Source organism: Nyctereutes procyonoides, unplaced genomic scaffold, assembly GCF_905146905.1.
Source record: "Nyctereutes procyonoides isolate TBG_1078 unplaced genomic scaffold, NYPRO_anot_genome, whole genome shotgun sequence".
Classification (NCBI taxonomy): domain Eukaryota; kingdom Metazoa; phylum Chordata; class Mammalia; order Carnivora; family Canidae; genus Nyctereutes; species Nyctereutes procyonoides.
Genome location: NW_026575140.1, coordinates 67,792,223 through 67,863,051, shown reverse-complemented (window position 1 = coordinate 67,863,051; position 70,829 = coordinate 67,792,223). Strand labels below are relative to the sequence as shown.

Here is a 70,829-nt window from a genome sequence, read left to right as displayed (position 1 = left end):
GCCAACTATCATAGCTGATAACGCAGGCTACGGCAGTGCAGACCTGGTAGCCCAGGTGCAAGCTGCCCACAGTGAAGGCAACACAACTGCTGGCCTGGATATGAAGGAAGGTACCATCGGAGATATGGCAGTACTGGGTATAAAAGAAAGTTTCCAAGTGAAGCGACAAGTTCTTTTGAGTGCAGCTGAAGCAGCAGAGGCGATTCTGCGTGTGGACATTATCAAAGCAGCACCAAGGAAACGTGTCCCTGATCACCACCCTGTTAAACATTCCCATGTGCTGTTGAGCTCTGCACCAGTTAGTTCATAGCAAAGTTGTGTTTGAAAGACTTCGACCTCTCAAAGAAGACTGTGGAATCGAAGTTTATCTGTGGCTCTTATATCCTTAAGTTTGGACATATAACTGACCTTCTATTTTAACATGGGTCTAATTTATTTGCTGTTTCATTTTCCATAAGATTCAGATGATTTAAAAGTTTGTTTCTCATACTGTGCATCAAAATAAAAATTTGAACAATTAATTGTTAAAAAAAAATGCAGATGCCTGGCTCCTGCCACAGACTTATTGAGTCATGCTTTCTGACACTGAGAAACAGGCCTCTGGATTTTGTGCAACTTCCCAGGTGTATGCTGATGAGAGGCACTCCAGCTTGTCCCAGCGCTGCAGGCAGATGTCCTACCGGCTGCAAGAGGGCCCCCGAGCTGCTCTGTGTGAGCCTGAGTGCTTAAGGGTCCGGGTGGGCAGTGTTCATTCACTTTCTTCTGTGTCAAGTGACCTGTTGGCCCAAATATCTGGAAAGATCTTAAAGACCAATTTCAGGTGGAATTATTCACTATAAGGTGCAGTAGCTCTGTTAGCCCATGTTTCACATTTTTAAAAAATCTTTTTTCCAGACTAGACTAGACTTAGGCAAATAGTAAGGGACATATGAAGAAAGAATAAGAAGCAAGGAGCAAATGCTCTTGGTTAGATCTGCAAGATAACTGATTCAGAAGGGACAGGATAGAAGCAGAGAATGAAAAAAAAAAAAAGAATGGCATCAGGAAAAGGATATTTTTGTGCCAACCACTGGCCATCTTTGGGTTCTCTGCCTTTGTCCCTTGGGCATAGCTCAGGTGGTGTGGCGTGGATGACATGCAGAGGCTTATGGTCTGTCCAAATAGATGTTTGTTGATGAAGGCCAGTTTCAATTTAGTTGGAAACTATTAAAAATTTAGTTTTATTGGCATCTCAGAAAGACAGCAATTGTTCTATTTCCCTGGCACAACTATGCCATGAGGCAGGTTGCAACTTGTTCCGTTTGCCCAAGTCTTAGTGGAGTCCCTAGGGAGGTGACAATTAGGTATGTCATTTTGAAAGCCTATCTGCTTCCTGATAGAACAAGGCCCACTGAGGTGGCGGTTTGTCAACTTCTCCTCCTCAGTCCCCAGAGTGGGGGCCTCTGGCAGCTCTTGTGCTTGGCACCTTCATATCTGTGGACAGTCTGACTAGCTGTGTGTGGGACACACCCGTGGCTGTATGAGGAAGTCAGAGTTTAATGGGGGCGATTTCATAGGTTCCAGAGCACTCTTCCACAAAGGACAGCTCAAACTTTTCACTATCAAAGATGAGTACAAAGCACAGCTCTGGCATTCTTCAGACCCAAGTCCGGGTACTTACTGACTGGGTAGCACTGGGCAGGTGATTTGACTTCTCTAAGTCTCAGATTTCTAATTTTGCTCTCAATGTCGTGAAGCTTGGGAGAGGAGACAGGAGTAAGAAAATCTGTAGGCAACTCTGGCTCACAGAGAGGGCTTGGGAAATGGTAGCCATGGCTGGGACCAATGGTACCAGTATTGCCACCATTGTGCAGAACCTCAGGATATGGAAAATGACCCTGACTTCACTGCAAGGATTAAGTCCTGTGCTTTACTGCCCTTGACAAACAGGACTGAACGGTATAGTCTGACATACATAGCTCAAGTTAACTTCTCTTCATCTTGAAAGATGGTTGGGCTTGTTCAAATAGATTAATCAGAGGCAGTAAACTCTGAAATTCAGTCATAAACAACATGGTCAATCGTCTCAACCAATCTGTAAAAATGAGTGTGTAAGGCCTACTTAAGGACTTACTGCAGAAATTCAGAAATCTAAGGTAACAACAAATTCCAAACTTTGTGGTCCACCAATAGCATAGTGGCTTTCAAGAGAAAAAAAGATCAAGTATTTTCCCAGAAAGTTTACAAAACAACACTTTGGACATGAAAAAGAATTATCTATGGGTTAATATTGCTGTAGGCAAGATGTGCCTTTGGTCATATTAACATTTCATTGACTAATGTTAGATATGAGAAGCTAATGTTTCATAAATGTCTTTCTCTGATGTTGCTCCAAGATGTACACCCTCATTTGGAGGTGAGACTGCCTCTCCTTTTCACCATCACAGCTGTGTCTACCTTCCATCCCTATGAGAACCAAGGCATCTCGCCAAATTAAAATAACTTAAAATTCATGAATAAGAGAGATGAAACTATTGAAATGTAATTGGTGATTTCCAGAATTAATTGGTATTATTCAAACCAATTGGAAACTGTCATCAGAAAATTAAAAAATAAGCCGATGTTTAATAATACAAAATTTATTAGTTAAAAAATTAGCATCTGTTCATTACATAGAAAAGTAAAACAACTGAACGTTCCCTACAAAAAGTTTTAACTGTAAGCATACAAAGTAGGAGTGGCACAATGACTGGATCTGAGGACTTCATATCCATGCCTAAGTGAGCATCAGGACATTGAAAATGGTGACATGGGAACCAGGCTTGTGATATTTTGTTAACAGGTTGCATATTTTGAGTTGTCATTCGGTGTGGTCGAAAAACAGAGATATTCACGCCATGTTCCAAATTCACATAATTACTATTAACTATAGCAGATGTCACAGTTTGCTCCTCTCTTATAGAAATCACTGGCGGCTGCTGCTGAGGGGGCAAAGTTCACATAGTCTGTGCTGGGATAGGAAAAATACTCCGATGCTCTGATGGTGTCCAAGTGTTCTGTTTCACAGGACGCACAGTAGCAGACTGAGGTGCTTGCCGAAGAGAAGCAGTCGTACTGGGTGTATGGGGGCAAGTGGGAGTAGGAGTAGTCTTCTGAGGGATAGCCACAGTTTCTGGAGTCCAGAGAAGGGGGAGAATTGTAATTCTCCGGGGCATACGAAGGTAGCTGAGCCAGCGAGTAACTGTAGTCTAAGGAACCTGAGAGAGTGGAGGAATCCGAAGGCGATCCTGGGGTCTAGAGAAAACCAAGAAACAAAGAGCTTGATAATTTAGACAGGATTAAAAAAGCTGAATAGAGAGGATTTATTAACAGTAAGAACATTAGAGGGAAAAATACGACACAACAAAACACCCAGCCCAACCCAAGTCTGCAGAAGTAATTTTATTTGCTGACTGCATGATTTCAGGACACCTTGTTTTATATTTGTCTTTTTCTTCCCCAACAATAAATCGCCTTGCTTCACTGGCTTTCTTTGTTATAATCATACTTTAGAGGATGCTTTGTTCCTAAACCACAGAATCCCATTGTGCTTCAAGTCACCTGCACACCAAATCTTGCTGTGTGCCACGATATAAGCTGCAGGTGGCACCTTGGATGTCCCTCCACACCCTTGACTGTGGAGAACAGAAAGAACTGAGATCTTCAATAGGCAGTGTCTGGGAGACTCCAAAACGTGAAACTACTCTTACAGTCACTGAAGTCTTGTCCCCAGAGAAGAAAGGTACTCTCTGCTTTCTCTTAAGCAGGCCTACAATGATGATTGGGAAAGCCTTCTTGGGAGCCAGAAGGGAACTAGAGTGCAGGGGTCTGGTGTGCATAGTCTGTGGAGTTAATTTCCTATACCCCCAAAATTTAGTCTGATACCTACATGGACTTTTGACAAAGGTAAAAAGTATTTACATTTAAAAAAACCTTAGTTTTTATGGTTAAAAAAACAACATGGGAGTATCTAAAAATCCCAAACAACTGGTGTCTACACTGGAAATCTTACACCATTTTAAATGATACCATATTTTCAAACATTTGAGGTTCATCAAGAATAGACAATCCAAATTCTTTGAAGTATGAGGGCTTCTTTTTTACCAGCCATCTCAGGCCCAGAAGAGTTCTTGTGCCTACACCAGACCAAAACAACCAGTTAGTGGGGCCAGTTCAGTGTCAAAATAAAACAAAAACCCCTTATCAGAATAACAGTTTGGTACTGTGTAGATGCAGCCTTAATTCGACCTTCCAGAACTCAAAAAATCCAGGGATCATTGTTTAAATCAATGATTTGCAATGAACAGATGTCTTAACTACAGTTTAACAACATTAAATGAATATTGCCAGGAAACCTCTTTTTACTGCCACATACCATGTGGTTGGGCAGAACTGCTTTGGGAAATTATAATCGTGTGTATCCAAAGGTTTGCCTCCTGCACCCTGTGGCTTCTCCGACCCCCACTGAGTTTTAAATGGCTCTCTGCTCATTTCCTGGATGACTTCCTTGTTGATAGGGTTTGTATGATTTCTCACGAGATGATGCAAACTCTCTTACAAAGCACAACTACCTTACAGTAGGCAACAATCAGGTTTTTGTAAAGAATTGAGATAAATTACCAGGCTCTGGTTAAAGCAGAAAGGGGCAGTTTGGAAGCTGTCAGGGAAATAGTGCGGAGTGCTTTGCGTGGCATTGAGCGAAGAGTCCAGGTGTGTCTCTGCCTGAAGGTAGGAATCAAAGAGCTGGTCGAGGCAGCTTGTATTTTCTTCACAGGAAACACAACTGGAAAGTTCTCGGGGTTGAAAATAATTGGGTGTAGAAGAAACTGGTTCAGACTCAAAATACAGCCCTAGAAGAGAAAGGAAAAAGGATAACATTTTGTTGTTGTTGTTGTTGTTTAAAAATTGCACTCATGGCTTTGAATAGAATTCTATATTCTGAATATTAACCATGTCTAGGGGAGAAGGGGGGACTTAAGTTCTAGAAAAGTAAACAGGCAGGCAATTTGGATTTTTTCGTTGCCTTAGCGAATTCAAATCAGTGGACCGACTCTACTTAATAATGTGGGAAGTGGCTGTAAATATGGCCAGGGCGAAAATAAAAGAATGACAATACACCCTGTGTCCAACTGTCACAGTCAAATAATGGCTCAAGGCTCTCCTTTCTTGGAGCATAAGGCACCCACACCCCATCTGCAGCTCAGGTAACTTCACCTCTCAGAAGTAACGTATAAAATTGTGTGAGGCTTTAGGAAAACTTCTGATGCCACGGGATGCAATGCCCTTGATTTAAGCTTCTTGCTTCCCTAAACTTTTCATACCTAGTAACTTATATTTTGAGAAGTGATATGAATGGCAATATAAATTATAAAAATAGAAACCAAGAATGCAAAGTGAATTAGTAGTACCTATTATGAGTTACAAAATATAAAAATGTTTCCTTAGGAAACATGTCCATATGCTAGGGGAATTAAAATAAATTGTTGGCTACCAAATAGGAATAATTCTGAAAACATGACTCCTCTTCCATTTTCTTATTAATAGGCTCGATTTCTGATTGCTAGCCTTAAATGTTCAGAGGAGAGGGGTTTAGAGTGTATCCATCAAAGGACAACAGAATACTGGATATTTTGAAGTCTCAAGGTTCCTATGCTTAACGTTAAAGTGGGACATTGGGTGGTGAGCCCCCATAAGCACAGATCTCCTTGCATATGAGGTCCTAAAACACCCAACTGCTGGCTGGCATAGGTAATACGGTCATTCGGTTATTCGAATTGAGCTGAGAAAACCTGCAGTTGTTTGAACTGCTCACTGGGGAGAGGAGAGAAGGGGAGGGAAACAAACCCCGTGGGCTAGAAACTAAATCAACAGGAGCAAAGGCATTATTCTAGAACCCGAGGGTGTCTTGTATTCCATCTAACAGTACATTAAAAAAAAAAAAAGGTAACAAGTTCCTGAAAACACTTCTGAGAGTTTAGTTACTTGGTGATGAGGAACTGGGATAAATGGGAAGAAATAACTCTTGGGACAGAATAGGAAGCAGAAAATAGACATTTCAGAAATGAGAACAAAAATGTCCCCTTTTTCCCTTGCATCTGGAGTCACTGTGGCTTGTTCACCTTCTGATTGGTTGGATTCCAATTAAATGGTGGTGCCTATCTTCACCTCTGAATCAGGCACTGAGAGACTTTGGAGATGGGCTTTTGAAAGAGGTTTGGAGGGAATGGGACACTGGCTGTACTCACCTGCCGGGGATGGTGGGACTTGGTCTGAGAGGCGGACACCGTTGCCTGCGGACAGCTGCCAAAGCAAGAACGTGAGCACAGAGCAGAGTGAAGTCAGAGCTCTCAGGGGAAAGCTAAGCCATTTTCACATGAACTTTGTTGCTTCTGCAATAAGGTAAGCCAGATTCTTTCTTCTAAAAAAAGGTGGCTATCGTTATATACAACCAGAGTCCTATATTATTTAGATTTGGTTTTTATGTTTGCTTGGTTCCCCCCTCCATCAGATTTTTCCCACCTAAAATTTAAATTTAAGTCGAATTTAGATAAAAATGATTTGTGTATAATATATACGATTTGTGTATTATAGAGAAATGGAACCGTTTGAGAATACTCAGTAAACTCCTTTCTATTAAACTACTTAATTTAAAATTAATAAAAGTGAAACCTATTCAATCCCAACCATCTATGACTGAGTCAATCATTTTCTTCAAAAATTTCTTATACTCTCTGGCTGCTTAGCCTTAGGAATTTGTTTTCCCAAAATGACACAGTTCCTGACTTTGCTAATCCTGGAGAGCTAAAAATATGCACATGTGCTTACTAGCTATGAAATGTTAAAATAGGAAGCATTTTCTTAATACTGTAGTCAGGGAGCTGAAGCCTATCTACATTCTAGGTAATGCTCGGGAAGTATTTCACCTCTTTGTATGACTTGCTTATTTCACCACTCTCTCTGAATACCTGAGATTCATTGAAATTTATGAATTATCTCTTAAATATTTAAAGTAAAGCATCTCGTATCTTCTAATTGAATTGATGATTGCACTGAGTAATTTAGGATTTTTTTAAGGTTTCAGATGGTGCCTTTAAAGTTTAAAGGGACCAGCACTGCTCTGTGACCTGTGCTGGGAAGCCAAGCTCACCACACCTCTCTCTCTCTTGGATTACAGGCTATACTTACTCCCATTCAGCACGCCAACGGAGGAGTACACTGTCAGCTGCTGCTGAAACAGGAGGTGGTGTTAATTTTGAAAATGATCCATGCGGTAATGTCACGAACCAGGAAGCTGGAATCCTTCCCCAGGTCTTTATGCAAATAGTTGGCAGCAGCTCGAGCTGAAGGACTTGGAAGGAATGGGTTTTTAAAAAATCTGCTTCACGGCAGAGCTCTCATTAACCCCATTCCTCCCAGGGAATGGTCTGTTTGTCTGCCTATCCACATTATCTGCCTCAGGTATGTTTACAATCTCCTGCTTGATATTATCTTCCCAGTCATGGGTTCACTTTCTATTTCACTCCAAGAATACAAAGAAAGGTGCCTTTCTCTTAGATTTCAAAACAGCACACACACAAAAAAAATCCACAGTCTACAATTTATAAAGATACATCAAGGCTGTTTAGAAAATTAATGGTTGAAAAGGGTAAATTGTATCTTTTCATAAATACTAAATCAACTTTCCCTTTCTCCTAAAGGTAAAAGAATTGTGTGTGTGTGTGTGTGTGTGTGTGTGTGTGTATGTAGGGTTGTCTGCAAACTGATCTGGCTGAAATAAGCTTTTTAAAATCAAATTTAGAAATTTGGCAGCACACATTTCTCCAGGCACTGTTTGCCACCTGACATTTGCTTCAATCTTATAACTTCCATTCATGATTGCCTTCTTAAAATTTCAAATTGCGGATACTACTCTGACTGTATAACAAATTAAGTTAAATATCTTCCTGCTTTGTCTATCTGATAGAATTCTCTCTCCTTGGCTTGAAGCTTCCCAGAGGCGTCCCTTGACCGTTGAACAAACTGGAGATCATAACTGCTAAACCAAAGGGTCTATACCAAGAAGCAGGCATACGCTGTCTCCTGACACCTGCCATCCTTGCCTGCTGAGTATATGCCTTCGCAGCTTTCCTAGAATTGCAGATCCTTCTGATGGTTTCTGGTGAGGGATTTTACATCTGGCTCTCATAATTAAATCATCTATGTATTACTTCTATGTGCCTGTGAGGGCATGGGCCAATATAATGTTCCAGGAAGCAAAGAAGAGCAAGCTTTGCTGTGCATGTCCCTGCAAGGCATTGGTTCAGAAGTACTGCTTTATTATTTCTTGGGGGGGGGGATTGGGGTGAGGGCAGCTAGAACTCAGAAGAACTTAGATAAATCAAACAGCTCCAGGAAACGGATACTGGTCAGATGCACAAGTGAAGCATTTTACCTTGCTTTCATTCCTGCAGTTAGCTAACAGGGGAACAGTGGCCAAACCAACCTGTAGGAGGCCAACAGCAATAAAGTCACCATGCCCAAGTGGGACTTCTCCAGGTGCATCGAAGCAGAATTCTACGATGTACCAAACAAAGCTCCTTAATGAGAGATTATTTTTTATTGTGAACATCCTGATTTTATTTTTTTTTTTGCATCAGAGGCATTTCCCAATTCCATTGTTCCTGGTCTTATTAATTTTATAACCATCTCTGAACTGAAGGAATTGATGGTTGAGGCTACCAGACTCCTGCTCAGCACAGCTAGATCTACAGAAGGATGAATTTAGGGAGCTGATAGGTGGGAATGTTTCTTTTCTTTTCTTTTCTTTTTTTTTTTCACATGAAGAGTAAGAAGACTTTGGCCCTGTTTTTAGCTCTGCCTTTAGTAAGACTTTGAACTTCAGCTGGAATAGAGGCATGCGGATCCCGATCTATTTACCTCATCTAGTTGTCATAAGAACTAAATGAAATCAGGAGTGTGCAAATTTTTAACCACTGTAAAAACCCTCTGCAAATGGAAAGACGCTTTATTATGTTAGCTAAAATTCTGTACATGGAGGTATTAACTTCTCCAACAAATGTAAAATTTGTGCTGTACGGGCTGTATCACAACAAGCTCACACCTGAACTCGAAACTCTGAGCAAAGAGACCAAACGGACATTACTGGATAGCTAGTTTTCAATCTTGGTTGTAATTTTATTTTTGTTCCTTTTCACAAATGATAATAATAGTAATGACAGCTAACATTCATTGAGCCCTTACTAAATGGAAAGCACTCCTGTAAGTCCTTTCTATGCAATAACTCATTTAACCCTCATAAAATCCTACTACCTTCAGCTTCAGGATGTGGAAACAGGTGAAGAGCCTGAGTAATTCTCTAGGATGTGCACATACCATGGAGGAGCTGAGATCTGAACCCAGTCCACTGGTTCTGGAACCTGCTCCTATATCATTTACCTCTTCCACAAAGGCCCATATCAGGAAGTCGTGCATTGCACATAAACCGCAGCAAGCTCAAAAACCATTGTGGAGAGGAGGATGCCAATAAGCTGGAGACAGAACCAATTCTAACATTGGCAATATGTGCCCATCTGTCATATCCCATATCCACACCCAGAGCAACCCACAAGCAATTGTATGATCAGGGCTTTCAGCAATGAATTGCCCTCTGTAGGAGGAGAACCCTATCTAGTTTATTTAGTTTTGCTGCTGCTCTGAGCACTCTTGGCAGGACTGCCTGCTTCAGAAAGTATATAAAGTGGTGGGGCACCCTTATGACAGCCCGTATGACCTCATGATTACCTGACTGCTTAAGGCTTCATATTTAGGAGGTGTGTCTGTACCCTGAGCTGTCTCTTCTGCAGATATATGGCCCATTTCTGCTCAGGAACTTTCTATGCCTGGTGATTTACAGATAAATAACCTTGGAGGCTGGGTTTCATAAGAATGAGAAGCGGGGGGCGGGTGCATTTTATGGAGATTCTCTCGTTGAAGGGCTCACTAAAATGAAATGAGTTTCTGGCACGTGTCTGGGCACACACAGTGTTTTCCTACCAGAACAATCTACTCACCCGCTGGCTGGCTCCTCTCCCTGCACCAGACCTGCAAGCCCATTATATTGAACCATGATCAGTGAGGGATGAGCTCCCCCAAATCCTGAGCCCAACAACGTGCTCCAGCTGTTCTTTGTGGCTTCCTGTGGCAGACGGGGAAGAAGCCTGGCAGCACAGAAGTTACAAAGACAGCTGAGGAAGGCCAGGTCTGGGGACTGCTGAGTATATGCCTGAGTATATGATGGAGCTCGGCCAGGCCACCTACACCTTTCCAGAGAGAGACAGGGATCAACGAAGCCAAAGGCAAGACCGGGAGGAAGAGAGGGTTTCTGCTTACGGTTCCCCCTGAGGCTGCCTGGTGTGCCCTTCTCTGCTGCAGCAGCTCCTTCACGGTTATCTTCACCCGGACACCTTGATACACCTTCGGTTTTTCTGGGGGAAAAGGCAACTGAGTCAGTGTTCAAATGGGAGGTTTGGATGCAGAAGGCCAGTTTTCTAAGTCTGAAGAAGGCAAAGAGAATGCTCAAAGACAGGTGGGAAGGAGCCCCAAATTTCTCAAACTTGAAATGAGGAGAAGCTGGGCAGACTTCAGGGCCCCAGTGGGAACAGAACCTATGGAAATCTGTGGGGCTGGGCCCTATCCCTAGACCAACAGCACGCGGGGTTTTCTGCTCAGGAATGTGAGAACAGCCTAGGGAAGCTCACCACCTTGGCTAAATTAGGGGAATCTCGGCCCTGGGCCCAGCCTGCTGGCGGGGGAGAGGTGCGAGGGCCTGAGAGAGGCTGCGGCCGGCGCACGGGGCCGTCTCTGATCCGTAGCAGGTGACTTGGCCCGCCGCGCCGTGACGGTGACGCTCCCACGCGCGTGGAAGCTCCGAGTCCCGACCTGCGCCACCAGGCCAAGCGTGGCTCCTGCGGAGGCCCTGACCTCTGCATGCCCTTGGTCTGGAAGCCAGCCCCGGACGAGCGGCGGGGGGGGGGGGGGGGGGGGGCTGGGGGGCTGGGGGGCCTGAGAGCCGGGTCCGCGGGCTGCTGGGGCCTCGCTGCAGCGGCCGCCGCCAAGGCCCGGCCTTTCCCGTCCGCCGCGTCTCCCTCGCCCCCTTCCTCGCCTGCCCCCTCACGTCTTTTCCTCCTCCCGCCTCGGGCCCGCTCCTGCTCCCCCTCTTCCCGGCGCTCCCCCCTCCCTGTCGGGTGCAGGCGTCTGGGCGGCGCACGGAGCCTCCCGCCAGGCCGAACGGGGCTCCCGGGGCCGGCGGGGAGGGAGTGCGGGCGCGCCGGGAGCGGGAGCGAGGCGGCGGCGGCCCGGGCCGGCCCCGCGGAGCCGCGGCGAGGAGGTGAGACTCGGCTGTGCGGCCGCGCGGGGCCGGGGCGCTCCCGCCGTCGGGGTGTCCGGCGCCCCCGCCCTGGCCTGCGCCCCGCGCGGGGAGGGGGCCGCGTCCCAGGGCGCAGGGCGGCGGCGCGGGGAGCCCGCCCCGGCCTCGAGCAGGGCCGCCAGCGCCGCGCCTGGCCACCGCCGAGAGCGCAGCCCGGCCGCAGGGAGACCCGCGCCGGGGCCGCGGAGCCGGGTCCCCGCGGGAGGGGAGGCTGCGCCGGTCGCCGCCCAGACCCGGGGAGCCCCGCGCCGTGGCCCGCGAGGCCTGGCTCTGCGCGCCCTGTCGGCGGCCCCGCTCCCGGGCGCCCCGCGCCGGCGGCTCGCGGCTCGGTGGGCGGCGGGTGCGGCCCGGGGGGCGCGGGGGCGCTGCCGCCACCCCCAGCCCCGCCGGCCGGCGCACCCCGCGGGCGTCCCGGGCTCCCCGCGAGCCTCTAGCTCCCCCCGCCGCCGCTCCTGGGCACGCAGAGCCCGCGCCGCGAAGCCCCGGGGTCACGGGCGCCGCGGAGCAGGAGCGCGGCTGCGGGATCAGGGCCCGCGAAGGCCACGGCGGCCGGGCCGGCCTCTGGGCCTCTGCCCTGCGGAGCGGGCGCCGAGGGGCAGCGGCCACGGCGTGGCCCGCGCGCTCTCGGGATCGCCGGCGCCTCCTTGCACGCCCTGACTGTGTGCCTCTCTGTCCATGCAGGCAAAGCTGTGGAAATACACCCGGACCCAAAGGCCCTGGCTCGCGCGACCCTACCCCGGGAGAAGCAGCCCAGTTACCCGACATCGTGGTCAGCAGAAGCTGGGGCGCTGGCTGGATGCTGCAGCTGCAGGGACTCGGTGCCTCCCAGGGCTCCTGTACAGACAGAGAAGCAGAGATGCAACATTTTAAAGTTTCACAAAGCATCCAGCTGCACCCAGGTTCCTGGAGCAGGAGACAAACAGAATTAATGTTTTATACCTTCGGGTATAGGTTTGAGTTTTTTCCCCCTCATGCCAAGTATTTAAAACCTCTAGAAACCCATGATTTGACAATCAATGATTGCGCGATACTTTCAATTTGAATATTCAAAGGCTTAACAAAATGGACTATCTTCTGCAGAAATCCTGCACACAGGCACCCCACAGACAGTCCAAAGAAACAGGGAGCCAGACCCCTTTGGGCCCTGGGCCTTGCTTTTATTGTATTTTAAACATTTTGCCCACCTTTCCACAGACAGAGCCGGAGTCCTCAAAGATGCTCTGTATTTCTGCCTCAAAGGCAGCCCCAGGAGCCTGGAGTGACTCAGGCTGTCCTTCCTGACCTCCTGAGCCAGACTGGCCCACCAGACTCAGTCCTATATCCCTAGTCTCCATTTTAGGGGAAAATCTCAGGTTTCGGGGAGTGAACATGGCAGCCAGTAGGTATGGCGAGGCAAGGAGTCATTCCTGCTTCAGGTTGCAGGTTGCAGGTTGCAGGCCGCAGGCCCGGCCAAGGCCTCCGCTCTGTGCCACATGTCCTTCTGGCACCACTTGGCCACAGGCCGGCTTCCTTGCCTTTGGCCCGCTCTCAGTCTGGGCCCCAGACACCGCAGTTTCAAGACAGAAGGCCTGCGCATTATGACCCTCTGCTCCCCCACCAGGAGCTGGGGAGGTCTGTGGGACCTCACCCTGGAGACTTTCTGAGGCAGGTGTTTCTTCCACTGTGAAGTTCTCTTGCCTCCCCTCTTTGTCTGGCTGGAGCCATCCCTGCCCTTTCTGCTGCAGGAGTATGTGTTGAATAATAATGATAAGCTTGGATCCTGCTCCTTTTAGCTGAAAGGACATGGATTTGTGTGCAGGCCTTCACACTGTGGGTGAGAGGTGGGAGATTCTTGAAGTCAGGCTGCCAGGCAGGTGCAAGCATGAGCCCCTCCCCAGGGATGGAACTGTGCCGGGTGATGTTCTCCAAGCGCTCGCTGTACCTCTTCCATGTGATTTGGAAGGTTGAGAAAACAGGAGTGGTCCCGAAAGGGAGTGAGTGCCAGGCCAGATGCTCATCTAGCCCCTGGGGGAAGAGGGCAGCACCGGAAGATGGAGAAGCAGGATGGAGTTCCCTTTGCAAATGAGCCAGGACATTCCCATGATGCCAGGCCAGGCGATGGTTACAGGCCTCTGCTCCCTGAGTTCTCTGAAATGCAAAGAATGGAGCTGAGCCCCACAGGCCACCAGAAAAATAATCTGAATTCCCTTGAATGTGTCCAGTGCAGGGTGGAACATACACAGGTGGGGAGCAGGGGTCCTGGGGGTAACAAGGCTCTGGAATCTGTGATGGGGAGGAGCTGGGAGCACTTGACATGGCACCTGGCTCTGGAGGGCAGGACGGGCTGTGTCTGCCTCTACCCCACTAAATCTGTCAGCCCCTGGAGTCTTCCCACAGAGGCCTCTGAGCCTGTGTCCTGGGTTTTCCCGGTGGGCGTCAGGCCTGAGGACCAGACTTGTGAGTAGAGGAGGATGCAGGGAGTTCAGAGGCCCTGTCTCCTCTCTCCCTGCCCTGCCCCGCCCCATCTGGACACCGCTGCTTCTGATGGGATAGTGGACAAAACAGCTCAGGGAGGCTCTCTTGCCCTCGAGAGACATGACTTCTTTTCTCTTTTGTCTTCCTCCTTTTTGTTTTCCACTTCTCTTTTGCTGTTTAAAATCTTTGTCTTTAGACTTTCTATTTATTTTTTCCCCAAGTTTCTTTCTTCTTCTTCTTCTTCTTCTTCTTCTTCTTCTTCTTCTTCTTCTTCTTCTTCTTCTTCTTCTTCTTTCTAAATGTGTCACTTTCCCTCTGTTCTGGGGACTTTCTCATTTTTTCAGGCTTATTTTCCTTGCTAACCTCTCCTCTTCCATGGAGATGGGCAGTGGTTTGTGGAGGCCACCGAGTTCCCTTGACAACATCACTGAAGCTCATGCCACTGATTGGCTACATGGTACTTGCTGAAAGCAGGCGGAGATTGGAGATTGGGGGCCCATGAGAGATGGGGTCCTTGGAAATCACAGGGTCTGTACAGACAGCGAAGAACCCTGTCCCTTTCTAGAGCAGCCTCTGCCTGAAACATAGCCGCAGTTCTGAGGGCTTCTGTGTTGGCCCCTGCTCTTGAGATGGATGTTCCATTGCTGTTGCTGGCAAGCAATTTCAGAAAACTGAGTTTCCTCATGCCTGAGTCCTGTTTTGAGAAATAACGTCTCCCAGTTTTTACCCCAACATGAAGGAGCTTTGTTTCCTATAATTTGTTTCTGTAATTGCAAAACCCCAGCACAGATATTTAACATTCAGACATCATGCTTGTGAGTGCAGAGGAGGGTCCTTTCTAATGAGTCCCGTGTATCTTTCCTACAGATCTGCATGTGTCATGAGGCCTGAAGCAACCAGATCTACCCCAAAGACCCCATGGAGTTGGATGGTCCTCACAGGAGACTTTTTTCTAAAAGTTGTCATTTATCGAGTATTTATTGGATATCAGGCACCGTATTGTATGGCCTCCCATTTCACAGCTGAGGCTCAGAGGGGTAAGCAACATGCCCAAGGTTATTAAGCACATAAATGGCAGGATTGGGTCTCAAGCTTTGGTAAATCTGGTGCTAAACCTCTTTCTCTTCATTATCATTGTTGTCTTCTTGATCTTTTACATCAGAGGCTTTCAAACTTTCTTGACTTCAATCCACAATGATTTCATTTTACATGTTCACATACTATACAGTAATATTTACATGTTTATTAAAGTTCTCATGTAACATGGGCAGCCCCAGTGGCCCAGTGGTTTAGTGACGCCTTCAGCTAGGAGCGTGATCCTGGAGACCCGGGATGGAGTCCCATGTCAGGCTCCCTGCATGGAGCCTGCTTCTCCCTCTGCCTGTCTCAATCTCTCTCTCTCTCTCTCTCTTTCTCTCTGTGTGTGTCTGTCATGAATAAATAAATAAGAAATATTAAAAAAATAAACTTCTCATGAAACAGTGTACACCCCTGTATATGAAGCATTCTGACATTTCCTCTCCAATCTTTTCCATTTCGTGCTATTTATGAAAAATGTGTGTTAATTGGGAGTCACAAAGATAATTTGTTGATGCACTAATGAGTTGTGACCAGCATTGGAAAAATGCTGTCTGTGAGACAGGCAAACACACTTGTCATTGTTGTGCATGTGAAAGTATTTTGATGTTCTGTTTGTTTTGCTGTCAGGGTGTGTGAGGAGACTAAGGCAGGGCAGCATAACGTCTTCAAAGTATTCTGTAAAGACTGGGGGCACCAGATCCCTGAAGGGGAGACTGGCTGGAAGACAGGGTGAGCTGTGCATTAAGCTAATTAACAGTTTGTACTTCTCTGACTGGGGGGCATTGTCACCTCCGGTTGTCTGCCCTGAAGTCCTGATAATCATTCTGGGGTTTTTAATAAAAGACTGAAAAAAAAAAAGTTGCAAGCTTTCAACAGGCTTTAACAAGCTCACTTGCTTAAAAACATAACACAGGGTCCTGATGCTTGCATGTTGAAAGGGAGCTCTGAGGTGCTGAGAGTGACTTAGAGTCTTTTTCCAGTGTCCCTGCTGGTGGTCCTTCCGCCTCTGGCTCCCTCCACTGCTTGGATGAGCTCCTGGCCCATGGTGGACTTGTGTTGAGGAAGTGGGGGCTCAGTCTTTGTAAGAGAGCCTTTTCCACCATTTATGTAGAATGATCATTGATTGAGCTAAAATCCAATAAGGTATTAATTGTGCACCAACTATGTACCAGCCATGATATCAAGAACACAAAGAAAAATAAGTCCTGGTTTCTTCCATCAACTGCTCTGTAAATAACATGAGATACCTGTTCTCCCACTTCCATACCACTGCTTCTCCACATCACCAGTCTGTCTGGTTCATTCGCTGATTCATTCTCTTAACGGCATATACTCTGGCCAGGCCCAGTGCTAAGCCTGAAGAAGTCATGCCCAGCCCTGCCCCATGCCCCCAGCCATTTCTTTCTGAGGCTTACTATCTGTAGTTTCTCTAATTTTTCACATATTATAGTTTTTCAGATCTCTGAGCCCCCGACTTCAGAAACCCTCTAGTTTGTCATTGACCTTCTTAGAGTCCCTGAGCACCCAGAATAATGGGAAGAGAATGCATTTATTTTTAAAGTTTTAAGTGGAATATTTAGCTGAAATTTTTTTGGCAGGCTTTCATATGCAAATGACACTGCAGAGTATTATATTTTTTCCCCCAAAGTAGGAGATATCATGAATATGAAAAGACTTTTGGTATAAGGAAAAAGGGGGAGTTTTATTCCCTCCACATTTGACTGCAGCTCTAAAATTCTCTTTATTAATGCAAAGTTCCTTTGTCATTTTGGCTTTGGGACACTGTTACCAAACCTTGTGGGGAATATCAGGTTCCAAAAATATGGTAGAAACAAGTCTTTCCTGGTCCGAGAGTGACTGTTGGGTCCAATGACCAGGAATGACTTACAGATGGAGGTCGTCTAATGATTTGTGGTAACTCAGTTTCTTAATCATAAAACATAGCCAAAGTTTTAACTTTTCCTTAAGAGGCTTCTGTAGCGAATAAGTATTTGGTAATTTGTCATTTAAGTAAGGAAAATACTGTCAGTCACTGCTTGAAATGTTCACCCTTTACTTAAAACATTTTTATTATGCAATATCTGAGACATACAAAAACATATGAAGATGACTGTGATAAAAAACCTATGAATATATTACCAAGGTTAAGAAAGAAAACAATTGAGTGATCTTTCATTTATGACTAAATTAATTTACCAAGCATTAAACGTTTGGATCATTCTACTCGAGATGTTTCATCAGGAAGAAGGTCAGTAGATATATTTTTCAGTTTCTCTAATGCAAAAGAGCTAATTCTTGAATATTCTTTGTTTTGTCCACATTTTCTTCCTTTTGGAACTGTGAAGGTTTTTTACTGTTCTCTTTTGGCTTGTAATAGACTAGCAATGATGTAGCATATTGCAAATCCACGCATCTTATTTATCAGAGGTTAAGAGTAGAGGACACTTCTGTATCAAAGATCAAAGAAAACATGGCATCATCATTTACAGATCATATTAGAAGATTTTCTTCTTATTTATTTAGACTGATCTTTAGGGATTTAGCTCCTTATCCATTTATCATCATTGTTTTATTTTTTAAAGATTCTATTTATTTATTTGAGAGAAAGAGAGAGAACAGAGGGAGAGTGAGAAGGAGAGAAGGTGAGAAGGAGAAGCAGACCCTTGGCTGAGCAAGAAGCCCAACATGGGGCTCCATCCCAAGACCCAGGGATCATGACCTGAGCCGAAGGCAGACACTTAATAGACTGAGCCACCCAGGTGCCCCAATCATATTTGTTTTAATCACACCAGAGATAACACTCAATGTTGAATAACTTTTATTTATAAGATTTCTTAGCAACATATTATAGTACCTGTAGATACTAAGTGAATATATAAACATTTTTCTGTACCCCATCAAACTTCAGTAGTAGTCCTTCTAAGGGACACTTAAAAATACTGAGCCAATCATCTTAAATATATTATTACCACTAATGTCCAGTATCCACTACTACTACCAACATTTGTGGAGAATATGGCTAATGTGAAATTTTAAACATGATAACATTTTCTTATACATCAGTCTCAGAGAGTTGTCACCCATAGTGTTAGAGCCTAAAGAGTTAATCATTTTTTAAAGATTTATTTATTTATTTATTTATTTATTTATTTATTTATTTATTTATTTATATATGATAGACACAGAGAGAGAGAAAGAGAGGCAGAGACACAGGCAGACGGAGAAGCAAGCTCCATGCCGGGAGCTCGATGCGGGACTCCAAAGACAGGGCCTTTGGCAGGCGCCAAACAGCTGAGCCTCCCAAGGATCCCCTGAGTTAATCATTATTGTGGTATAATTTTAGTTCAATTTAACAAAGATTTTCCTGAGCATCTAGAAAATGCTGGACACTGAGCCGGATGCTAGAGACACATTACTGAGCCATTCATGGGTCCTCTGCTTGATGAGACTGGTCAGAGACTTATCCTTTAGCCAGCATGGATGAATTTGCATTTAGGATTGCTAGAGTTGGTAGTTAATGAATATGGTCTGTAAAGAAACAGTGTAATGTTTTAAATAGAAAGGATACTTGAGACAGAACCTAAAGAAATATGATTTTGGTGTGTGGTTGGTAGATTCCTCATAATGCAAGGGAACTTAAATTTGAATCCATCAGTAGTTATTTCAGTTTTTTAAGTGTTACTGATGTTTTATTTCTTGTGAGTATATTATTTAGGTTTACATAATAAAAAGGGAGCACAATGATACTAGTAATGTTTGTGTGTGTGTGTGTGTGTGTGTGTGTGTGTGGTACATCTATCTGTACTATGTAAATGTATGTTTTACTATTGGGATGAGGAATTTTTTTCTCTTTGTGGAATTTCTTGCAGAGAACTCTTGTACTTCATGATACTAGAGAATTTCCTCCCCTACCACAATAGTACCTTCATATTTCTATTATTAACCGAGGTGTAGCAAGTCATAATGCTTATTTAAGAGCATTTATAAAACAAACGAGGTGAAGATGTGGTTTTCTTTCATTCTTTGGGCTTTGCATAACATTATAAGAGGAACACAAACACTCTCAACTACATGCTATAGTGTCTGTTTCCAGTGATTTGGGGGGAGAATTGTGTATATTGCAGTTTTTGCACAGGTAAAATTGCTTTCTGTTTTTTCTTGACATTGTTATCTATGTCAGCTTTCCTGGGTAACTAACTTATACTTGCTATCATAATCTCTGCTTACCTTAAACCTTAAAGGACCCAAAAGAATCTCATGTTTTGAACCTGAGAACTCTAATTTTCCCTGCTTTCCCCAGGAAAGTTATGAGCCTGAGGGTGGCAGGTTTAAGAAAAAAGGGAGAGGAGGATGTGTATTTTTTTTTTCTGATGCTGGCTGGCATGTGTGTTATTATAACAAGGTGCAATAAGTCCCCCATGTGCAGTAGGACATAGAAATACTTGAGTGGGAAACGGGATAGAGAATAGGATTAATTTCTGTGTCATAATTTTGTAACTTGGTTTCATTTTTTTGACAAAGGATTGTCAATTCCCAGGATAAACCAGAACCAAATTGAAATGTGTGTAAAAATATAGAAACACATTGTCAAGCTAACTAGAATTCCTAAAAATCATATACCACTCCCCACGTACCCATACCCTTTAAATAGGGTAACTGAAATGGGTACTAGATGCAGTACAGGCCTGTGTATGTCTCCTTTCTTGTAAATTAGTTTTGTGAAGCACCATGAAAGGGCTTTAAGAAGAATGTAGATTGCACTGCGATCACTGCATTGACCTCCATTTTGAGGTCTGGTTGCTGAGCTCTACTTACCTGAGAGCCAGCACGTCCTTAGGTTGTGAGAAGATGAACATGGTAAGTGAGAAGAGCAAACTAAGGGAAATGAGCTTGTCTCTCATTTAGTGTTGTAATCAAACAGAAGTTAAAGTGATGTGGACACATTTATGGTTTACACACCAGTATTGTGTTGTATCCTTCTTAGTAAGCAGCAGATGACTGTGATTATCATGAAATTTATACAACCTATTTGGAAAAATGGCTTTTGAGACCCTCGTGAAGACCCCTAAATCTAAAGACAGGCCAGATCTCTTCTTTCTGAGGCAGGGGCCCAGATGACAGATGGCTCTGCCAAAGATCCTGGGACCAGGACTGAGGTTTCAAGTCTCACAGGACTTAAGGAAGAGCAGCTTTCTTGCCCACAGTGGAGATTTCCCCCTTCCATCGAAGAGCTAATATTGAGCAAACTAAAGATCAGGCCATGACAGGGTGTAGTGCGAGGGAGGAAGTAAGGCAGGAGACCTGGGAGAGGGCAGCCCAACGTCTGGGCACCAACAATGTTCCTTCCTGATCTGCTCCTGCGGGGCTCCCAGGAGGGTCTGTATCCAAGCGTTTCTGTGGGCACTCCATAAATTGGGAGTGTATTTGGTTAACCAGAAAATATCCATGAAGGCACAGAGAAGGAGGAGTATCCATTAGTCACTTCTAAGTGTGAATTAATGTCTTTATTTGTTTTTTCTAGACTCCTACATGGCTGAGGTAGAGCATGGGGCACAGATGATGTGATGGAAAGAGTATTGAGTGGCTTTAGACAACCAGGTGGAAAATGAGAGCAATGGGCCCCCAGGAGATGTAAGGGAAAGGCATTGAGTCAAGAGGGACTAGAGGTCTCAGGAAGGGTGGGGAGGGGCAGAGGAAGGAGAGAGAGAATTCCAGGCAGACTCTGTGCTGAGTGTGGAGCGTGATATGGGGCTTGATTCCACACCCCCAAGATCATGACCTGAGCCAAAATCAAGAGTTGGATGCTCAACTGACTGAGCCACCCCGGCACCCCAATACTTTCTTCTTTAAAATCGTGTGGTATAAAATGAGTTTTATTTTATGAGCCCTAACCTATACTATATTCTTCTCTGTGTTCCCTCTTATAGAACACACTCAGTTCATAACTAAGAAAAACTGAATGGAAAAATCAGTATATTTCATGATTTGCACAAATTTTTTAATGTAGTTTAAGAAAAAATATGAGCGCTAAAAATGACATTTCAAAGATAACAGAAATTCAGAATGTGATGGGTTACTAAAGTTCCAAAAACACATGACTATCAGATGTCTCACTAGAATATAGTCCTTGATATCCTGAATTAACATTATGTTGTATTTCAGTGGAGCGATGGGAGGGAGGATTACAAATAAATGCCATGGTCCATTAACAAAGGGTGGCATGATGGCCTATTCTGAAAATCCAGTTCTGAATGAGCTGGAAACACACTGAAAACAATCTGTCAAATACAAAACTCAGCTCCAAGAAAAGCACAGGAGAAGTCCTTTGGTGCACCCCTCAGTAAGCTCTGCGGCATTCGTATGACCCCCACGCCAAGCTCCCATCTTCTTTGGTCCATGAAGAAGGGTCCTGAAGGCTGGAGGTGTCTGTGCCCTCTTCTGGGGACAGGGGCACGGCCTTGTGTGGCAGCTCGTTGGACATCGCCATGAAAGGGGTGAAGGGATAGGGGGGTGGTGTCGGGTACCCTGGCACATGGTACAGATCCTCCAGCATGTGCAGTGAGTAGGACTGAGCCCCAGCTAGGGGGCACCCCCAGCTTGAGCTCCTGTGCTGGGTGGTGCTCCCTGACTCCATCTGGGAGAGGCAACCTGTGCTGGGTGGCAGGGTCTGCAGGGTGTCGGTGGGCACGAGGTCTGTCTGGCTGAGACCATCAGGCACTGTTTGCTCCCATGAGTCCCTCTGAAGAAAATGGAAAGGTCAGTGGGGTTAGTTGTTGGGTTGATACTCTGATGTGGACAGATTTCCTCACCAACACTGGCAGCTTCCACGGTGGACTTGGTATCCTCCGTCTGCGTTCCAGCCTCCTTAGCAGGCTGCCGTTCCCTCTGATGTCTGAACACCAGCCATGAGAGTTTTTAGTTCCTTTCTTACTCTAGCATTAGATATATCTATCTATCATCTATCATCTATCAATCTTCTATTCCCCAGAAAACAACATTAAATGAGTAAAATGAGAGAACAATAGAAGGAACATTTATACAGCATTTTGCCATTTCCAATGTACTATGTCTTGCATTCCTTTCGAGTTGCACAATACAGGGGATCCCAGAATCCCCCTTCCGCAGTGGGGACATCTGCTCCAGTTACTCCTGAAAGGAGTAGGTCTCTAAACTACCTGATGGGCCTTTGCCCTCCCTGAGTCAAGATGTAGAAACTTCCCTAGGCTTGGAGGGGGAAAGATCTGGGTTCATTTCATGGCTGCGCCAGTTATTACCTTCCTGACTCTGAGTACCTCACTTTGCACATCTGCAAAATGGGGCTTTAATAAGTATATCCCAAGTTGTTGCAAGTATTAAATGAACAAAGGAAGTTCCTGGCTGGAGTAGGTGTTCAATAATGTTAATTCCCACCTCCCTCCATTCCCTCTTTGGTCTAAATTCCCATCCTTAGAGATTCATTCCTTTGTAGTGGAAGGCTTTACAGTTTGCTGCAACATGGGTTTTAGTGTTCTTCAGATCTTTCTGAACTCACCTCTTTGTTAGGACTGGCGGGGGGGGGGTGGTGGTGGTGGTGGTGGTGGGGAACAAGATTCTATAGGGTAGAAATACAGTGGGGAGGGGCGGCCTGGGGACCCGGAGGGAAGGACCCCTGATTTTCCCCGTTCAGGTATGTTACAGCCTAGTCATGTGGGAGATGAACTTCGGGGCTCTTTCCTTGCGTGTGGAAGGAGCGATGGGGGAACATCTGGCAAGATCAGCAGCGCACTAACAAAATGGGTATAAACGGTGGTCCCGTCCAAGCCCGTGGGTCTTCCAGGGAGGCCCCTCGGAGCGCTTGTTGGGGGAGCAGCCGCAGGCAGGTGAGCGTGGGGTGCGGGGCGGGCCAGCTCCGGCTTCCACCTGGTTGCCCCGCGCAGGTGCGCAGGTGCGCGAGAGCCCAGCCCCCCTGCCTCCCGGCGGTGGGGCGCCTGCATACTCACCAGCACCAAGTGCGAGGGGTCCCCCGGGAAGGGCGGCGGCAGGAGCGGTGGCAGGGCCGAGGCGCCGAGCAGAGAGCCGGCGCTGGGGGGCAGCCCTGGGGGCCGGGGGTCCGCGTAAGGCTCGGGGAAGTAGGCGTCCAGGAGCCCCGCGGGGCCGGGCGCCGCGGGGGACTCGCAGGCGAAGGGCTTGGCCCCCGAGCTGGAGGTGCACACGTCGTTTGCGAGCTGTTTAGGGCTGTGGAAGTCCGAGTCCGAGAGGAAAGATCTCCGGACACCGTAGTAACCTGACGTCACCGGTGAGCCTGTTGCCAAAGGAAAAACACACGTGCGGAAATTTCCCCGTGGGAAGTGCGGGTGTACCTGTTGCAGCTGGGGCTTTCCTCGCGGGAATCTGTCCTAATGCAGGCCGGACACCGAGGCAAACATTTAGATACAGAGAGGTCTCGAAAAGCATTAAACATTGCTGCATTGCCTCTTTTAACTGGTCCAGCCCAAAGAGCTAATACGTTTCCAGTTCACTCTGCCCTTGGAGAGGAGTTCATTTGAGATGCTCTACTCATTCACTTGCTCAGCATGCATGATGCACTTTCTGTGTTCCAGTTATTGCGCTAGGACAAGTTGGGGTGAAAAGAGAAAAGAAATCCCTTGCTGTTTACACTATATCGAATGAAGTGTCTTTTTCCCAAGCTTCTGAGCTCGGTCCCCATTGACACAGGACCGTTAATAATAGGAGGATCATCTGAGATTCAGTATCGCTAGACACCTTGATGCTACAATCCCACCCCAAATCAGAGGCAGGCTGTATGCTGCTTCTACTTCTTTGTATACTGACATTTTAGAGGATGTCTTGTACCTAGCAGGCATCAAAACATGGCTCGATTGCTTTTGGGATGACAGTTTCTGGGCAATCAACTCAGAGGACTATGAAAAAAAAAAAAAGTGTGTTCTGACTTTGATGAGTCTTGTGTTATTTGCTGCCCTCTTGTGTCCTGGCCGGGTCCCTGACTCGGCTCCCCTGGGCCCTCGGAGGGCGTGGGAACAGAATACCTCGCACAGAAAGTTTCCCTTGGTGAACACAGAGGAAGAAGCTGAAGCTAAGAAGAGTCTCAATTATGGCAACGCCAGGGAGATTGTCCCATGAGGGAAGAGGGGTGTTTGCTAAAGACTTTGAGACTCTATAGCTCAGCTGCAGAGGGAAACACTTCATCATTTAGAACATATCCGGGGACATGGACTCGAGCCCTGTAAAATGACTGGTTTAATCATTCCAGCTGCTGGTGGATGATCTAATCAGCTAAGATCTACACCCGGAAGTCACAAAAAGGCTGAGGAGAGGAGGATGCAGGTGCTTGTCGTCCTTACCTTCTCCCAGCCAGGGTGGTCCCCTTGTGGACTCTGTCCCCACCCACTCCACATACTCATCCACAGGGAGAGGAGACCATTCTCCTTTGTTATCATGACACCATCTTGCAATATTCCACTTACTTAGCACTTTGGCCCTTGCCACGTGGTGTGGCACTTTCTGTTATGTTCACTACTCCCTCACCTGAGCTACAACCCTCTTTCCAATCCACCTGCCAACTCCATGGGGACAGAGCTTATGTCTTATACATTTGTTGTGAATTCAGTAGTATAATACCGTGTTCAACAATTATATGTAAATTTATTCATTCATTCAGAGGAAATCAAAATTCCCTGTAGAAACTTACAGGAAATTCTATTCACTCTACTTTCATCTTAAATTCTATAGCCCCAAACTTCTAATCTGCTCATGAATTTGAAAGCTGCGGATAGGGGTTTCATTATAAGCATTCTTCCATAGAAGAAAAAAATCTATGCAAATGAAAATTAATATCAATAAATAAAATTCTGTTTCATGCTGTGAATTTATATCCAAGGGAGTGATTAAGACCAAGAAGAGAATGAAGAATATGTAAACAAGGCTTCCAGGACCTCATGTCTTTGCTTCCCATTTCCAAATAAAAACAACCACCAAGAAAAAAAATCCTGTGCTCTTGTAAGCATATATTTTTCTCCTTAAAAAGGGGAGGAATAATTTGAGATCGTAAAAGAAGTTGCAAAAATGTCTTTGTATAGAAGGAAGCAGATGGGGGACCTGGGTGGCTAAGTGGTTGAGCATCTGCCTTTGGCTCAGGTCATGATCCTGGGGTGCTGGGATTGAGTCCTGTATCGGGCTCTCCACAAGGAGCCTGCTTCTCCCTCTACCTATGTCTCTGCCTCTCTCTGTGTCCCTCATGGATAAGAAAATAAAATATTTTTTAAAAAGGGAGCAGATGTAACCAGATTCCAGGGATGGTAAACATGATTGGAAAACACAACATGGAGACATTTGGACATGTGAGATCTCCTATTGCTCTTATTACTTTTCTATCCAGCTCTGAAGCATACTAACATTATTGAGAAGTCTATGGTGCTTCTGAGTGTGGGATCTGAAAGGAGTGTGTGTGTGTGTGTATATGTGTGTGTGTATGTGCATGCACGTGTATGAGAGTCCCAGCGGTAGTACTAAAAATAAGAATGCCCCTATCCCATCCCTGCAGGAATATTTAATGAGACATATGTATTGAAATGAATGCCAGATGCTTATCTAAGTGCCTGACAGATAGCAAGCACCTGAAAGTAGTTCCTCCATCTGCCCACTGGTCTCTCTCCTGTTTTAAGGCAGGTGCATAATCTATCAGATCCTGGTGCCAGAATTTTAGACATTTTAAAGTTGTATCAAGGGCCTAATTGCTACTGCTTCTGCTCAGTAAGCTTCTGCTGGTCAACAGATGGAAAGGCTGCCTTCAATACAGAATGAGCTCTGGATTCAGGAATGACTGAATTAGGTCTGTCTTCACTGATTTTATATTTTAAAAATAACTGGTTTGAAAAAGTAAAATTTCAGAAGTGCTGTCATAAAGGAATGGAAGCTCCGATGCCTCCCTGAAACTCAAAAGGGAATTAATTAACAGCTCATTGAGCTCAAGTACTCACCTGGCATCTGAGCAAATGGAGACTGGGAGTTGCTGACACTGCTCTGGAAGGCAAAAGAGAGCACAAGTGTTTTCTTTAGTTGCAAGTTTGAATTAAAAAAAAAAAAGATCAGGGATACATTTTACAAGCTTTTTTTTTTCTGATACTAAGAAACATTATTTGGGGGTTAAACTGGGAGAGCAACCCCAATTAAGAATTCGATTATTGGGGGCACCTGGGTGGCTGAGTTGGTTGAGCATCCAGCTCTTGATTTCCACTTGGTCATGATCTCAGGCACTCAGAGGAGAGCAGGGAGTCTGCTTGAGATTCTCTCTTTCCCTCTCCCTCTGCCCCCCACCTCTGCTCACACGGTCTCTCCCTCCCTCTCTAATAAATAGAGGGGATGGGGGATGGGATAGCTGGGTGATGGACATTAAGGAGGGCACATGATGTGATGAGCACTGGGTGTTATAGAAGACTGATGAATCACTGAACTCTACCTCTGAAACTAATAAGCTATATTTTAAAATTGAATTAAACTTAATTAATGAATGAATCTTAAAAAAATTCAAGTATGAGAGAACAAAGTTTTACAAGCGACAGAGAGAAACCAAAGTTAGATTCTGGTAAACATGCCAAAAAGCACAGGCTAGATGAAATGGAATAATTTGTCTTTTGTTTTGTACTGTTTCTGTTAATATGAAATATAGGTCAAGTGATTTATATACATGCAGACATACATACCTATGCTTGGCATTTGGCTTCAACATTGAATGGTCACTGTCTGCCTTCATGCAGAATCAAAGCTCCACCAAGGGTAGGGGCCTTCGACCATGGCTTGTGCTCAGTGCCCAGAATGGAATGTGGTTCATGGTAGACACAAAAATATGTGGAATAAAGACCCAGTCCTCAAAGAACCCACAGTCACAGTGATCATGGGAAGTTGGGGCATGTTGTCTGTTGAATTATGCTCCCTTAAAAGATAACTGGAAGTCCTAATCCCCAGTACCTGTCAATATGACCTTATTTGGAAATAGGATCTTTGAAGATATAACCAGTTAAATTAAGATGATGTCATAGTGAATTTGGGGTGGGCCCTCTCCTTCTAAGAGGAGAAAGACACACAGGGACCCAGACCCAGAGGGGTGAAGCCATGTAAAGATAGAGGCAGAAATTTGAATGATACAATGTCAGGCTAAGAATCCACAACCACCAGCAGCTAGAAGAGGCAGGGAGATTATGCTCCCTTAGAGCCTTCAGAGGGAGGCTGGCCCAGCTGACACCTTGATTTTGGACTTCTAGACTCCAGACTGTGAGACAATTCATTTTTGTCACTTTAAGCCTCCCTCCACCTGCCCCTCTCCCCCAGATTTGTGGTGCTTTGCTATTGTGGCCCTAGGAAACATAGTTACTGATGATGAAACAGACAATGCTGTGTAGTGTGAGGAGTGAAGTGGCGGTGGTGGTGGGGAGATGGAGTGAGGGGCCACCTAAGCTGGTATTAGGGATGGACATTGGGGGGGGGCGGTGGGAAGGGTGACACTAAAGCTGACCTCTGAAGGAAGGGTATCCTGGTGTGCAGAGTCCTAAAATATACAATTGCAAATTTTGGCTCCACAATACCCAGGAACAAAGTTATATAAGAAAAAAATAGCTGTTGGAAGAGTCAAGAGTCCTCAACATCTAATTCTTTGGATCTGAGCTCCTGTCCCTCACAGCACTGTAGACTCAAAAATTGGAAGAGATTTTATAGAGAGCCTTTTGCAACCATCCACTTGATGCCAAATTCCTGTCCACATTATTAACGCTGGGTGCAGTTAGCCTTTAGGGCTGCGGAACCCAGCGCCCTCTCAGAAAGTCCATTTCTTCTCTGGGCACTACTGACTGTCACAAAGCAGGCAGAAAGGAATCAATTTCTTTTTTCTCATCTTTTGGTCCACACACAATAAGTTTAACCATTCTTCCATGTATGGCCCTTCACATATTAGAAGAGAACCCATCATTTCCCCAACCGTCTTCATCAGTTTGGGCTGCTCTACCAGATGCCATAGATTGGGTGGCTTGAGCAAGAAACATGTCTCCCAGGCCTGGAGGCTGAAAGGATGCCCAAGGGATTGGGTTCTTGTTGGGGGCCCTCCTTCTGGTTTGCACCCATCTGGCTTCTCACTGTGTCTTCCTGAGGTGGAAAGAGAGCTTATCTCTCTCATGTGTCTCTCCTATGAAGGCACTCATCCCATTCACAAGGGCTCCACCCTCACAACCTAATTACCTCCCAAAGGCCCCATTTCCAAATACTATCACGTTGAGGCTTAAGGCTTTAACATGAATTTTCAGGGGTCACAGGTATCCAGTTCATAGCACCAAACTGGCATTCAGTCTTTCCAGGAAGACTAATCCTCCAACCATGGGACACCTGGGGGGTTCAGTCAGTTAAGCGTCTGACTTCTGATCTCAGATTTTAATTTCAGAGCTGTGAGTTCAAGCCCCACTTTGGGCTCCGTGCCTCTCAGAAGGATCACAGGTTCTTTGAGTGAAGACTCTGGAACCAGAGTGTATGTGTTTGAATCCCAGCTCTGCCTCTTAGTAGCTGTGTGATCTTGGGCATCTGAGATTAAATGATATCCTATATGCCAAGTGCTTAGGATAGTTCCTGGCATAGAGCAAGTAGGAAGTAAGTGTTAGCTGTTACCACTCAGATGCATCTTCATGCCCCTTCAAATCTATGGCAAGTTCCTCCAAACCTGTTCTGATTTCTGTGTCTTGCTGTATAAGAAGTTAACACTTTTAAGTGGCAGAAGGAAACCTGGGGCAGGAAGGGTCAGAGGTGGGTGCAGATTGGGGTGCCCTACATCTTCCATACGAAGGAAAGGAGGCAGTGATGAAACATAAAGCACTTGGGTTTGAGCACATTGCCCCACATTGCCAGGGCTCATCCTCTTCAGAGTTTCCCTCCAAGTTCCAGCCGTGTCTGGCTGGGTGTCTCTCCGGAGGCCCGGACCAAAGCCTCCACGCTCTGGCTTCTGCTTGGGCCTCCTCTGTGCACACAGGGTGTGTCCTGAATGCTGCCAGGGGAGCTGTCCTGTTCTCTTCTCCCATTCGCTCTCCCTGCCTGCTCCCCTTAACTGCTCTGGCCGAGGCTGGACCAGGAGGAAGGCTTCTGTGAGATGCTGGCCCACGTCCCACCTGCTGGACAGAAGCATCAGCACCCTATCCTCCATCAGCATCTGTCAGCCGCTCCTGTCTCAGCTGGAATGGTTCTGTCTCCAGCCTCTTCTTTGAATCATGGATAAAACCCAGTCTACACTGACATGGTCTCTACAGCTTCCAGCCTCTCTGCTGTGAAGGCTTTCCTCTCGTTCTCTTCTACTTACACCAGCAGTCCCTGGAATCTTCTTACACTCCTCCTTCTTCTGCCCAGGCTTCCTTATCACTGCAGGACAGCCATTTGCATCATTGCAACTCTGTTTTCATTTTTTTTTTTTGGTTACCCATAACATTTTACCTTGCATATTTAACAAAAACTACAACAATATCTGAAAACTCCCCATGACAAAATCTTTAGAACTTGAACTCTCACTACCCCTCTCCTACTCTGCATGCGTATGCTATCTTCTTTCATTTTAGCTCGTTTCATTACATCTTCCCAAATTAGACATCTTCATTGTCATCATTTCATTAATTAAATCTGTAGTAGATTTACTTAAATGTTTACCATTTTCTTGGCTTACTCTTCTTCCAGATTTTTTTTTTAAGATTCATTTTCTATCTTCTAAAGTAATCCTTCAGAAAACTCCTTTCCTGCTGGAAATGGTGGTAAAATGTTTCAGTTTTCATTTACCCAAAAATATCATTTCTTTTTCTCTTGTACTTGAAAGATAATATTGCTAGGTTCACAACTGTAACTTTATAGTTATTCCTCTCTCAGCACTTCAAAGATATTGCCCCACTATCATTCGGCTTCCATGATTGCTGTTGACCTTGCAGTTATACTTTGGATGATTTTTCTGACTGCTTTTAAAAAAAATTATTATGGAAGTAGAGTCAACAAACAATGTTGTATTAGTTTCAGATGTTCAATGTGGTGATTTGTCAATTCTATACATTACTCAATGCTCATGTGGTAAGAGTAGTTACCATCTGTCACTATACAATGTTACTACAATATTATCAACTATGTTTCCTGCGCTGTACTTTTCATCCCTATGACATGTATTTTTTAACTCGAAATTTGTACCTCTTAATCTGCTTCACCTATTTCACCCATTCCACACACCTGCCCCCCCCCCCCCGCCTATGGCAACTAGTAGTTTGTTCTCTGTATTCAAGAGTCTGTTTGTTATTCACTTAGCATTATACCCTCCAGCTCCATTCATGTTGTTTCAAATGGCAAGATTTTATTCTCTTTTATGGCTTAGTACTATTTCACTGTATATATATACTACATCATCTTTATCCATTCATCTATCGAGGACACTTGGGCTGCTTTCATAAACTGGCTATTGTAAATAATGCTGCCATAAACATAGTAGTGCATATATGTTTTTGAACTAGTTTTTTTTTTTTTTTTGTATTCTTTGGGTAAATAGTCATGGAATTACTGGATCATAGGGTCGTCTACTTTTAATTTTTTGAGGAACCTCCATGTCTTCCACAATGACTGCACCAGTTTGCATTCCCACCAATGGTGCATGGGGTTTCCTTTTTCTCTAGATCCTCGCCAGTGCTTGTTGTTTCTTGTGTTTTTGACTGTAGCCAATCTGATAGGTGTGAGATGATATCTAACTGTGGTTTTGATTTACATATCTCTGATGATGAATGATGTTGAGCATCTTTTCACATGTCTATTGGCCATCTGTGTATCTTCTTTGGAAAGAAATGCCCATTCAGGTCTTCTGCCCATTTTATAAATCTCTGCTTTTTAATAGACTCTCTTTGTCTTCAAGTTTCTTCAAAGTAAACTCATTTTACCCCTGGAAGAGTTTCAACTGTCCTCTTTTTACATACTGCCTTGTCTGTATCATCCCCATTCTCTCCTTCTGGGATTCTGTTTAGATGTATGTTAAACCTTTTACCTTTATCCTCTATACCTCAAACTTCCCTTTATATTCTCTATATCCATGATTCTCTTTCTGTATTTTGCTATAAATTGCTATAGACTTCTTCAGATCTATATCCAGTATACTAGTTCTTTCTTCAGCTATAGTTAATTTGTTGTTTTACTCATACGCTGAATTTGAAAAGTTATCAATAAATACATATTTTTTCATGTCTATAAATTCCATCTGGATTTTTAAAAAATCTGCTTGGTAATTTTTGATAGTCTCTCATTGAGGGTTTGCTATTTATTAAGTTACTATATATTTAGTATTTGGTAATTCTAATATCTAAAAGTTCTAGGAATTTAAATTTATTGTTTATTGTTTATGCTGACTCTCACTCATAGTGGTTTGCTTCCTTATGCATCTTGGTGATCTTTGGTTGAAGCTTATATCTGGTTAACCTTAATCTGTAAAAATCTGGGGTTCTAATTTGAGAATGCTTTCCTCCAGAAGATTTATGTTTATATTTCTAGGAAGCCAGCTCCCTTCCAGGTTCCCCAGGTTAATCCTGAAGTCCCAAGTTCGGCTCCCCAACCTTGGCAACTGCTCAGGGATCAGTTCATTCATAAAGCTGATTTGGACACCTGCTCTCAGGGGAACTTGCCTTTTTGGTGTGATTCCCTTCTCATCATTCAATGACTTAATTTCTGATCAGACCTTTCTCCAGCCTTCCATGCCAACACTTCCCTTCTACAACCCCTCCATCTTGGAGATTTCCCTTACCTCCTGCCAGATCAACAACTTAATAAAATGTGTTTTATGCAGGACCCAGTTTTGTTGTGGGTGAGATCTTTCCACTCTCAGACCATCTAGTCTGACCAAAACAGTTGAACAGCTAAATATTGCAACTAGATGTAGATAACTTTCTTTTTAGGACAGCATAAAAGATTTTATTTTTCCATTAATTTTCAAATTCTCTCACAGAGATTTAAATTATAATAGAAGTAATTCATAAACCCATACTTGTCACTTCATAAGTATACTGTTAACCACGTGTGTCATCTCATTTAGTGATCACCGTAATCCCCAAAGATAGGTAATATTATTACCATCTTAATTATGAGGGAACCCAGGAAGAGAAATAACCCACATTATTTAGTAGGTGGAACTGGTAGTAATGGTGGTTGGGGGGCTCAAATAAGAACCTTTGGAATTTCAGAGCTGATTTCTTATCTAAAGCACTATGTTGCCTTCCAAGCATTCTAATATCTCAAAAATAAAAATGGGAAATATCCTAAGTAGTTAAATTTTGTTTAGTACACAGGAGACTTAGGGACATCCAGAGAGAGCATAAAATTATACCAAAACTCACAAAAAAAGACTTAGTGAGATTGATACTTTCCTGTCTCTCTCTCTCTGTCTCTCTGTCTCTCTCTCTCTCTCACACACACACACACATCTCCTTAGTCATCCAATGGATATACTGTTTTTAGGGGGTCAGCTTTATTGAGGTACAACTTACATATAACAAAATTCCTAAATTTTAAACACACAATTTGATAAATTTTGACAAATTTTGACAGACTCATGTGACCCACTTCTATAATCATGACATAAAACATTTCCATAAAATTAATTATTTTATAGCTATAATGAGTGCTACCCTCTGTATGGTGGCCTGGGAGATATTTGGTGGGGGGTGGTAAATATAAAAGGCAATGATATTGTGCCATGTCAGTTTGCCTCACACAACATAGAATTGAGTTTTAAAGTCCCTGGGTAGGGACTGGGAAGGCCTTCACTGGACAGATTTCAGAACTGGTACTTACTCCCCCATCTCATTCTCAGTTTTTTATAGGTTGAGAAAGAACAGCCTAAAATATGGGTCTATAGCATATCACTAGTTGTCATTGCACTTATGAAGGGAAAACTCACATTCCTTTCTTCCTCACTCAAAATATTATGTTCATACAGTTGCCTCTTATCATATGAATCCTCCAGAAATAATATTGAAATTAATATTGAAGAGCCTATAACTTTTGACCAAGGTAAGATGGTATATAATTTTTATTTTGCATACTGCAAACAACAGGATCTTGCAATGCCAGGTAGCCAAATTCAGAGGTTTATATTTGAATGAAATTTGCCAGCCTGCAACTTCCTGTAGCTTACACAGCAGCCTCACAGCTGCCCCAAGAGCTCCTCCATGAAAATGAGTTAATTTGAACTAATGGGTCACCAAGGTAATAAAGTGATAAGATTAGAAGTTTCACCTTGAGTACAGTTATCATCATTTTTATGACCCTATAATATTTTAAGTGCCAACCTAGTTAAAGAAATATATTGAAATGTACTAAGGAAAAGACCTCCGACTAGCATAAGATTTTTCATGCTGCTATATAATTTATTTTTAAATTCTAATGACATGGTTTAGAAGGTGTCTCTTTAATCTTTGCTGCTAATGCTAAATAATAATAATCATAGCCCTTTATGAATAGCTGGGCTCTCTTTTAAAAGAATTCATAGCACTTTATGTATTTACTGTCTCACTGTCATCACACTATGGTTAAGAGATGGATTAAGTGGGTGACACTATACTGAACCTTCTAAAACCATGTTTGTTTGTTTTTTTAAAATATTTATTTATTTGTTTATTTATTTATTTATTTATTTATTTATTTGAGAGAGAGAGAGAGAGAGGAGAGAGAGAGAGAGAGAATGAGAATGAGTGAGAGGGAGAGGGAGAAAGAATCTGAAGCAGACTCCTTGCTGAGTGCAGAGCCTGACATGGGGCTTGATCCCACGTCTGCTAGATCATGACCTGAGCTCAAACTAAGAGTCAGATGTTTAAGCAAATGAGCCACCCAAGCACCCCTAAAACCGTGTTTTAGTGGCTGAATTTAGACCCACCATAAGTCATGATTTTCCTCCAACTTTGAAATGAATATAATAATGCTGGGTGTAACATAATCAGTCTTTAAGTGGTTATCCGTGTTAGGCTGGAATACCTCCTTCTTCCAGAAGAAAATGGGCATAGAGAATCAGATGCCTTTGTTAATGTTAAAGCACGTAGTTGAAGCAGGGGCATTCTGATTGGTGTGAAGTCTTGCACAATGAATGAAGGATGTCAAGTCTATTCTAATTTCATTAGTTTTGCAAAGTTTGAGACAGCTTTTGATTTATGGGCCACTCATCTGAGCTACATAGCAATTTAACCATAAATAAGAAAAATAGTCCATTAATGAATAAGAACTACAGTTTGAAACATCTACCATGTGCCAAGCGCTTTATATGAGTTTATTTTATTGTAAACTAGATATTATCATCTCAGGTTTACAAATAAGGAAACCAAGCAAGCATCAGAGAAGTTAAGCAATATGCCCAAGATTACCCTTCTAGTAAATTACAGAACTAGATTTAAACCCAGACTTTCTGGCTTCCAAATTTCTGCTCCATCAAGCTCTCAATAATGTAACAAGCAAGTTCACTGCACCTGCCCCTCCAACAAATCAGATATTTCCTGGGCACCTTCTGATGTGCGAGATCCAGTGCTGAGTGTTGCAGGTGCTAGACAAAATGCAGCTCCAGGGCTTAGATTGGGATTCACTTAGGGAGATAAGCCGTTTGTGGTATATTAACTAGGACCACAGTTTCTTTGCAGTTTCTCCCATTAAGAAGTGGAGTCTGTTCCTCTACCCCTGGAGTCTAGGATGGTTTTGTAACTTGCTCTGGCTAATGGAATGTAGGAGAAGTGATGTTGTGTGCACTTCAGAGTGTAGACCTCGAGAAGACTTGCAGCATTCACCTTCACCTGTTTTGAAATACCACCTTGTGGTCTCTTAAGGAAGTCAATCTCAACTCCTAGAGGAGAAGTGACTGGGGAAGTGTATTCCAATGCTCCTGCTGATGGCCAGTAACAACTGCCAGACATTTGAAGCAGGCCATCTTGGACTTCCAGCATGGCTGAACCTCCAACTGAGGGCAACTGAATAACTGAGCCCCAGGGAAACCAGCAGAGGAACATCCATCCAACCCACAGAATTGGGAGAAATATATAATTGTTATCACCTACTAAGGGTGGGTTCTCACTCAGCAACAAGGAACTGATGCAGACATACCCAGGAAAAAGTCACTTGTGGTGCAGAGCTCATGGATTCCAATGCCATTAGATTATATAATGTGGAGGTGGGATGGAGGTGAGTAGCTGCCTGGGGAGAAAGTGACTTAACACATTATATAGTGGGCGATATTGGAGTCCATGCACCTAGTTTCCAAGTGCGTGGCCTATGCTCTACATACTCTGGGAGTCAGACAAGGGAGAAACTGAGGTACAGAGCATTTGAAATGGACACTGAAGAATGAGTGGATGTAGATAGGAGAAGGGAGGCTCCCAGGTACTAGGAAGTTTGTGAGCCAAGCACAGAAGTAGAAAAGCAAAAATATTTTTCAAGAAATGAAAGCAAGTTTGTTTGTCAGGAGCAAGAGTTTCATTTAATTGATTAAATAAAAATGTATTGCGTGCCTACTATGCACCAGGATTATGGTAGTTTCCAGAAAGAAAAAGAGGAATAAAGCATGGTATCTATTCTTAGGGAGCACACAGTTTTATTTTATTTTATTTTTTTTAATAAATTAATTTTTATTGGTGTTCAATTTACCAACATACAGAATAACACCCAGAGAACACAGTTTTATAGGGAAGACAGTTGCATAACTGTATGACTAGGGTCAGAGGACTAGCATTTCATGAATAGAAATGCTATTCACGCCAGACTCCATGTCAGGCACATTACATATATCAGTATGTGTCTCATTTTTATTAAGGACTCATACTTGTGTGCTTTATGTACTCTGCACTGTGCTAAATGACTTGTATGCATTATAATGACACCCTCATTATTAACATTACATCCTCACTGCAAACTAATGAATTAGATTGTTGTAAGTTATTATCTCTAGACTAATAGGTTGGGGAACTAACCAGACAGTATGAAGGACTTGTCCAACGTCGCAAAGCTAGTAAGTGACAGAGCCACTTTAGTACAGGTAGAGGCTGGAGGGTGGGGGTGAGTTGCTATTTTGGGGGAAGGTGGCTGAACACAGGATATTGTGGGAGAGATCTGAGTCTGGTTTGGAAGGGTGAAAGGACATCAGAAAGGAGATAGGATATGGGGCATTGTATTTGAGGAGAAAGCAAAGGTTCGAGTGTGCGGCCAGCATGTTACAGACATGGACACGTGTGCAGGAAGTGTGTGGACAGGAGGCTGACGAGACACTGGAGGAGGGTATAGGAGCCAAGTTATAAAGGGAGCCATGTGAGCCATGCTGGGGAGCTTGGAATTTGTCCGGAAGCAGGCAGTGGTCTTTTCGAGGCTTCTTAGCCATGTAGACATAGTGGTATTGGCATTCCAACAAATTTAATCTGGTGCTGACAACAGTAGGTCAGGAACGGATGATGGGTGAGTGTGTGGCTTTTGCAACTGAACAGAGATCCAGTGATGAGGGTCTGATGGGCTCTCCTGGGGGCGGAGCGTCAGGAGATCAGCAGGTGACATTTATCAAACTTTATATGTGGCTTTGTTTTAGAGCCCACCAAGGGCTGCTACTCGCCGTGTGAGTGCCGAGGGCTGCTGGCCACCTGTCCCGGTTGTACCAATTCCCAGGGCTCTTTCTGTCTTTTCTTCTTTGTCACCAACTTTCCCACTGATGCCTGTGTGTAAAGAGGGGGCTGGCACGTTTCCCTCAGATTGTACTATTTACAAAGAAAAAAATCCCTATATCCTTAAATGATTTAATAGTATATCGTATAGGTCCAATCCTGAAACCACACAGATTTGTGAGGAATGAATATTGACACATATATCCTTAAAAACATTTGCTTTTTGCCTACAAAGTCCTAGATTACAGAGGATTGATCTCACAAAGAAATTGCTCATCTGGTTCTGTGCACTTTGTTTTCATTATCACCAGCCTCTGGCAAAGTAGGTACTATGCAATCGATATAAAATGGAGACATAAAAGGGTTAAATAATTCACTTACAGCCTTCAAATGTAGAGAGTTGAAATGAAAACTTAAAGTCTTGTTTAGATTCTCTCTTGGGGGAAGGGAAGTTGCCATGAGTACATTAATTTATGCATGTTTGTAATAGTGCATATGTAAATATTGAACATAGATTTTTGACGTTCATTGATTTGTTGGTACAACAACTTAATTTCTTTTTAATAAAATGTCCTAGTAAAATTCTGGAATATTGCACATAGAACTCAGTGTAGTACTGTGGAGAAGAAGAACAAGGGGATGGGTAAGCAGGAGAGGTCATCAGACTTTTATTTTTTACTCTATACCTTTTCTTCCATTTGAAATTTTACCTTGCATTCTTTTGTAATTAAAACAGATACTTAATGAAAGTTAATAAATAGAATTAGGGTCATATCTTTATTGTAAATCTCAAAGTTAAAAAAAAAAACTATGATTCCCAAGTGTCTTAAATTTCTGGTGTATGAACAATTTTATGTCCTTTGGAAAGTTAACACAGCTATAGGGTTCCAACTTTCTAACAGTTTCTCGAAATTTTACTGTTAAACCTCTCCTGCTTGGCACAAAATGTCCAGGCTGTCGCTGTGAGAAAGTGATTTCTGCTACCTAAGTTATAAAATGAAACACATTTTTTTTTTTAATTTTACCCCTGATCCGCCTTTGGAATGCTATTTGTATTTATGTAGCTAAGTAAGAACAACAGAAGCCACTGGGATGCTTGTTGATAAATGGCCCTGTACAACTGCGGCCAGAACAGGATCTGCAGAACTTCAGCCCTGCCAGATGGACTTGCTATAGCTGTTTCACTGCAAAACCTGATTATTTTTGCAAGCTGCATGAAAGAATTCACCACCAGGAAATATTTTAGATTTTGTGATATTTAAAACAACAACAACAACAACAACCACAGAACCAATAGAACAGCTGAAAAAATAAGTTGCTTGCAAAAGGTTCCCCTTTATTATTATTATTTTTAAAAATTTCTGCAATTGTGAAAGAGCAGGTGGTTGGGTGGAGAACATGGAAAGCCCTGGAAATGTGGTTCAGTTCTATAAACAAGGCAGGATAGTGGGCTAATTAAAGTCAGACAATGGACTATTTTGAAAGGCATAGATAAAGCATTCATTCAAATGAATGCCAAGGACATAATATGTACCTCTGTATTCAAACATTGGCATTTTGAGTTTAGGAGGCATGGCCTGCTAAGAAAAATTTTTTTTCCTTTTTTAATTCTTTCTGGGCTCATAAAGGGGATGAGTTGACAATGTGAACAGGCAATATGCAAAGTGCTCATTTGGGGAAGGCACTCCCAGGGTAGACACTGATTATCTTGAAAACATTACAAATAAGTGGATCCTTCTGATGACAATTCAGAAAAAAAATAGCAAGGACAAGTGAGATGTACTTATTAAAGAAAAATAATAGTTTTCCTAAGAGATTTAGCAATCAAACACAAAAAGATCAGGTACTTCTAAAAAATAAGAAAAATAAAACACTGGCATAGCAGGAAGGCACACTGGGTCATTTGATGGCCATGTGCTGTGTCCAGGCAACCCAGAAAATCTTACTGAAGCCAAACTACATTGTAGGACGGGTTCAGTTTATGAGAGTTGAGCTAAAAAATAATTTTTATAGCAAAGTTTAAGAAATCAGAGAAGAGCGTGGGTATTTCTTGTAATAGCAGTCGTATGGGATTTTCTTGCACTCATGTCTTCTGAACTTGGGGCTACTGCCCAAATCTTACCCTTCTTCATCCATGGATTCAATTTTACATACAAGTGTTCTGTTCTTATTTTGACAAGACAATCATGGCTGCAATGGCTGGGATTTCTTCCTTGAAAAGGGAGGGTATGGCTAACTCCCTAAATTTAAAGCATGGATAAGCAGTTTGTAGTCTTCTTTCTTCTTTTAGCCTCCTCTTTGTTGTAGCATCACCATTAGAATACCAAAGAGAAGTAGCACAATATATAAATTATCCAAGTTTTAGTAGGCTTTGAGGGGTACATCTTGATTAAAATTAGATTTTTATATCAGTAAAAGCTTCCATCTGTCTTTAGCATGAAACACTAAAAATTGGCTTAGTGTCTAGGGAATGAGACCATTGGTGGTCCACCTTTCTTCATCTTTTCTCAACCTTTTGTAAGAAGTTAAGAGCATAAGGAAATGACTCTCCCTTTCCTTAGTAGCTGTTATAGTTATCAGGAATATGCATATGAGGTTTTTTTGTGTGAAACTATGTAAGAATGCTGGACCCTAGGGAGACTGGGGGAACATCTAAGAGGTGGATCACCAGAGATGGCAGGTCAGCTGAGCTGGTAAACTCTGTATTTCCCTGGGTTCAGGGGTCTGTCTCTTCCAGCCCTCAAAAGGGAGCTGATACAAACTCTGCCTTCTCAAGTGGGAGAAGTGACATTCTACGTCCATTCTCCAGAGTGAGCCATGGGACACCAGCTTCTCAGGCAGCTAGGTAACATTCAAAAAAGAAACCACACTTCATCAAAAGGCACAGCAAGAAAGTAACCCCTCGGCAAGAGCAAAAGGTCAGTGAAGTATGGGTTGGGTGAGGTAGGCCCTAGAGATATCTAGGAGAGCTGCAGAGAAGCTTCTGCAAGGTCAGTGTGGTACTCTATGATTCTGGTTCAGGAAATGTTTTTCTCTTTTTATGGAGAGGGCCAGGTGCCAGGTGAGCCCAAGAGATCAGAGGTCCAGGAGTGGTGGGGAATGACAGAAAGGAACTATAGTCTGGAAGCAAGTTCTAGGACAGAGCTAGAGACAGGTTCTAGAAGGAAACCAAGAAGTTTTTCATGTGTAGTTCCTTTGAGGGTATCTGGCCAGCATAGGAACAGAGGGTGCTGGTTCTAATTCAGGCTGGGTGTGGCATCATCTAAACAATCTATGGAATCACTGCAGGGACAGGTGGATTGAGAAGGAGCAGAGGTCATGACTGAGACCCAACATCATGCATGGAATCTGAAGGGTGACAAGAGGACTGAGTGGAGGCCTTGAGGCAAAGTGGGGTTTCCAAAGATAGTTCTTTCTTGGACCAGAAATGTATATTAAGAAGATATGAGTGCCACCCTCTCAAGGCTGTTGTACTTCTCATTGATAAATGGCATATATTTTAAGGTATTTAAGTGAAAATATTTATAACTCCCTATTTCAGAGCTTAGCCAAATGATAACTATTATTATGAAGAATTCTTATCTACCCCAGAGAGAACTGAGGTGACAGGAGGAGACCTAGGTTTCGAAGTCAGCACCACTGTGCCACCCATACCAATCTTTGACTAGACATTCAAGTTAGTGTCAGAACATTTGCACTCCACATAATTGCTCTTGTGCTTTACAGGATTTTCCTGTTCCCCATTTCCCTGGCAAACTCAATTTGCGAAGTTCTACTTGAACTAGATGAAAGGGGATTTATCTTTCTCAGAACAAAGAGAGGTTCAGCTTGGCCTTGGAAGTTGGGGGATAGTCTTGTCCATGGGTGGGACATGTTCTGAGGTCAGGAAAAGCTATGGAACCAAATTGAATATTGAAACGGGAAGAACCGAACTCTCTACTTCCAGCCACAAGGACGCTGAGGGCCAGTGAGAAGAAAGGAGTTGCCCAAGATCACCGAGAGCCAGAAGGAGGGGTTGAAACAGATTGAGGAAGGAGCCTTTCTCTTTTGGTACAGAAGAGATGTCTTGGATGTTATCATTCAAAGCTTCAGTGAAATTAAAGAAATCTTGCGATGCTAGAATATACAATTTCTGATTGCGCGCGCGCGCGTGTGTGTGTGTGTGTGTGTGTGTGTTTAACACTTCACAAGAAACCCAAATGTAAATCACAGATATGGACATCACTATGTTTCCACCCAGTGGTAACTGAAGTGTGCATGTGATTGGTACTGCAAAACAGCAGCTGGATATGTAACTAAACAAATCTCTAACTAGCAGGCTTGATAGAAGGGCAGACAGTTATTATGGATGGAGCTAGGCAATACACATCTGTCTCACAGTTAGAGTTTGGCCATCTCTCAATAAAGATCAAACACTTTCAATTATCTAAGCCATAAATGCACAACATGGTTATCCATTTACCTTCTGTTACTCCGAATTTCTCCATCAATATACACTACTGTCATAGTTCATTCTATGTTGACAATGTTTTCCTTCCAGAAATAATTAGGAAATATTAACCAGGACACCCAGCTGACAATATGGCTTTATTCATGTATTCTTGGCATGGAGATCTTAGCAGCTAATTTAAATGTAAGGATTTAGAAAATATAGAAAAATAAAATAATTGTAAGTCATTATGACTTGGAAAGCAAACAATTGAGATAGATGTAAAAGAATCATGACAAGTGGAAACAGCTAACTTTTGGTCTGTAATGTATATACTATCTACAATTCAAGACTGATATAATATAAATATAGTTCAGACCTTTCAAAGCAACCTAGAAATCTTTATGTATTTTCTTTCATGTTTATGTGGAATAGTAATCTAAAATAACTTTCCTGGATATTTCCTTATTGTTCTTCACCATAGCATTTTGATGAATAAGCAAGATAGCTGTTCGCATGCCCATAAACCAATAAAAGAGACTGAAGAGCAGACCCTGATCCCAGGCTCATCGCAATCTCCTCCACACTGCCTGTTCTGCTGATAATTTTTACTCCAGCCTGATTGTCGTTTCCTACTTAGTAAGTTAAAATTTTTTCCCTCATGCCAGCTGTTGTGTACTCAATGATTTTAAACGAATTTTTATGATAGCTTAGGAAAAACTTGATTAGAAAGCTCAAGAGCCTGCAAATCATTCACTGAATTTGAAAGCAAAATGAAAAATTGTGGCTATTAGACTTACTGCTTCCTCTTGTTATCCCTTTTTGTTCTTTACAATAGATAACTGAGAGTTCACTGAATTTTGCGAGGTTATTAAAATTTTTCAATGATTTGCTTTTATGAAACTCAATTGAAATCGTGTAATTGAAAAAAACAAGCAATAAAAGCCTACATCAAAAGTCTAATTATATATATTTTTTGGTACTAGATGTGGGTGAATGGCTCATATTTTAAATATTCTGATAGAAGACAAGTAATGTAGTAAAGAATAACACAGAAAAAACTGAGAAGGCAAGAGAAAAACCATTATTTAAAACCAGATGTCCACAGTAATAGTGTGAAACCACAGGCTCATGGCTAGGACGTATAAAAGCGGTTTTAAGTCCAGTCTTTGGTGAAAGGGATTTCTCTCCTTTTCTTTCCTACTGCAATGATGTGAAAAACATTTCATGGTATCAAAAACAGATGTTCTTGAAGGAAATTGTGGTGAAGATGGATTAACAGAGCCTGTGTAAACTTATCAAAGTGTTATCATAGAGAGTGGGGCACCAATTTGGGCATCAAATGGACACTTCCTAAAGGATACTTCTCCAGAGGGACACACATTTCATCATATATGTGTATTAGCTTCCTAGGCTGCTGTAAAAAATTACCACAACCTGGGTGGCTTATAAAGACTGTAATGTCTGTCTGTACAGTTCTGAGGGCCTGGAGCCCAAAACAACATTTTGGCAGGGCTGTGCTCCCTGTGGGACTCTAAGGGAGAATCTATTCTTTGCTTCTTCTAGCTTTTTTTTTAAATTTTTTATTTATTTATGATAGTCACACACACACAGAGAGAGAGAGAGGCAGAGACACAGGCAGAGGGAGAAGCAGGCTCCATGCACCGGGAGCCTGACGTGGGATTCGATCCCGGGTCTCCAGGATCGCGCCCTGGGCCAAAGGCAGGCACTAAACCGCTGTACCACCCAGGGATCCCCTTCTTCTAGCTTTTGGTGGCTGCCCACATTCTTTGACTTGTTGGCTGTGCGCCTCCAACCTCTGCCTCCTGACTGTTCTGCCTCTTGCTCTTTTGTGTGTCTTCTCTGTGTGTGTGTCTCTCTCTCTCTCTCAAACTCTCATGAGGATGCATGTGATTGCATTCAGAGTAATGCAAGGCAATATCTCCTGGGATAATCTAGAGTAGGTACCTCCTCCGAAGATCCTTAACTGAATCACATATTTTGCCTAGAACCTTCACAGGTTCTAGGGTTTTGATGTGGGATCTTTGAGGGTCCATTCCTTGGGCTGGCACCACTCTGTATGGAAGAGCTGCATGGGAGGGCCTCCAATCGCCTCAAGCTGGCCTCTCATTGCTTATTACCCATGCCGTCAGTAGCAAAGTTTGAACATGCCTAAGGATGGCTTCCCCATCTGAACTTATTCAAGATGTTCAACTCACTGTTGCCTGCGGCACTGGCACGAGGAGGAGAAGGTAGGCTCGGTATTATCCATGCAATTAGGATCCCAAGTGCCCACCAGCAACATGAGTCTCCATGATTCCTGCTCATCAGGTTGCATTTGCAACAGGGACAGAAATAAATCTTCCAAAGAATATTGTGTCTTTCCTGAGATATACAGATAATCTAGAATAGTGGTTAACAGGTGAAAGGGAAAATCAATTTATGGAGGTATTTTAAGCCAAATAACCATATTTTGGGAAAACATGCATTTAATCACTTAAATTTAAGAGGTGATTGGAGTAGGGATGAGAGTAAGATACTAGTGTTGAGACATCAGTTAATATACGTGACCACATAGACAAGGCTAAGTTCAAGCTGCCTATGCACTTGATGCCTGAGAATAACTACCATAGTTAGGGTGGGTTTGCACCTTTCTTTTTTTTTTTTTAAAGCCAATTCTTTTTATTTTTTAAAAATTTATTTATTTATGATAGAGAGAGAGAGAGAGAGAGAGAGAGAGGCAGAGACACAGGCAGAGGGAGAAGCAGGCTCCATGCACCGGGAGCCCGACATGGGATTCGATCCCGGGTCTCCAGGATCGCGCCCTGAGCCAAAGGCAGGCGCCAAACCGCTGCGCCACCCAGGGATCCCGGTTTGCACCTTTCTTATCCTAGAAGTTCTTGCCACATGATATATTTTCCTGTCTTCTGATTTTCCCTGTTTTCATGTGCTATGGCCCTTGAACGTGTCCTTCCAAAATCCATATGTTGAAATCCTAATGCCCAATGTGATGTTATTAAGAAGTGGGACTTTGGGAGGTGAGTAGGTTATGAGGGTGTAGCCCTCACAAATGGTATCAACACCCTTATGAAAAAGCCCCCAGAGAGCTCCTTAGGCCCTTCCTCTATGCGAAGACACAGTCAGAAGCCAGCTGTCTGCAACCCAGAAGAGGTCCTCACCAGAACCTGTCCATGCTGGCACCCTGATCTTAGACTTCCAGCCTCCAGAGCTATGAGAAATAAATGTTTGAGGTTTATAAGCAACCCAGTCAGTGGTATTTTGTTACAGAAGACCAAATGGACCAAGATGGTGTGAGTCAGAGATTGTTCTATCCCAGACCACATAGATCTGTCCCTTTTAAAGGAATATTGAGTTGGGAGCCAGAAGATTTGCTACCTGCTAACTGTGCAACCTGAGAACAATCACTTCCTGCATCTTCTCCATGTTTCCATCTGTGGAATGGGAAACCATGTAAATATGAATTTTACAGGATTTGTATGTCCATCCAATGAGACAACACACAAGGAAGTGTGCTTTAAACTGTCTTTATGTAAATAGTATTGTAGTCTTCATATCACATGGCATATCACATGCCACCTGGTCTTTCGTCTTTAGTCTAGTGCTTGGTTATGTGGGCTTGTATTTTTTAAATGTATAAATCTTATTCTTTTCCACTACATTATTTGGCATTTAATGGCATAGACTATGTATTATATGTTTCTTGTATCCACTTTCACTGTAACACTGTCAGTGTCACTGGGCCAACAGAAATAACTCGACAAATTATAATCTGGGTAGATATGAGAACGTTGACTGTGTGAGGCTTGAACCCCTGCTCTTTGCTCTAGAGTCAAGTTCTCAAACTCTGATGTGCAAAGGAATCACCCAAGTGCAGGTTAAAAATGACCATTCTGTGGCTCCAGTCCAAAATCTCTATGTTAATAGACATGGAACAGAGATCAGGCATCTGCACTTTAAAATAAAATCAAACAATATGGTTTATTATGTTTATGTTGTTGTATCTTTTCACCCTCTCAAAAGAGTAAAAAAATAATAAAAATAATAAATAAATATAATATAATATATATAATAAATAAAAAAATAATAAAAACATATTATGTGATAGTCACAGATCTTAACCAAAATATGTTAGGTAATTTTAAAAAGAAGAATATAGTTATATTGACTATTTGGAAATACTATGCTTTCTCATCTTTTTCTTAATTCTATCTGGCATTGTGCCTTATCATTGTGTGTATATATTGATGATGATGCCAAGGAATGAGTTAGAACCTCATTCACACTGGGCAGATCCAATATCTGTTCTTTTACTATGTCTTTATTCTCACTGTGATTCCTGTCTTCCAATTGACAGTATGCCGAGAATGTCTGTTAGGTCTCACAATTCTGGCTGTAGCTGTGGCCAAACAATCCACGTTATCTTCCGTGAAGGTTCATTTGGAATGGACTCTGAATTCCCTCTCTCAGGCAACTGGGTGGCTCAGTCAGTTAAGCATCCGCCTTTGGCTCAGGTTATGATCCTGGGGTCCTGGGATCGAGTCCTACATTGGGCTCCCTCCTCCGCGGAGAGTCTGCTTCTCTCTCTACCCTCCCTCTGCGCACACTCTCATTCTCTCTAATAAATAAATAACATCTTTAAAAAAATGAATTCCTCCCTCCCTTCCATCCTCTCTCTCAAGAGACTAAACTGGTATGGAAATTTGTAATGCACACCCCCGATGACTGAGCAGGCACTGAGAAACACTGAACACACAGGGAGCCAATTATTCCGATTTTATTTTGATCAACTAAGCTCCATTTGTTGAACTAGAAGAAAGGGGGCACTTTAAAATAAAGGAAGACAGATGTGCAATCAAAGTTCTTGGATGGGAGGACCTAGAATCTGGAGTTGGTTCACTTGAAACATGTCTCAGAAGTTTGATCCTGGAATGGTGTTGAACACAGTCCTGATATTCTGAACAGCCCCACTGGAAGAACCAGTGTGCCAGCCGCCATGCTAGGCTGTACATAGTTACCACATTTGCTTTTGTGTCCCACATCCAGCAATGCACAACAGACGCCTGACATTCATGTTGTCACATTTTACCAATAGACTAAGTGATCACAAACCCATCTTGATAGCCAACCAACCACTACTCCTACTCCAGAATCACTTTTGGAGCTCTGGGTGCAACTACTTAAACATTTTAAGCACAGGGCGGAGCTATTTATGAAGATATGGATGGTAGACAGAGGTTTCAGACAGAAGACATCTCTTACTAGGCTATTTCAATCCAACTTTGCATGCTATAGAGAGGATTTTTTAAAGTTGTCTCTAACAAATTTAGAATAATACATTGATGATGGTTAACATTATCCTCACCAGCTGAGCTTTTGTTAATTTATGACTGGGAGCAATGGAAAAGTCAGGACATAGCATCCTTTTATTGCCATTAGCTGAGGTAGCCAATAAGTTCACAGAGTTCTTGAAGGGCTTACTCACAGATTGACACCTGTACCATGATATTAATGGTAGTAATTATAAGTGTGTGCCAGGTCAAGGAGGGCTTTGCTATCGAGAATATCAGACTCAAGAAGTGAGACTTGGTGTCAAGGGAGAGGAGGAATAACTAACATTAAAAGAGGACTTAGAATTAAATTGAGACTTACGTTAAATCTTGAGTTACTTGTCTGCCTGGATCGTTTTTCTGCCAGTAGATCTTTGACTGTATGCTTCACTCGCACGCCTTGATACACTCGTTTGCTGTAGTCTCCTGGGACTTAAGCAAATAGAAGTAATGATCAAATGTGGATGGAGTGATAGGTTAACCTCCCTGGGGATGTATTCAAGGGCTTGTCATTGTGATGCTGTTTGCTCATTAAAATTATAGACTTCTTAAATTTGAAGTGGCTTCAATAGAGGCCACTTAGTCTTCTTGCCTTTAACAGAAACTCATCCGAGCTCTGCTTATGTGGAAACCTCTCCCCCTCACCCCCCACTATTCCATCTTCTATACAATAGCTCTTCAGAGTGTCCTCTTTTTTGTACTCTGATTTGTCAAGATTTCTTCCAGGAAGGCTTAAAATTTATGCTTTAGTCACAAGATCAGGAATCGGATGCACCTTGAAATAATGCTTCTTACTATCTGATGCAAAAGTTAGATTTGCATGATTCAGTTTGCAGAGTGACAGCATTCTTGCCATATCATATTCCTCTTACTTGATGTGGGTGAGCTGGTCAACTGGACTGCTTTAAGATTATATTCTTAGGAAGAAAGCCATCTGTTTCTGTTTACTGCACCAAATTAAGCAGTTTTTCTTATTGAAAACACAGTCTTTCGACATGGGAAGTTGCTGCTTTGAAACTAGGCCAAGGGGGCAGCCTGGGTGGCTCAGTGGTTTAGTGCCTGCCTTAGGCCCAGGGCATGATCCTGGAGATCTGGGATTGAGTCCCATGTTGGGCTCCCTGCGTGGAGCCTGCTTCTCCCTATGCCTGTGTCTCTGCCTATCTCTGTGTCTCTCATGAATAAATAAATTAAAATCTTAAAAAAAGAAAGAAAGAAAAAAGAAAAGAAACTAAGCCAAGGATAAGAAAAGAGTCATTCATTCATTTAACAGGTATTTGTTGAGCACTTACCAAACATATTATTGTGCTCGCTAATTAAACTGTATTACTTCATTTGATCCATTTTACAAATGAAGAGACTGAGATCTGGGACTAAGTTATTTGCCAATGTCTTGAAGCTGCTGATTAAGCAATGGAGCTGGGATCCAGACTTAAGGACTGTAGCTCTCACAACTGGAAAAGCTTGCTATTTTTACCATGAGGAAATTACAGAGAAATAACAGATAGAGAAAAATACTTCTCTGAAATAATTCTGAAATTGGCAACACTGCTTCTAGAGATAGTGAGTTCCTTGTCACCATGGAAGGTCAGGCAATGACAGGAGGACATTCTTTTTGAACAAGTATAGAAGCATTCAAGCACCAAATAGTAGTAGAACTGTAGGAACTATAAGATATTTTCTAAATCTGAAATCATTGTTCTGAAGTACGTTGGATGGTTTCAATTCCTTTTTATTGAGTCATTGCTGGCTTACTAGCAATTTCAGCTGGCACGGAATTCGGCATCCATGTGCATGGCAAAAGGAACCCCCATGTATATGTGTAAGCTTATCACCCAAAACACTCTCTAATCTGGTTAAATTTGTAGATAGTCTAGGACCTACTTGACTTATGAGTCAAATCTCATTACAAAGAGAATAAAAGGAAGGAAGAAAGGAAAGAACCACAACCCAAAGTGAAGGTCAAGTGGCCCATGGGGTGGAAGAGGCTACTGGCCCAGTAAGCAGGACCTCCATGATCACATGTTACTCTGGTCCCTGACTGGAGATGATCGCAGCTTCTTAGCTCCAGTTTCTTTGTAAAATCTCTCTGTGGCATTTTATAAGATAGGCATATAAAAATATGCTGAACTACCAAGTTTTACATAAAATGTGTGTACAAAATGAAGGAGAAAAAAAATCTAGGTTCCAAGGCAGTGTATAATTTAGTTCAAATGAAGGGACACACAAACCTGATTTCAGGAAAATAAAATTATTTGAACGGTCCTTTGAGTCTATGTTTGGGAGGTTCTAATTTTGCTTTATATATCTTTTAATTAAAGAAGCTAGAAGTATTTATTTTAAATCAACTTCCAAATTTTTAAAAATATTTTATTTATTCATGATAGATTGGGGGGGGGTGCGCAGAAACAGGCTCCATGTGGGGACCCTGATGTGGGACTTGATCCCGAGACTCTAGGATCACGACCCAGGCCAAAGGCAGGTACTAAACCACTGAGCCACCCAGGGATCCCCTCAACTTCCAACTTAAAGCTTGATGATGTTATGTTTGTTCCAAAGGAATCTAGGTGCCCCTTCTAGAATATACGCGATGCCTTCATTTTTGGAAAAGCGTAGGGCCACATTTACTCATCAATGATTTATCGAAGCATTTTCAATGTGTCAGGCACCATGTCAGGACTGGGGATACCATATAATTTGCTATCTAGTGGTAGGAGAGAGACACTTAGACGGTAATTTTAATGCAAAGGTGCTAAGTGCGACAACAGAATTCTGACTAGGATATTCTGAGAAGCATAGATGTGTCAACTCCTTGTGAGGGTGGGGAGGGCGGGGGAGGTCAGGGGAATCCAAGCTGGAGGGTGGGCCATGTGGTGATGATAAAGTGGGCAAGAACATTCCAGCATCGAGGACCTCAGGGGCAAAGTCCAGGAGGCAGGAACAGAGTGAGGTGTGTGAGGGAGGAAGTGAGACTGGAAGATGAAATGAATAAGCTCTGTCATGAAGTTTCTGGTGGGCAAAGGAGTTTGGACTTCATTCTGTGGACAATGAGTCATTGGAAGCTTTTAAGCAAGGTAGCAATATGGTTAGATTTGCATTTTAGATAGACTTTTCTAGCAGCTATGTAGAGGGTGGATTTAAGAATCACAAAGCCAGGGCAGCCCGGGTGGCTCAGTGGTTTAGCGCCGCCTTCTGCCCAGGGTGTGATCCTGGAGCCCGGGGATCCAGTCCCACGCTGGGCTCCCTGCATGGAGCCTGCTTCTTCCTCTGCCTGTGTCTCTGCGTTTCTCTCTCTCTGTGTCTCTCATGAATAAGTAAATAAAATCTTAAAAAAAAAAAAAAAAGAATTACAAAGCCACAGGGAGATCAGTCAGGAGAGTTCTAGAAGAATTCAGGTAAAAGAGAATAGGTTTGGGTTTTTTTGTGGTTGTTTTTGGTTTGTTTTTGTTTTTATTTTTAGAGAGGGACAGGAGGGAGAAGACAGAAAGGGAGAGAGAGAATCTTAAGCTGACTCCATGCTGAGTGCAAAGCCCAACTTGGAGCTCAGTCTCACAACCCTGAGATCATGACTTGAGCTGATATCAAGAGTCAGATGCTTAGCCAACTAAGCCACTAGACCTTTCCAAGAGGTAAGGGGTTGCCAGTAGTGGTAGACAGGAGGGCAAGGAGCAGACATTTGAAAATTATTTAGGTATGGGAGAGAAAGAAGAGGGAAGATTCAAAGGTGATTCCCGTTTTCCTCATGGGATTCGTCTGGGTACATAATTTTGGAGCCATCAAAATGTGGTGGTGGTAATGAAACGAGGAAAGAGGATGGAATTGCCTGGGGGAGTGTTTGAAAGGTAGGGTCATGTGACATCACACATAGAAACAATACCATGTGTCGGGCACACCAGGATAAGCAGGTCAGGCTACTCCCATGGCCCCAAAGTATCAGTATCTTGGAAACTCCTATGATGCCAGCTCTTGACACACTGGTTGGGAATTTCTGGAGAAAATAGTTACAAGTAGAAGCCTGGGGAAAGTCCACATTTGAAGCATTGTCAGAGGAGGAAGAGAGAAATGAAGAAGATAATGAAGAATAGTTGGGAGAAGAATGGGGCAAAACCAGGGGAGTAAGGCATCCACAGAATTTGGGGGAAGAGACTTCAAGAAAGAAGGGAAAAGTATGGGGGCACCTAGGTGGCTCGGTGTTTGAGCATCTGCCTTCAGCTCAGGGCGTGAACCTGGGGTCCTGGGATTGAATCCCACATCGGGCTCCCAGCAGGGAGCCTACTTCTCCCTCTGCCTATGTTTCTGCCTCTCTCTTTATGCCTCTCCTGAATAAATAAATAAATTTTTTTGAAAGATTTTTTTTCCCTAAGAAAAAGGGAAAAGTAAGAAAGGCAGGAGAGAATGGTCCAGGAAGATAAGGATGGCAGAGCATCCACGGCTTTCAATTCAGTGGTTGATGTCAACCTTAGCAAGAGAAGCTTTGGAAGTATAGCTAGAAGCCAGACCATAATGCCAAGGGCCAACCCAGGGATGGAAGTTTCTTCTTGATATCTGAATGAGAAAGGGAAGCAGGAGTTGGATGATAACTGGAGAGAGTACAGGGTCAAGGAGAGGTTTGCTTATATTTTTCTATCTATATACTTACAGGTGACTGAGATTTGAGGATATTTGAACAGATCAGAGGAAGGGATTAAAGATTTAGGAAAAGAGGAGAGATTGATGGAAGAAGGTTGAAGAGGAAGCAAGAAATTGGAGGCCAGGTCATAAGTTGGCTCTCAAGCCCTGAGACTAGGATGAGGAAGGGCCAGAGAAGAATGGTGACCAGGCCAGGTGACCTGGTCGGTGGCTGGAACAGCTCTAGTGCACCCAGAACAGCCTGGAGTAGGAGACAAGACAAGACAGGGGGCAAAGCCAGATACACAGGTCAGAGTGATCCAGAGCACTCCAGGGATCCTCAAAGTCTGATTCCCGGACCAGCAGCACCAGTTTTGCTAGGAACTTGCTAGACATGCTGATTCTCACACCCTACGCCAGATGTACTGAATCAGAATCTTTGGGACTGGGGTTCAGCAAGCCATATTTTAATAAGCCCTCCAGGTGATTCTGATGTTTTCTGAAGTTTGAGAACCACAGGTATACATAACAGTGAGGACTTTATAGGGTTCCTGTTCAGGTGGGGGCCAACTCTAACCTGGGGGTTCCTGGCTGAATGAAAAGGGGAACATCTGGTGATTGATGGAGTGGATGCAGGTCTGAGAAAGAGGGAGGGGTGGGAACAGACAAGGTCCGGCCTGGATCCCTTGTCTGTCTGCAGACAGTCTTGGCTTCACTTTTTCCTGAAGCGCTTTTTAATTGATGATTTCAGTCTGATTCTCATCAATTTGTGCTTTATGTGTATGCCAAAAAGCCTAGAAGAAATACACCTCTTTTAAATAAGTTTAACAAGTAACCACATGGTAATTACTAGAGGGATAAAGTTCACGAGATGGCAAATAACCAGATCAAAACTCTGAAGTTTTGTCATAAACAATCAGTCTTATGTACGACTTGGCACTGACTTAGTGCAAAGTACCGGCCAAATGCTACAGGGGATGCAAAATAAGTCTAGAACGTATAGCAGATGTCCTCAAAGAGATCCCATTTCAGCAAAAGAAATGAGATATTCACATGTGAAAGGGGAGGGTGGGGAAGAGCACGCTTTGGGTGGTCGGTGACAGTTTTGTGGGAAGGGATGTGATTCAGGTTGGACTCACAAGGATGTGGATGGGTTAGGAGTAGGGACAAGGTCTTGCGGGCATCAGGCCTGGCATGAACAAACACAGAGACAGGAAGGAGCAAGGCACATGTGGAAAGGGTAAGGAACGATAATGGGAATTAATGGGTTTATAATGGCATCTCCATGTAGATAAATTTCAAACAGATATCATTTAGCCCAGACCTATCCCAGCCGGGCTGTAGTCTTGATTATCCATCTTCACTCGGATGTCCAGTAGACATTGCAAACTCCGCATGTTCAAACCTACATTCCATTCTCCCCTCCACCTCTGCTTTATCTGGAACCCTCCCTTATCTCAGTAGGCGGCATCTCCAGCCTTCTAGGTGCTTGGTCCCAAAGCTATAGGCATCATCCTATCATCCTGGGTTCTTCTCTTTCTGTCCTACTTCATAAATGTCCTTTAGGAATTCATGATGGGGCTATCTACAAAAGAGATCCAGGAGCTGCTGACTTTTCTCCCACCTCCCTGCTATTAATATCTGGGTTTAATCTCTCATCATCTGGCACGTAGATTACTGCAGCAGCCTCAGGACCCTTTACCCCCAGTCCTGGTCTATTGTCAGCCCAGAAGCCAGAGTGATGCTTTAGAAAAGAAAGCACAATTGTGTCACTTCTCCCCCCAGAACCATACAATGGCTCCCCATTTAATTCAGAGTAAAAGCCAGAGTTCCTAGAATTGCCCTAGGGAAACTTGTTCCCTGATACTGCTGATCTCCCCTCCATAACTCTCCCCTTGCTCTCTGTACTCCCGCCTGTCTCTGAAATGCACAAAGCCCATCATTCTGCCTCAGGACCTTTGCGTCGGCTGTCCACTCTATCTGGATTATTCTTCCCCCCGTTATCCACATGGCTATGTGCCCTTGTCCCCTTCACGTCTTGGCTCAAATGTCATCTTTCTAATGAGAACATATTTAAGTTGAATCTTTCCCATAAAATATTCCTAATCTCTCTCACTCCATGTTACTTTTCCTTTCTACATAGCATTTCTCACTTTATAATGACATATAATTTCTTTATTTACTAACTTTTATTGCTTACTTGCTAGAATGGAAGCTCTATGAGGGTGGGAATATTTGCCTGTTTTTACTCAGTGAAACATCTCAAGTGCCAATGCCTAGAATGATACTTGAAATACAGTAGACTTTTGTAATTATTTGTTGAAAGCATCCTTTTGGTGGGGTAGGGGGAAGGGCATGGTTAAGATTAATGGACATGCTGAAAGTCTTGAAAACCAGAGTATAAAAAATTATAATTTATGTTGTAGGTGATGCAAACGACTAAACCTTTTGAGCAGGAGAGTATTGTGACTTTGACATCTTGGGGGAAGATACAGAATACTGTTATGGAAGATTAGTCTGAGGATGAAGCCTAGGATGGATTGAAGATGAGGAAGCAGGAAGGATGGAGAAAGGTAAAACAGAGGCTAACCAAAAACAGTGGAAATGACAAGAAAAGCACAGATTTAAAAAGATTCTCAAAAGAAAACACACACACACACACACACACACACACATGCAAATGCACAATAAAAAAAAAGACCACCAGGATTAAGAGGAAAAAACAAGGAGACAGGGAAGTTTTCATGGGGAAATAAGAGTTCAGTTTTGAACATGTTGACTTTGAGGTTGTGGGGGCATCATCAAACTAAAATATCCTACAGATAAGATGGGGGCTCTGAGTAGCACTTCTAAGAAACACCTTCACGACTAGAATAATTAAAATGACAAAAATAAAATTCTTTGAGGAATTTTGTAGCAGTAGAAGAGTAGACATCAAGCACGGAGCCTTGGAAGCCACCAGTTCTGATTCCCAGGGGAAGGCAGGGGCAGGGCGGGTGGGAGCGGGGACGAGAGGTCAGAAATGGAGGTTTGTAACACAGCAGAGCTTTAGAATCAAGGAAGTGCAAAACAGAAGTAGAGAAAGGAATAATCGGTGTTGTCAGAATCTGGCACCTAGTACATGCTCGATAAATATTTGGGGAGGAAGCAAAATGACTTACAGGAAAATGAAGGCACAGAAAGACCGTAGGGTTTGGAAAGGTGAAGATTTTCAGAATGTGGGAGACAGCATTTTCTAAGAGGAGTGGATGAGATCCTTTCTCTAGGGCTTCATGGGGACTGAAGGCTGCTCTGAAGCAGTGCTACAAAAAAGCAAATACTTCATCTGACACAGCACAAAAAGTGAATTCAAATAAAATTTAATTAAGCAATGGAACTTGGTACAATTGCTTTAAACTATAGCCCAGAGTATTCTCCATGTTTTGAAAATTCTTAAAGTTCCTTAAACCTGTCCTGCGCTCCTTACTTAGGGAGGAGTTAAAAATTCTATCAGTATTCCTTTTCCCAAACATTTCTTTCCTCTGGTGCATTGTGTCTATTTAAAGAATCCACACCTGCAGAAACCAGGAGATGCTTAAGAGTTTTTATTCAAATACTCTGGATACGAACTTGCATTCAGATCAGTTGTTGCGAAAACAAAGATCTGTGTTTCCGGAGAGAAAGCACAAGCAAATTTATTAAGGAGAATCAACTTATCCTTTAGAATTTGGAAAAAAAAAATGTTATACTTCCGTATTGTTTTTTTTTTTTTTTTATTTTTTATTTATTTTATATTTTTTTTTCCGTATTGTGATTATGCACATGCCGCCAATTGTCTCAGTCACGTCCTCTCCTTACTGCTATTTATTTTGATAAAGAATGTGGCACTGAGTGGGGCACTTGACGGGATGAGCACTGGGTGTTATTCTGTATGTTGGCAAATTGAACACCAATAAAAAAATAAATTTATTATTAAAAAATATATAATAAAAACAAACAAAAAACAAAACAAAAACAAAAAAAAAGAATGTGGCCCATAGTATTCTTAGGGGTGCTGTTGCTTTATATTGTTTTTGAAAATTAAACATTTTCTGCATGTATTCTGAAATTGAATATTTGAAATGTAGGTGGTTCATAAACTATTTTTAGTTATTAAATATCAAATACATTATGGTGCTTATTTGAAGCCCTTTCTTATTTTACTATTTTTGATGATACTCTCTGGGATCTGTTTCCTTGCTTTCTCTAAACAGGTGCTTGCTCTCTAAAGTAAAGGAATAGAAAAAAAAAAGGAATAGAGACAGTTTGAAACAAAGAAAGGATAAAACAGAAAACGATCCCATAACTTTAGGAAAGAGCAATTCAAAAATACAACAAAAATATTTTGAGTTGTACATTTGACAATGGAAAAATTAAGATGATAGATGACGTCTCTCTGAAAGGTAGTCCCTCCTAGTATGGATGGGCACATTCCCACTCAAGACAGATTAGAATAAAACTCCGGAATGATGGATTATTGGTGGATAGAGTCCACATTTGTTCCATTTCTCTGCCCGTCAAGGGAAGTACCCAGAATGAGGTACTGAATGGTCTGGTATCAATACGGGGTGCCTGCCCACCCTCTGGCTCAAGTGCCTCCCTCTCTGCCCCATGAACCTAACCAGCTCAGCCTGCCTTGCTGAGGATGAGAAAGCCCTCACCAAAGGGAGGCAGATAACCACGGAGGGATAAAAAGTGGTAGCTTTACACACATTAGAGACTTGGTGTTTGTGCTTCCACTTCTAATCTGCCGACTTGATGTCATGTTAGTTTTATTATGGGAAACTTCCAGGAGAATACAAGGAAAGGCATATTCCGCAATCAATAATAGCATGCGCAAATATTAATTACTAAGCAGAAATAATTTGTATTATTTTTGAAGGCTTAATCTGGAAAGAAAGATGGAAAGTTTTTAAGTGAGGCCAAATTAGGAGTTTGGTTCGCCCACCCTGCAGGCACCCACAGCCCTTCCCCCTGGCTACCCTCCTCCCACCCGAAGTCTCACAGCTGATCCAAAACTCAGCACTTTGGTCAATCACCAATTTCATGCTGCAGTATGTAGAGGCTCTTATGTGATGACTCTATCATCTTATTTTTTGAGATCAGACTTTGAAGAGTGGGGGCATTTAAAAAATATTAATTTTTCTTTCAAGGCACTTTACAAGGCATTTTTGAAATACTCTGGCATTATTTATTAACACTTAAAATTCTATTTTCATCTCAAATTTGTTCCCAAACAGATGGGTTTTACTCTATGCTGACACTAACATCTGTATCCTCAGAGTGAACAAATTGGGAAAGATCTATAGACAGTTTGAAATCATGAAATGGCAGTTTAGGCTCTTCCTTATCACACGCATGTGGGAAGTCCTTCATCCTTAGACTAAAAACCTGAAACAGGATGCATGAGTAAAAGATATTTCAAATTCTATATAGATGTGGATTCTCCTCCTACACTTTCCTTACCACTGAGAGCTTACCAGAAGTTATTTCATTTAACACAACATTTTGCTATACTGGAAAGGAAGGCTGGAATACCTGTCTCCATTTTATAAAAATAATGTTCAGTAGAGTTGATCTTCTAAAATAAATACCTGCCTAACCTCTAGGCAGCAGAAGTAAACCTGACAACTAGTAATTAAATGTGACTAGAAATTATGAAACTGTCACCAAGCATTCTAAATTGTTGGTCTCTTGTCTGTGTGGTTTTTTAAAAACAGTTTTATATGTTTTAGCCAGAGTTTCAGGGTATTTCTTCTTGTCTGTTGCTTTGCATTATGACTTTGGGATGTCAGAAATAAACATTAGGATTATTAAGTATTTTTTTTTTTTTTTAGTATGTGTGCTGCCGAAGCGAGCACATTAAGGTTTTCTTTAAATAAAGCATTGCAATAATTGACATCGACTCACCACTTTCCATTCTGGATGGTTCTGGTGAATTCCCTTCTGAGCGGCAATGTAGGCTATCTGGTGAATGTCGTGTTCTCCTTGATACGGGATCCCAGACTCTGGCAAGGTCAGCCTGATCCTAATGGGAAAGGCTCCTGTACATGGTAGTGATGCTTCTGAAATGACTTGCTTTAGATTTGATTAAATGCAAATCCTCTGGTGTCTGTTTTTCTACAATTTGCATCCCCAATGTAGATTGTATATAAGGTACTATTTTCCTCCCCAAGAAGATTTTTATTTAGTAACAATGAGTTTCCATTAGGAACAGACTCTCTTAAAAGTTTATTATGGAAACAAGGAATCCATTATTTGTTTTGTGAATAGCAGTGCCATTTTCTATTTCTTTAATTTAGAGTCAGGTTTTAAAAATAGTGCATATGAAAAAGCTTCTCTGTCCCAGTAGGAAATATAGGTTTTATGTCTGTAATATGTAGATTGTGGGTATATAATTTTTAAAAGCTAGGCATCTTTCAGATATAGATAGAATTCTAGGCAGAAAAAAATCAAAATTAATACAAAATGAATACATTTTAATACAATTGGACAGCTTATTACATATAGAACATAAATATATGATCCAAACCAGAAGCTCCTAAATCTGACAGTACCTCAGAATTAGTGGTGGACCTAATAAAAATACCCATGCCCAGCCACATCCAATTCTAATTCAGAAGCTTCTCAAATAGGGCCCAGATAGCCATATTTTAAAACAAACTTACTGGGGCACCTGGGTGTCTCAGTCAGTTGAGTGTTGGACTCTTGGTTCCAGCTCAGGTCATGATCTCCTTGTTGTGAGATCAAGCCCAATGTCAGGCTTCACGCTGGGCGGGGAGCCTACTTCAGATTCTCCCTCTCCTAAGATGAAATCAGAGAGGGAAACAAACCATAAGAGACTCTTAACTCTGGAAACAAACAGGGTCACTGGAGGGGAGGGGGGTGGGGGGATGGGGTAACTATGTGATGGAATGAGCACTGGGTGTTATATGCAACTGATGAATCATCAAATTATACCTCTGAAACTAATAATACACTGTACGTAATTAAATTTAAAAAATTCTCCTTTTTCCTCTCCCTCCACCCCTCCTCCCTTTAAAAAATAATAAAAAAATAAAACACTTAATAATTTTTTGAGAGTGGTCTTTTTGAGGAATATTCGGTGTCATGAACTCCTCCTGAACCAAAAACAAAAACAAAACAAGCCCAAAAACCCCCAAACAAACCCCAAACAACCAAATTTTTGGTAATTTCTGACATTTCCCTTATTAATCTTCAAGGACCCATGATTGCTGCTTAACCTAATTTTGGTTCCATTTCCTAGTCCTGCACAGAGTTAGTTTAGTCTGGATTGGTCTGAGACTTGGAATTTCAGGGCTTGAAGTAGGTAGGTATCATCTGGTAGTCCTTCAACCTGGCTCTGTCTCAGAGGCCTTCACCTCATTTCAGATCAGTGGAATCTGAAGGTTTCCTGGAGGTCCCAGAGGTCCCCGACACGGACTTAGAAGGTCTGCAAAGTCTAAACCAATTTCATTAACTATTAACTTTTTTTCCCTTTAACTCTCTCATTCTCTTGTGAAAGTACAGAAGAGTTTTCTAGGGCCGTGTCACATGATATACGAATGGGAGATCATGGCAGATATGGGAGCACCTAGTTGTTTTCTATGAAGACAGACATTCAGGAGAGATTTGCAAAATTGTTAAACAGTGCCACTCTTCTCAATAACTTCGCTTGGGAAGCATAGTTATTTTTAATTAAAATGTTATTTACATCAACATGTAATGGTTCATTGTTGCTATTTTAAATGAATAGTAAATATATTTTCTTAATCCTTAGTTTTGATTTTCAATATAAAATATATATACATGGATATAAGTCTATCCACATATTTTAAAAAAGCTCTATGGTGTCCTCCATAAGTTACAAGAGAGTAAAAGGGTTCTGAGACCACATGGTTTGACACCTGATTCTATGGAAGAACATCTACAGTATAAATGAGTTTCTAGAATGTTCTAACAAATTTGAAAACATTGTGTTTGCGCTTCTCTTATGGAGAGAATTCACCTCTTATGTCTTTCACATTTCTAAAAGAAAATAAAGAAGACAAAATTTGGCTTAATTTCCTAGTTTCTAGGTTTCCTTTTCTCCTTTAAGTGAATGAGAAGAGGAAGAGCCATAGCCACCCTGATCATATAGCCCCTGTGATTTGTATTCTTTTCCAAGCGGGGGTCATCCCAATTCTTTCTTACTCTGCTAACCAAATAGCTCTATGCTAAAATAAAATAAATATTATTAAGTGAACTTTACTATCTCTGCAATTAATTCCCCAAGCATGTTGATTCTTCTCCGCATTGCACTGGAAGATTTTAAACTTTTTAGGTAGAATGGAACCATTTTAAAACACAGATATAACACACATATTGCTGATAGAGTCCAATCTTTCTTAGCACAGTGTTCGATCATAGGGCCTGTCATACCTTTCATTGTGTCCATCATTTCTTCCCTCCACAAAGTCTCTATCCCAGTGGTCCTGCACCCCCTGCTTTGGCATCACCTATAGTACTTAGGAAATATAATATATCCTAGATTTGCTGAATTGGAATATCTGATGATCATGCCAGCCAATCTGGATTTTAAGTGAGCTCCCTGCCCTCATATGATTCTTAATAAGTACTGAAGGCTGGGGGGCCCCTGCTCTAGCTGTAAGTGGTGGTTTTCAAATAAGTAATCGACTTTCATATCTCTCTGTTTTTTGCATGCTCTTAAATTGGAGCACCCTTCTCTCACTTCATGTGATTAAAATTCTACAAATCTTTCAAGATGCATTACCAATGTTACCTTCACCAAGATGAATTTAATGGCCCATTTCATGGTGCTTCTCCCTTGACTGTCTCTAATGGCACTGATTTCATGCTGCTTTCCATGCCGGGTCAGTGGTTTGCATATTCATCCCTCATCTCCAACCAGATCATCTTTCTCTTCTCCTCAATATTTCCACAGCATTTAGCTGTGTTTATGGTCCTGTGCACCTAATAGGTGCTGGCCCTGGCCTGCAATCAAATCCATCAGAAACAACAGTTTCTGGGTACAAGCAGCAGAAAAGATAAAGCATATAAGAGGGGATTCCATTATTTTGCATGATAAAGAAATGTTACCATGAGTATAATCGTTCTTTTTCCATGAGCTGAACATACCACTGAAGAGTTTGTAACCATTTCCCTGTAGGCTGGTCCTGTATCCAAAACTCAAACACATAATGATTTTCTAGAGGAAAGTTAATGTAGAAATGTCCAGAATTCTGCAGAGGCATTTGGGATATTAGATGTCATTGGAAAAGCTGGAATGCATTGATTTGCAACAGGTACTTGCTTCCACTATCAAATACCCTTTGTATGCTTGCTGTATTTGCATAGAATTCCAGAATTGTTTACAGAGAATTAAATATACTTAAAAAAAAAAAAGATCCCAGAAAGGTTGTTTTCTTATTCCAAGGAAACAAGTCCTTGCATATTTGAGTGGATGGCTGTTGCTGGAAGGGTGTGGGTTGGCCATAAGTTTGGTCTGTTTGCTTCAGTTGCTGGTGGGTTTAGAAACATCGTGTGGACATAGGCAGGTTGTTGGGTCAAAACAAAGCCTGATGATGGTCTGGGGCAGCCTGTTAAGAAGGAGGGTGAAATAAGATTATGTTTTGGTAGAATAAACACAAATCCACATAGCACAGGCACAATTAGTATTTGTCTCCTTTATCTTGTAGTGGGAACACCCCTCAGATATTCCAGCCACAATGTTTCTGTATCAGCTTTTTTATTCACTCCAGAGCTGGGCACCTGCTGTGTGGGTTTGGTAGCTCCTGACAATTTGGCAGGGGCTTCACTGATAAATGTGCTACAAAGGTAGTTACGGTGGGTGAGGGTGTACAGGGCAGGTGTGAGGGACCCAGAGCAGGCATGCCAAAGTGGGGATGAAGGCACCTTCTCTTTCCCCCCACCCTGCCTTTATTCTAGTGCTTTCCTATTGCTCTGGCCTGTCTTTGAGGGATGTTGAAAGGAGCAGATGATCTGGTGGTTGAGCTCCATTGACAAAGCAAAAGAGCCCCATGACACCTTTATTACAGGGGTGCAGGAGCAGAGGGAGACAGAGGAGAAATGTGTTAGCAAAAACACATGCCTCGTAAATGGATAAAAGAATGGGCATTGTGACATAATAAGAAATATATATTTCTTGGTTCTTGACAGAGCTCCTAAAAACCTTTGTAATTTCCTGAATGACAGGGGTGCTAGGAGCATTTTGTTTTTCTAATATTGGTCTTTGACTCAGGTTCCTGGCCTAGAGCTCTTAAATCCCTTGGAATTTCCTGGATGACAGGAGCATCTTTTGCTCTAAAGGGGACTCTAGGTGGGCTCCTGGGTAGCTTCAGGATGGGGGCTGGTCATCAGAAGACCAAGCCATGATTAGAAGCTTGGAACTTTCAGCGCCCACTTTCAGCTTCCCTCCCTCTGGGGAGGGAAAGGGGACTAGAGACTGAGTTAATAATCGATCTTGCCTATCTTAATGAAGTCTTCATGAAAACCCCTAACCTACATGGTCCAGAACACTGAAGGGTTGGGGAACTCAGCGAGGTGCTCAGAAGGGGGCACCTCAGAGAGGGCATGAAAGCTTCCCACTCCTTGGCTTATGCATCTATTCCATTTGATTGCTCCTAAGTTGCATCCTTATGATAAATCAGGAATAATAAGTAAACTGTTTCCCTGGGTTTTGTGAATGGTTCTAGCAAATAATTGAAACTAAGGAATGGGTCATGGGAATTCTTGATGTATATAACCTGTTGGTCAGAAGTACAGGGGTCAATCTGTGACTTGTAATTGGCATCTGAAGTGGGGGGCAGTCTTAAGGGCCTGAGACCTGTGGGGTCTGCACTAAGCCTGGGTAGTTAGTGCCAACATTGAGTTAAATTATAGGACTCCCATTGGCATCTGCTGCGAATTGGAGAGTTACTTGTGTGAAAATCCACACATTTTGTGTCATGAGTGTTGTGAATAGAGAAAGAAGAAACCTTTCTTTCTTTTAGGCACAGACACCTGCCCAGTGGGCCCAGTAAACTCTGATATGCAGACAGATGTTTCTTTTCTCCCTACACCTGGATGGATGTGGAGACTGCTATGGCTCAGGGTGGCTGTGTCTTCTCCTGCGGCATGAATGCAGGTTTCCGGGTTCTGCTTAGTTGAGGGGGTCATAGTGATCCTGATGAAGACTGAGCAGAGAGGAGGGGCCATCATATTTTGCCAAGCATGAATGCAGATGGCTCGAAGCAGACCTGACATATAGAGAAGGGCAGGGAAGGTAGCAGATAAGGCCACTAGAAGCCAGGTGACTTGTCATTTAGAAAGAAGTGCCTAGGATGTGTAATGAGGGGACCTGGCCACTTATCATCCAGTCCTTCTACATGTGGCCAATTTTATGGCCGTAGCTTTTCCTTCAAATCTGAAAATAACTGTTTTGCAAATACTCTGGCATTTGGGCACACAGAAGTTCAGTGCAAGAATAACGTGGAGGGGGATGCCTGGGTGGCTCAGCAGTTACGTGTCTGCCTTCGGCCCAGGGCAAGATCCTGGAGTCCCCGGGATGGAGTCCTACATTGGGCTTCCTGCATGGAGCCTGCTTCTTTCTTCCTCTGCCTCTCTCTCTCTCTCTTTCTCTCTCTCTCTGTGCCTCATGAATAAATAAATAAAATCTTAAAAAAAAAAAAAAGAATAACATGTGGATAGACTGTTTCCACTGCAGGGGACACTGAACAGGCAACTTGTATTCCTCAATTTGCATGGAAGAAATGCAGTCCTGGATCTGCTGGGTCAGAGAAAAACTATTCAATGAATCCTGGTGTTTTGATGGAGGCACATTGGAGCATGAGGGGTCTGGAGACCCCGCCCCGCACCCCTGCCCTGAGAGGGCTACTCTGGCAGCAGGACGTGCTTCTGGGGGAGGCTGAGCCATAGTCATAGAAGGTGAATGAGACGGTTCAAGAAACCTTCGGGCACAGTTATTTTGTTTCTCAGACTGTACCATCCTATGACATCCACTGGACCGTCCAGGAAGCATGAGACTTCTGCAAGTATCTCTTTGTGGCAGGAGAGGTGGGTGGGTTTACTTGCTGAGTAGTGCATGGGGACTGAAGAGAGTTCTTGGACCTGAGCCTAACACTTAAAGACACTGGTCAGTTCTCCTATGCCCATTCCCAGAATCCATTAGAGAGGGGGATGTAGGGATTGAGGAAAAGCTGAGTAAACTGGTATGTTGGTGCTGAGGGTAGATGCCTGCCCATTCCTACCCCTGGGAAGATGCATGAGCCCACTTAGGGATTCTTGCCTCCTGAAGTGTGGCCTGAGCCCACTTCTTGGACGAGTTGAGGAGACCTGATAAACCACCACAACAAATAGCTTTTTGTCAGGTATAGCCTGGTCTGCAATGATGAGAAGGTCTTTGGTCTGCAATGATGAGAAGGTCTTTGCATTTATTTGGACAAAGTATCATATCTCCCTGAAGCTAAGCGCCTGTGATTGTAAGTCACACTATGATTTTGTGTGTCACTGACACTGTGCATTCAATTAGTGGTCAAATCTTGTCAGCCCTGCCTACTTTGTGGTTCCCCTTAGGCTCCTTCTCTTTGCTTTTAACCTGTCCCAGCCTCTATTTTCTCCTCCCTAGCTGTTGTGCTGGTTTTCTGAAAATTTCTTCATCTCCGACCTCCCTCTCCACTGACTATCTCAATCAGCCTTGGAGTTGTGATCATTCATTCCCCAACCTCGAATCCCCATAGATACCCTATAGCCCACCAAATGTAGGACAGGTTCCTCTCTGGTCCTCTGCAGTGGGGCCTATGACCTCCCCATCGGAATCTTGGGTTTGTACCTTATACTCTTATGCTCACCACTTCCTGTTTTTTTCATATTTCATTATCTTCAAGCTTTGTCCCATACTGTTCTCTCCCCTGGTAGCCTTTTGTTCTCCTCTTCTTTATTCCCATAAAATTTTCTGAATCCTTCAAATCCCATCTCCTATAGAACCCTGTCAGTGAAGGCTCTCCTGTTGCCCTGATTTGAAGGCGATTCCTCCCTAGTTTCATTGTGTAGGAACTACAGACTCTACTGTGCTTCCTTTCCTTTTCTGAACATTATTGATTTGTTGACTTGCTTCATCTTCTAATTCTGGAAGTTTCTTCATCTCTGAGTTCTGAGAAGGCTCAGACTGTGTCTCCTGCAGAACATCATCCAGCACCTTTTAAATAGCAAGTGCTCAAATATTTATTGAATATATGGGAACTCTCATATATTGTGCAGTGTGCGGTGAATGGCTTGCTACCTCTCTGAACGGTAGCATGAAAGAGAAGTGAACTCTATGTTTAAGCCACTGGAATTCAAGGTCTTTTCTACTGCAGCTTAGCCTTTCACACATATCCAGTGGGAACGATACACAAGTCGGTGATGGCATTGACATCTGCAGAGCAATGTTCATTCACTCACCAATCTCAAGGCATGCACATCAGCTCTGGATGGCAAACAGATGATGGCAACCAGGTGACTCCTCTGGTTGGAATGAGTTTAGGGAGCTCTTCAATGGTCTTAGCCTATGTAATAGGGAAAGACAGTGGTCTGGCAGCTGTGAGAGGGATCTGATGGAGATCAGAGAAGCTCCTGACATGGGACAATCCTGACCAGTAGGGCCACATGACCACTGGTGACACACTAAGACTGAGCTCAGCTTAGAATGATAGGTGGAGAAGTCACACTTCCCCCAAGGATAGAACCAATGGTGAAAAATGAAAATAAAGGTGAGCCAAAATAGACAAGAGAATGGAGTCTGGGGAACCTGGAACTTCAGAACTCCAGCAGACAAACAGGAAGGTGATGGGGTAGACTGTGACATCAGTCCAGATGTGCCCAAAGGCAAGAATTCTTGAAGCTCAAATACAGAAATACTATCTATCCTCTGCCTTGGTCTGAGTCCTGGGGCTTACAGGGCCTGGGCTGCCTTTAGAGTAGACGGAATAAAGCTGTGGGGTCAAAAAGAACATTTGGCCAAAAAGCTCATTCTAAGAAAATAAATATACCAGAACTTTGGTTCCTGCAGAGTCAAGAGTTTATCACGCCGAGCACAATGCTAACCTAATGGAACTTAGGACCAGTCTGTGTAGATGGGTCACCGCTAAACCTGGCATCGACTGACCTGAATCTAGTTTTGCCCACACAGACCTCTCTGGTCTGATCCTTGGCTTGCTTGGAGTTCTCCACCCCTCTAGGTTTCTAGAAGTAGGGTGGAGGGAGCTTGGTCAGCAGCCTGGTTTCCTGGGACTCTGAATTGATCTCACCAAGTAACAGTCTCATCTGTTCCAGACACCAAAGCATGAACATTGCCCAGCATTCTAGAAGCTGTATTTCCATCCCATTCCCTCAGACTCTTCCTCCTAGTTGTCCTCTCTTTCCTGTAACTCTCCATCATCACGTGCCTGACCTACACTAAAGCTCTGCTAGGGGCCTTGATGTGCCCTGCCCACCCCTCCCCTGCAGACCTGTGTGGGCAGACTTGCACTCCCTTGGTCTGGTCTCCTTGGACTGCTCCTTAACATGTGCCACGTAAGGCACAAGGGATGGACACCCACCACCAACTCCTGAAATGGCAAGGGACAAGGGCCCCCCTGCAATAGAGCACTGGGCTCCCCTCCCCTCTGTGCCTGGAGGTTTCTGCACAAACTCAGCAGAAACTGTTCTTTGGGAAGGAAGAACCTTCTCTTCCCCAAGTTCCCTTTCTTTCCTGGCTCCTTCATTGTCACTAACTTTTCTACTGAGTCTCCTGCGATGCTGAAGAAGGCCCACAGATATGGGGGGAGAGGAGGGGTCCACAGTCCTGGGGAGAGATCTTAGGAGACACAAATTTCCAGTTTGTTGGAGGTAAGTGGCCGGGGTCTGGGGTTCAGGTCTCCTGGATTCTAGCGCTCTCTTTGTTCCCGATGCGCTGGGGAAACCGTTGCACAGGCTGGCATAAAAAAATGCATGTTTTAACGATGTGTGGCTATTGGCTACAGGGAATAGAGAAAGCCTCTGAGCAGGGTTAGATTCTGCTTCTCAATTCCCCTTTCCTGCCTTGGACAGACCCCGGTCCCCTCCTGGCCCGGGGTTCTCCAGGGACATCCTTTGGGTGTTGTCCCTTTAATCCACTAGGTGGCGCCTCAGCCCTATCAGTCACCAAAGGGCTGGCGGACAGCGGGCTCTGCAGAGGATTTTTTTAGGGTGGGGTGGGGAAGGGAGCTGCAGTGAGATGGAGGGGATGTTACTCTTTTCTTCCTGAAAACCCTGGAAGTCAACGAAAATCTTCCTTCCATGACTTCCATTTCCCCAAGTTCTCTGTCTTTATCTCAGACTCCATCTACCTGCCCTTTGCGGCTAATAGGAGGAGGAAGTAGCACATACAGGAGCCTCTTTCTTTGGGTGGTCCTCGGGTGGGAAGTCTTCTCTTGTTCACGGGAGACAGCAAAGCCAAGTGGTTAAGAGCACAGGCTCTAGATTTATTGGGTCATATTTAAACCTGACTCCACCTATAAACTATGTAAACATGGGCAAGTCACAGAACTTCTCCCTGCCTCAGTTGGCTCATCTATAAGAGGAGGATAAAGAAAGCGGCCTGCCTCAGGATTGTTGCATTGTGGTAGGGTAGCTTTTATTTATTAACACTGTCCAGGTTAGATACTAGATCAAGCAAACTTCAGTTTTTTGGTAGGTTCTTTATTTTTATTTTTATTTATTTTTTATTGGAGTTCAATTTGCCAAAATATAGCATAACACCCAGTGCTCATGCCATCAAGTGCCCCCCTCAGTGCCCATCACCCAGTCACCCCATCCCCCTGCCCACCTCCCCTTCCACCACCCCTAGTTCATTTCCCAGAGTTAGGAGTCTCTCATGTTCTGTCTCCCTTTCTGATATTTCCCACTTATTTTTTCTCCTTTCTCCTTTATTCCTTTTCACTAATTTTTATATTCCCCAAATGAATGAGACCATATATGTTTGTCCTTCTCCGATTGACTTACTTCACTCAGCATAATACCCTCCAGTTCCATCCACGTTGAAGCAAATGGTGGGTATTTGTTGTTTCTAATGGCTGAGGAATATTCCATTGTATACATAGACCACATCTTTATCCATTCATCTTTTGATGAACACCGAGGCTCCGTAGGTTCAGTCTGCCATCTTGCTGGCCTTGGTGAGAGGATATCTTTTCTAGTCTTTTCTCCAAGAGGGAACTTCAGTATGCCTCCATGCCCCCAGGACTGGGAGAGCCCTACCTCAGAGCACAGAGCTTGTAGAAGACAGCCTGCTCCTCCGGTCGTGAGCTGCTTCTAGTAGTCCATAGCTTTGGTGGCAGAGCATCCTGACCTGACCGTATGCCAGAGCTCCAACTCGAGGCTGGTTCCCTACGCCTGTCAGCCAGCCCTGGGCATTTCTCTCTGTAACTATCATGTATCTAACTTGGTATTTTTTCTTTACATGTTTGGATCCTCTGCTAGATATAAATATTTTGAAGTCGGTTTGGTTTAAAAACATTTATCCAGTGACTCTTTTGGGCAGATACTGGTTAATATGCTTTATATCTGTTGGTGGAGTGTGGATCTTCCAGCAGCCTGGGAGTAGGAACCAGCCCTCTGTTTCTAGGGAACAGTAGGGACTGAAAGTTATCATCAGTTCATGGGATGACTGTGGGGATGCAGAGCTGTGAGAGAGAGAGAATAGCCCTCCACCACACAAGCCCTTTCTTTTCTATTTCGGGCTGTCAAATAAAACCCACATTTCCTCAGGAGTGTACTCTGAAAATCACAGAGGGAATATCCTATACTCTACTGACAACTCCTCTCCTTATCTCAGACATATCTGATTTGTCTGTGCTTTTATGTTGTTCAGATTTGTCCTCTAATTAGTGGCTTATCAACTGAATTTGGGGTTAAGTGGGGACTGAGGATAAGAAGAGATTGAATTCTCCATGGGCTTGGGAATTTTGAGCATGACCTCCCTCAGGTATCAGAGGAGGGTCTGGAAGCCTGTTCCCTGTCACCAAGCAGCCCTTTGGCTTCTTCAGCTGGGCAAACAGTCCTTCCTTCCCAACTGGCTCACAAGAGAATGAATATTGTGGATAGGAGAGGATTTCTGTGCCTACACGAAAAAGACGCTCTGTCCCACTCATCCCTGACAAACAGATTTGTGCCTTGGATTCTGTGGTGAAAATATTGCGTGTATATGTGTGTTTTTTTTAAGTTTGTGCATTTTTCTTCTGAAGCCTGCTGAGGCCTATTGCGTGATCTTTTGCTGATACCCTCAAATGGGAGCTGGAGCCCACAGCTGAAAGCAACAGGTGAGAGCTATCTGCTATTGTGGAGAGAACCATCAACTCATGGGGGCCCCTGGAAGCCACTTCCTCTAGGCTTGTTTGGAAGTAATGAATAGTCCCTCTACCACCAGCCATTTGCTCCTGCCCACCTCCTGCATCCCCCAATCTATACAAGAAAACTAAAGAGTGAAGAAGGAAGAGAGAAAACAAGCCATTGCGGTGCAGTATTTGTGTTGAGAAGCTATTTCCTCTCTGTCTCCTGGGCGAGGGAGAAATGAGTTATAAGCCTCAAGCCCAGTGACAGGGAGGATCCAAGGAAATTACCTGTAGAGATTGAGCAAGGGGAGGTGGGCATCCTGGTCTCCAAGTAGGAGACTTGCTGATGTGTGCTCACAGGTCCCATCTCATCTCATCCAAACAGGGATGAGGACTTGGGAGATGGTGAGGTTGAGAGATATGGCCATGGTGAAGACCCATGTGTCTCCTATGGGCCTGGAGAACACACTGGAAGGTAGGTAGGCTTGCATCATTTAAAAGAGCTGCTCCTGAGAGGGGTGCATGGTGCTGTGGCATGGTCTTCGGTTCTCTGCAGGTATAAGCGATGGGTGTTGGGGGTGGGAGGAGAAAAGGAATGAGGTGGAGGGTGGAGCCAGGGTTAGATCTCCCCTAGTCAGAGAAGTGAGAGCTCCTACATGAGCTCTTTGAAGAGCAGGTGTTTGAATGCCAACCACATGGGGGTGTCTGTCTACAAAGCCAGTTAACTTCACCCTCAGAAGAGAAGCAGCCCTTGGGAACAGGAATCACAGGCGCCAGTTGAGTAAGAGACCCCTCTCTGTCTCTTTCCCGGCAGCATACTGGGGAGAAGACCAGGCGCTGTAGGGTGGGGGAAGGCATCTCAGAACTTCCCATGCCCTGGTGCTCAACTCCTAGGGCCTCTGGTTAAACCCGTGCTGATGGGAGGAGATGTTATATGCAAATCAAGTTTGAGATTAGAGTTTTAATTGGACTGAGTTCTAATAATAGGAAAATAATCAGAAAACTTTTGAAATCTGCCTAGCATGTCACCAAGGAATGCAAAGGGCAGATTAGATTGAAGTTGCTTGCAGGCAGTAATTAGAGAAAAATAAAACTACATCATGTTCATATACCACTGAGTTGAGACACAGCAGTATACTAATCACAAGCTGTTTACAATTGATTTGTCCTGAAACAGATATAGGCATCCCTAAAAGAAATATTTAGCATAAATTGGGAGATGCCTTTATTAGCAGGAAATTACAAGAGTTTCTAAGACACAAATGTTTCCTAACACCAATATCTTAATCAAAAGCAAATTATAAAAGGCCACTTGGTGTTAGGTCTTAATAGATTTCCATGAACTTTGAGGTAAGAGTTGAGGGTTAAGAGTAAGGTTTATTGATTGTGTGTCAACTCTACTGCAATTTAAAAAAAAAGGTTATTGACCTAAACCTCACTTGCTAGTCTTCTTAGAGTAAGCTCAAAGTCCATCAAGCATTCTAAAACTCATGTCAATTAAACATTCCTCAGAGCAGGCTTCCATTATCAGAATATCTCTGGAGTTATTCTAGAATCTCCATCTATTTGGATTCATTCTGTCCAAATACTCCGTCTCTAGGAGCTTCCATTCATTCTCTTAGGACTAATGATTGCTACAAAACTTCAGTAATCATCCCCAACCCCCCACCACCAAGTCAGGAAAAAAGCACCTACCTGGTGTTGGTCACTTTTTCCTGGATACTAAGGCATACCTTCTCTCAGCTTAAGATGGTTTCCCTGCCTGGTCATTGGCCATCAATTGTGACTTAAGTTCTGCCTAAGATTCTCCTTCTCATTGCCCCCGACCATGACCTCAACTTAGCCAAACTTATTAAATTCTCCTGTTTGGCCAAGACCTTTGCTCTGCCTATTAAGTTCTGCTGTCTTGGTTAAACATTTTCAGACTGTGTCACTTTTTGTTTTAAAATCATTTTGTTGGGAGGTGAGTAAAGATAGCAGACTTTGCAAAGTGGAAAGGATACTGGTTGGAAAGCATTTATGACAGGGCTACATCTCATAGTATTAAATCTGTGTTTTCTGACCTAAGTACAGTGTTTCTTTCTCCCTCTGCTCTCTCACTGGTGCCCTGGGGGCCAGCTTCCCTACCCTGGCCCACACAGAAGCAGAAACAAAGACTTAAAGGAGCCGCTGGTCTAATTCTGGAAGAGCAGACTCCCCTGCATGCTTATATTTAGCTAGAGTTTCCACCCCCAAAGGCGAAGTAAGCCTGGAGGTTTGGGAAAAGGGAAGAGGAGGTAGAGGGAGTAGGCCGCACAGAGTGTTCCAAGTGGGGAGGGGAAGAGACTCAGGCTGGGTGAGCATTAGGAATGGAGTGAGGGGTTGGCCTTGTCATCCACGAATCCATCCCTGGCTTGTGCACAACCTGTTGTCCAATAGCCCTGGGTTTTTGCAATCCTGTGAACAGAAGGTGAAGAAACTTCATTCTCCACA

At 43.2% G+C, this 70,829-nt stretch overlaps 3 protein-coding genes and 1 pseudogene across 4 annotated transcripts; 2 read left to right on the top strand and 2 right to left on the bottom strand.

Annotated features, from left to right (window-relative positions):
- LOC129496917 (T-complex protein 1 subunit beta-like) overlaps positions 1-310 on the top strand; it is a 1,521-nt pseudogene extending 1,211 nt beyond the window's left edge.
- Positions 311-2,633: 2,323 nt separating this feature from the next.
- On the bottom strand, positions 2,634-11,014 carry POU2AF3 (POU class 2 homeobox associating factor 3). Of its 2 annotated transcripts, XM_055307167.1 has the most exons (6): positions 10,755-11,014; positions 10,387-10,481; positions 7,204-7,366; positions 6,264-6,318; positions 4,639-4,868; positions 2,634-3,273 (listed from the first exon to the last, which is right to left on the bottom strand). In XM_055307167.1, the coding sequence occupies exons 3-6, from the start codon at positions 7,207-7,209 to the stop codon at positions 2,902-2,904; spliced, it is 663 nt and encodes a 220-aa protein (XP_055163142.1). In that variant the 5' UTR covers positions 7,210-7,366; positions 10,387-10,481; positions 10,755-11,014; the 3' UTR covers positions 2,634-2,901. The 2 variants fall into 2 exon arrangements, with proteins under 2 accessions (XP_055163142.1, XP_055163141.1); XM_055307166.1 differs by having other exon boundaries at positions 7,204-10,481; positions 10,758-11,014.
- LOC129496916 (uncharacterized) lies at positions 10,514-12,464 on the top strand. Its single transcript, XM_055305268.1, has 4 exons — positions 10,514-10,582; positions 10,726-10,871; positions 11,099-11,383; positions 12,104-12,464. Exons 1-4 carry the CDS (start codon positions 10,514-10,516, stop codon positions 12,462-12,464), a joined length of 861 nt encoding a protein of 286 aa, XP_055161243.1.
- Positions 12,465-21,250: 8,786 nt separating this feature from the next.
- Positions 21,251-52,388, bottom strand: POU2AF2 (POU class 2 homeobox associating factor 2). The gene is made up of 5 exons (XM_055305267.1): positions 52,316-52,388; positions 46,709-46,818; positions 25,933-25,975; positions 22,936-23,237; positions 21,251-21,695 (listed from the first exon to the last, which is right to left on the bottom strand). Exons 1-5 carry the CDS (start codon positions 52,386-52,388, stop codon positions 21,294-21,296), a joined length of 930 nt encoding a protein of 309 aa, XP_055161242.1. The 3' UTR covers positions 21,251-21,293.
- Between the last annotated feature and the right edge of the window lie 18,441 nt (positions 52,389-70,829).

What these genes read in the sequence shown, in the direction of transcription:
- POU2AF3 (XM_055307167.1), bottom strand. An exon ending in AGTCCCACCATCCCCGGCAG is followed by an intron (nt 4,869 to 6,263) that starts GTGAGTACAGCC and finishes TTTCTCTTCTAG; the next exon opens with GGCTGTATTTTGAGTCTGAA. An exon ending in TCTGCTTTAACCAGAGCCTG is followed by an intron (nt 3,274 to 4,638) that starts GTAATTTATCTC and finishes GGTTTTCTCTAG; the next exon opens with ACCCCAGGATCGCCTTCGGA.
- LOC129496916 (XM_055305268.1), top strand. Translation starts at nt 10,514, where the DNA reads ATGGGAGGTTTGGATGCAGAAGGCCAGTTTTCTAAGTCTGAAGAAGGC. An exon ending in AAGAGAATGCTCAAAGACAG is followed by an intron (nt 10,583 to 10,725) that starts GTGGGAAGGAGC and finishes TTTTCTGCTCAG; the next exon opens with GAATGTGAGAACAGCCTAGG. An exon ending in CGCGGAGCCGCGGCGAGGAG is followed by an intron (nt 11,384 to 12,103) that starts GTGAGACTCGGC and finishes CTGTCCATGCAG; the next exon opens with GCAAAGCTGTGGAAATACAC.
- POU2AF2 (XM_055305267.1), bottom strand. Translation starts at nt 52,388, where the DNA reads ATGCGGAGTTTGCAATGTCTACTGGACATCCGAGTGAAGATGGATAAT. An exon ending in CTACAGCCCGGCTGGGATAG is followed by an intron (nt 46,819 to 52,315) that starts GTCTGGGCTAAA and finishes TATTTGCTTAAG; the next exon opens with TCCCAGGAGACTACAGCAAA. An exon ending in ACCCCTCGCACTTGGTGCTG is followed by an intron (nt 21,696 to 22,935) that starts GTGAGTATGCAG and finishes CATTTTCTTCAG; the next exon opens with AGGGACTCATGGGAGCAAAC.